The sequence below is a fragment of the Heloderma suspectum genome, chromosome 6 (genome assembly GCF_057233095.1).
Source record: "Heloderma suspectum isolate Gila_16-S chromosome 6, 16-S_ref, whole genome shotgun sequence".
Lineage (NCBI taxonomy): Eukaryota > Metazoa > Chordata > Lepidosauria > Squamata > Helodermatidae > Heloderma > Heloderma suspectum.
Genome location: NC_139463.1, coordinates 89,000,210 through 89,072,298, shown reverse-complemented (window position 1 = coordinate 89,072,298; position 72,089 = coordinate 89,000,210). Strand labels below are relative to the sequence as shown.

At 46.8% G+C, this 72,089-nt stretch overlaps 1 pseudogene; it reads left to right on the top strand.

Moving 5' to 3' along the window:
* The first annotated feature begins 17,996 nt into the window (after positions 1-17,996).
* LOC146341761 (vomeronasal type-2 receptor 26-like) lies at positions 17,997-41,386 on the top strand (annotated as a pseudogene).
* The last annotated feature ends 30,703 nt before the right edge of the window (positions 41,387-72,089 follow it).

Sequence of the window (72,089 nt, the reverse complement as noted above, 5' to 3'; positions counted from 1 at the left end):
GCAAGAAAATGCAGCGATCTAAAAGCACCAAAACACTTCCTAAAATGCCTGGGATTTTTTTTTTTTAAAGTTCTTCACCTGGTGCTCAAAGGACCATAAGATAGGCACTGACTGAGCCTGTCTGGGAAGGGTGTTCCACAGACAGGGTGCCACCACTGAAAGGTCCCCCCTCTTTTTTGGCAGACATGCACCTTGCCTTGTTTGGCAGGGGAAGCTGGAGAAGGGCCTCAGATGACTACCTTAGTGTCCGGGTAGGCCTAATGTAGAATTCCAAGTGTCAAGGAATTTCAAGAACTTCCAGGGTGCTTGCAGAAAGCTTGGAAAGGTGCAGGCAGCTCAGCAGGCAGGTTGTGAGTGGGTCTGGGCAGCAGCTCAGTGGGCATCTGGAGGACCTGAACAGGGGGCATCTGTCCATCCCTACACTGGGGTAAAACATTTAGGAAGCATGACTGAGACATATCCAAAATAATCTCAACATATCTAGGCTAGGTACTTGTGAATGTAATTGTGAAAATAGTTTGCTGTCTGTTAGTATCTTTTCCTCTTTGAATTTAGCTTCATCCCTTTCTAAGGGGCATCTCATTCAACAACAGTGCAGGAGAGACAATACAGTTTGATGAAAATGGAGATGCTGTCACAGGATTTGATGTTACAAACTGGATCATTTTCCCAAATCAATCTTTTGTGAGAGTTAAAGTGGGAATGTTCAATCCACGAGCTCCTCCCAGAAAACAGTTAACAGTCCATGATAAAAGCATTGTGTGGCCTAGGACTTTCAAGCAGGTGAGACTGGAAAAAGCATGCAAGATGGAGCAAAAATGGTTTCTTTGTTTGTTTGTTTGTTTGTTTGTTTGCAAATACTTTACATCACCTGTCATGTTCAGCATACATAGGTAGGAGGTAACAATAGAACCACAAAAGGAATTAAAGAGGCATGGGAGTGCCCCTTTAGTTTAGGTGAGGCACACACACACACACACACACACACACACATTTCACCACGACAACCAAGGGATGACAGAGAATTCTGTCACGGATTCCAGTAAGGCCGAATGCACTGGCATTCGGCCTCCTGAAATCTGTGGAGGAATGGCCTCCTGCCCCCAGCCCCCCCCCCGCAGAATCCCCTGGGACTGCACTCACTTTGGGTGGATGCGGTGGCAGCGGCAGCTCCAACAGCGCGCCAGCAGATGAGGCGGCGGCGGGTGCGGTGGCGGCAGATTCAGCAGTGGGGACAGCAGGGGCGGTGGGGGTGGAGGTGGCAGGTGTGGGGGCGGCTGGGGTGGCGGGGGCGGCGGCAGGGGCAGCAGCTAGTCTCCTGGCTGGTTGCGGCCGGGTGCAGCGTATGCAAATGGAGGCGGCTAGGCGGCCGCCATTTGCGTTCGCTATTTTTCGCCGTTCTAGCCTACGTAAATATTTACGTAGGCTAGAATGGCAAAAAATAGCGAACACAAATATGTGAACACAAATATGTAGGCTATGGCCCCCGCCATTTGTGTACGCATTTTTTTTTACTTTGCCGTGATAGGCTACGTAAATATTTATGTAGCCTTTCACAGTTAAGTACAGGGACGCAAACGGCGGCGGCTATGGCTGCCGCCATTTGCGTCCCTGTTGTCCAGCAGCCTGTTTGCATCCCTGTTGCCCAGCAGCCAGCTGTGGGCAGAGCTTGTCAGCGGCTCTGCGGAATCCGCTTGGAGCGGAGCCAGCCAGGCAGGACTCCAGGGGGAGGGATGGAGCACCTCCCCCCCCACCGTGAAGCAGATCCACGAAACAGTAAGTGACTTTCATAAAAAGGTAAAGGTATCCCTAACCAGTCGTGTCCAACTCTGGGGTGCGGCGCTCCTCCCCGTTTCTAAGCCGAAGAGCCAGCGCTGTCTGAACACGCTTCCGTGGTCATGTGGCCGGCATGACTGAACACCGAGGTGCATGGAACACTGTTACCTTTCCCGCCGAGGCGGTACCTATTTATCTACTTGCAAGTTCTTGCTTTCGAACTGCTAGGTTGGCAGGAGCTGGGACTGAAGACAGGAGCTCACTCCGTCACGCAGCACTCGGGTCTTGAACGGCTAACCTGCCGACCTTCCAGTCTGAAGTTCAGCGTCTTAACCACTAAGCCACCGCGGCCTTATACATCCCTACTATAACCTCAAAATTGCATTGATTAGGAAAATGACACCATTTGAGCTGGTTTCCATGTTCTGCCTTATGAGGACTACAATTGCACAAACATTCAAATAAATCTGATTAAAGTTGGTCATTGCTACAGCTTGTGAAACAGGGCTTAAAACTGGCACATATATTTATTTATTTTACTTCCAGTTCCAGTATGGCTTATCATTCCCTCCAATTTTGGTGAAAACTCCTTTACTCATGCTTGTTGAAGAGGTGTGCTTTCATTGGTTTGGTGATCTTCTGAGCAGTAGCTTAAAAATATTGAGGTTTTTCTGTCCCATTATAACCTAGGGCAGCCAATGCTGGCAAAGCTATCTCAGGCATGCTCAGTGTCATTCTGATGCAAGAATGCTGCAAGTACATCAGTGTTTTCAAAGGGTTTTGCAGAGGAAATCAATGGCATTCTGTGATCAGTGCTGATTTCCAGGGGATGTGACCCCACAACGTCAGGCTACAAATTATAGATAGGGATGTACGAAAGTGACTTACCTGTTCACGGATTATGTGGATGGTGGGGGGGGGAGGCGTTCCATCCCTCCCCCCAGAATCCTCGCCGGGGGGGAGGCGCTTCGTTCCTGCCCCCGAAATCCTCGAATGGCTGGCTGTGCTCCACGTCAGCTCGGTGGAGCAGCCAGCCAGGCTTGGCCAGACCAGAACCGTCCACAGCCAGATTTCCTCTATCAGTACTTACGTAGGCTAAAATGGCAAATCAAAAGGGGACATTAATAGCGCCCACTATGCTATTTGTGTTCCCCTTTATTTTCGTTGTCATAGTCTACATAAATATTTACGTAGATTAAGACGGTAAAAAGAAGGAACACAAATGATTAAGACGGTAAAATATTTATGTAGATTAAGATGGTAAAAAGAAGGAACACAAATGGCAGCAGCCGTAGCCACGTAGTACGCAGTTTGTTTGTTTTTTTCAAACCCACCCAACCATGATAGGCTACGTAAAGATTTACGTAGCCTATCAAGTCTTGTTTTAAAAAAAACCTAGCCATGATAGGATACGTAAATCTTTATGTAGCCTATCACGTCTTTTTTTTTTTTTAACACAAGCCTGGAAATGGCGGCGGCAGCACCCGGTCGGAAGAACGGCCGCCGCCAGAGCCGGAGCCGGAGCCGCCGGAGCCGCCACCGCCGCCACCGCCGCCAGAGCTGCCGCCGCCCGGAAGATCCGCCCCAGGTAAGTCTTGTCCTGGGGGGGATCTGCTGGAGGGCAGGGGGCAGGCCGTTCCGCCACGGAGATCGGGGGGTGAATGCATTGGCATTCGGCCTCACCGAGATCCATGGCGGAATTCTCTGACATCCCTATAGACAGAATGGGTCTCTAGAGAGGGTGTGCATACTTGGACTTAAAACCATTGACACCCCTCTCCTAGGGATGGCAGAGAATTCCACCACGGATCTCGGTGAGGCTGAATGCCAGTGCATTCGGCCCCCCAAAATCTGTGGCGGAACGGCCGGCCCCACCGCCCCCCAGCAGATCCCCCAGGGACGAGACTTATCTGGGGCGGATCTTCCAGGCAGTGGCGGCTCCGGCGGCGGCTTCGGCAGCGGCAGTGATGGCGGATGGTCTTCCGACTGGCTGCCGCCACCACCATTTGCAGTCTTGTCGGTTTTTTTTTTTTTTTTACAAGACGTGTTAGGCTACATAAAGACTTAAAAAAACTTATGTCTGGCTTAAAAAAACCCAAAAAACGCGTATGCAAATGGTGGCGTCTACAGCCGCCCGTCATTTGCGTTCCTTATTTTTGGCCGTCTAAGTCTACCTAAATATTTACGTAGACTAAAATGGCGAAAATAAGGGGAACACAAATAGCGTAGTGGACGCTATTTGTGTTCACCCTTATTTTCGCCGTCTTAGTCTATGTAAATATTTACGTAGACTAAGACGGCCAAAAATAAGGAACGCAAATGGCGGCGGCCATAGCCGCCACCTTTTGCGTATGCGCTTTTTTCTTTTCTTTTTAAGCCAGACGTGATAGGCTACGTAAGTCTTTACATAGCCTATCACGGCTGATTACAGGGACGCAAATGGCGGCGGCTATGGCCGCCGCCATTTGTGTCCCTGCTAGCCAGCGGCCGGATGTCCGGCTGCTGGCAGAGCTGGCTGTTGGCTCTGTGGAATCCCCGCGGAGTGGAGCCAGCCAGCCAGGATTCCGGGGGGAGGGACAGAGCACCTTCCCCTTTCCAGCGGAACCCGGCTGAGCCAGGTAAGATGAGTTTCGTACATCCCTACCCTCTCCTATTGTCTCAAGCTGAATCAGTTCACCGTGACTCCATTTTTCATTGCCAAAAAATAATGTGCTTGCACAGACCTTTTAGGACATTTCTGCACAATTCTGAAGGATTTACTGGAAGCCAGACAATATGTCTATGCCCACATCCCCATATGCCTATATCAACCTTGCACAAAATCAGGTGAATAAAGGAATAGGGCTTCAGATTCAAACAGATTGCTTCTGTCCCCTGTAACACCTCTATATAACCTCATACCACACACCTCTCTCTATCTCTCTCTCTGCCTTGGCCTGTAACACACTCTCTCACACACACGTACACACTTTTCTTGAACAACTTGGCAATTTGAGACTTTCTTAAAGAACATTCAAATATTTGTTTCCCCCAAGGGTTCTCCCCTAGCTTGCAATGCTGATGTATGTGAGCTGCCAGAATTTTATTTGTTTCTTGCAAATCTGTGTGTGTGTGTGTGTGTGTGTGTGCACGCATGCAGGGATATGTTTGATGGATTACAACAACAAGAAAGCCAAAAGGAGGACTCCCAATTTCCAGCCCAACAGGGACATACATGAACCTAACACATTTATACACTAGCACAACATAAAGGTAATTTACACATTGTATGGAGTACCACAGACACACTACTGATGCTGGTGATACACAAACACACATGTAGACACATACAGTGCAGAAAAACATGCATGAGGGCTAGAGGTGGTCTCCATAATCTATCACTGTTTCATGCTGTTCACCAGGAAAATCCATCACCCTGGCCTGGGCAGTGATGGCCTATACCTTGCGTTGGGACTTGGGACAAACAGACAGGTTCTGGATGCTGTTGGGGACTTCACAGCCTGCTGCCCAATGGTCTACCTGGCTGGCCTGGCTAAGGTGATTTCACATGTGGTGTTGGAGAACTCTAGGACTATTACCTTGGTTGTCTTGAGCCCCTGCCCTCACTCTCACTCCCTCCATGCTTGCCAGGATGCCCTGACATCCTCTGTACAGCCTTTGGGGACTTGCCATTCCCATGTTCCCAATTCTGAGAAGAAAAAAAACTAACACTGGTGACTTGGTAAGTTCCATAAATTTAATATTGCACACATAGTAGCAGTAAAGACCCCATCTATGCAATATTAAAGTATCACAGCAATATTACATGATCCAGTGTTCCCTGTAGTCCTGAAGGAGGTAGTGGTGTGCAAGTTTCAGGCATTCTTGGATGAAGCTGATTATCTAGACCCACTTCAGTCTGGTTTCAGGCCCATGGTGCAGATGGAATAAGCCTTGAATGCCTGCTGGATGACCTTCTTCAGAAGAGGGATGGAGAAGTGCAAGCCAATTGCTGTTTAAGCGTCCCTCATTGGCTTTGGATACCATCAATTGCAGTATCCTTTTTCACTGCCTTTGTGAGTTTGGGACACCATTTTATAATGGTTCAGCTCTTACACACAGGGCCAGAACTAGAGATATCACTGGGGGAGTGAGCCTCAGACCCATTACATTGGAACTGAGGAGCCTCACTGCACACTATTGTGCCCCCAGTGTGGTAGGGGATCAAAATGATGTAGTTGGAGGTGGTCATTAGGAGTTCTAGGTAGGGATGTCAGAGAATTCCGCCACGGATCTTGGTGAGGCCGAATGCCAGTGCACTCGGCCCCCGAAATCCATGGCAGAATGAAGCCCCTGCCCCCCCAACCCACGAAAGGCGTGCGAAACGGAGCACTTACCAGCTGCTGCCTGCGCTGACTTGTGAATGGCGGCCGCCTTGCGGCCGCCATTCACTTCTACATCATAGCCGTGATAGGCTATGGAAGTATTTACATAGCCTATCATGGCAAGCCAAAAAAAACCCCCAGCGCACAGAAATGGCGGCAGCTATGGTGGCCTCCGTTTACATTCCCTATTTTTAGCCATTTTAGCCTATGTAAATATTTATGTAAGCTATTACAGCAACAGATAAAAGGAACGCAAATAGCGTAATGGGAGGTATTTGCGTTCCTTTCCCCCCCCCGCCATAATAGCCTACGTAAATATTTACACAGGCTAAAATGGCTAAAAATAGGGAAGGCAAATGGCGGTCGCCATAGCCGCTGCCATTTGCGTACGCTGTTATTATTATTATTATTTTGGCTTGCCATTATAGGCTACATATATACTTACGTAGCCCATCACGGCAGCTTCGCTGGATGCATTTGCTTCCGCAGCAGCCCATCCATGGCCGGAACTCCGGCTGCGGAAGGCCCTGGCCGGCAGCTGCACGGAGCCGCTGCAGAGCGGAGCTGGCCCAGGGAGGGTTCCGTTTATGAGATATTGAGCCATGTTCCAGGTTCTGTTGTTGACACAGAAAGCTCTAAATCAACTAGGGGCAAGGCACATTGCAGACCGTGTTCCCCTCTGTATACCTGGCCTATGCAAGCTTTCCCTGTTTCGATATTCCTTATCATACCACTTCTCCACTTTATGGTTTCTTTTTATTTGTTTTTATCAACACTGTATTTTGACAGTGTTTGGATACTTTTCTGTCATCTGCTTAGAGATTTTATTACCTCAAACACTCTGCAAGTATTAATCTTCCCCACTGAGAAAACCACATTTCTTTCTTTACACCCACAAGTGAAACCACAACTCTCAAAATATCTTTTTCTCAGACCTAACCACTCTCCATCGATGTTTCTAAATAGGTGCTGCCCATTTCTCTGTGTAATGACTACTGCCTACCTGGTTACATCAGGAAAAAGAAGGAGGGGGAGCCATTCTGCTGTTATGATTGTGCCCCATGTCCTCAAGGGAAGATTTCTTATTGGAAGGGTAAATGTCATAGATCTTCACACTTATCAAGCATGCTACATATCATACAATATCACACAAAACTAAAATAATGAAAGTTAGCATGGTATTTGGTTTGGAAGGAGTAGGAACAACTTACTGATCCTTGAATATCTGTGTCTGTGAAAGTTTTAAACACTTATTGATGGAAAGATGACAGACAGACAGACATGTTCTGTGTTGGTTTAGAACTTGAAAGGAGCAGGTCAATTGGGCCAGGATGACTAAAGGTCTTCCTGAGTAGACATTGGTAAGTTTCTTAGCAGACCTTTTGTAATGGAATTTAAAGAAAAAAAATCCCAGGAGGGCTTAGAGATGGTTTGGGAAAGCAACAAATTCTTATTCACCAACTCCAACCAAGAGGATGGACAAGCGTTGCCCTTATTTGTGTTGCCCTTATTTTCGCCGTAGTCTACGTAAATCTTTACGTAGACTACAGGGACCAAATAAGGAACGCAAATAGCGGCTCCCTATGGGGGCCGCCATTTGCGTACGCGCTTTTTTTTCCCCCCAAAGTCAAAGTGACAATTTACGTAGACTTTGGAAATCTAGCCATGATAGGCTACGTTAATCGTTACGTAGCCTATCACGGGGGTGGTTTGTTTTTTTTTTTCCCCCGTGGCCGGGTAGACGGGGCGCTTCTACCCGGCCTGAATTTCGCCAGTGAGGGATGGGGCACCTCCCGCCCAGCCTGAATTTCAGCCAGGCGAGGCGGGGCGCCTCCCCCCCCTCGCATGAACTTCGGGGGGAGAAGCGAAGCGCCTCCCCCCCACCGCGAAGCAAGCTTCGAGGACAGGTAAGGGACTTTCATCCATCCCTACATAATACTATACCGAACCAGAAACTTCTCACATCCAAAACATATTCCATTTTATTTATTTTTGTTCCTTTGTTTTTTTTTTGTTTTTTTTTTCCAGGCATGGAGAAATACAGATGTATGTGGGCAGTGTTGTCTGATAGGGATAGAATATTTGAACCATCCTTAGGAATGTACGAAAGTCACTTATCTTTTCACAGCTTGGATTCTCGGTGGGGCGGAGGCGCTCCATCCCTCCCCCCGGAATTCTCCCTGGGCTGGCTCCGCTCTGCGGCAGCTCCATGGAGCCTCCAGCCAGGGCCGTCCGCAGCTGGAGTCCTGGCCGCAGACAGGCTGCTGCGGATGCAAATGGCAGCCACCATAGTTGCTGCCATTTATGTCCAGCGAAGCTGCTGTAATAGGCTATGTAAGTAGATACGTAGCCTATCACGGCAAGCCAAACAAACAGCGTACGCAAATGGCAGTGGCTATGGCGGCCGCCATTTGCGTTCCCTATTTTTAACTGTTTTAGCCATTGTAGCCTACGTAAATATTTGCGTAGCCTATCACAGCGAAAAAAAGGGGAACGCAAATAGCATAGTGGGCGTGATTTGCGTTCCTTTTTTGTTTCACCATAATAGCTTACGTAAATATTTATGTAGGCTAAAACGGCTAAAAATAGGGAAAACAAATGGCAGCCACCGTAGTTGCCGCCATTTGTGTATTTTTTTTGGGCTTGCCATGATAGGCTACGTAATTCCTTACGTGGCCTATCATGGCTATGATGAAGTGAATGGCAGCCGCAGGGCGGCCACCAGTCGCAAGTCAGCGCAGACGGCAGCAGGTAAGTGCTCCATTTCATGCGCCTTTCGTGGATTGCGGGGAGCGGGAGCTTTGTTCCTCCCCAGTATTAGGGGGGCTGAATGCACTGGCATTCGGCCTCACTGATATCCATGGCGGAATCCTCTGACATCCCTAACCATGCTACACTGTTGCTTTAAGCAGGCCTCTACGACCTTTCTAGATTGCATCAGCTGTCTTTCTCTCATATAAAACCACACACTACTTTTTCCTTTTCAGATATGGATTCCTGCACTGAATGTTCAGGAGATCACTATTCAAATGTAGAGCAGAATCAATGCATTCCCAAGGTTATAAGCTATCTCTCTTATGAGGAACCTTTGGGGATTTCATTGTCTTTTTCTGCTGTTGGTTTTGCTGTGATCACAGGTTTTGTACTTGGAAACTTTGTGAAGCACCAGGACACTCCCATAGTCAAAGCCAACAACCGGAGCCTCACCTACATCCTGCTCATCTCCCTCCTTTGCTGCTTCCTCTGCTCCTTGCTGTTCATCGGACAGCCAAAGAAGATGACTTGCCTTCTCCGGCAAACAGCTTTTGGCATCGTCTTCTCAGTTGCTCTTTCTGCTCTTTTGGCAAAAACCATCACTGTGGTTCTGGCATTCATGGCTACCAAACCAGGATCTAGAATGAGGAAATGGGTAGGGAATAGGGTGGCAAATTTGATAGTCATGTCCTGCTCCTCTATTCAAACAGGACTATGTGTGAGTTGGCTAAGCACTTCTCCTCCATTCCCAGATAAGGATATGAATTCACTGATTGGAGAAATTGTAGCAGAGTGCAATGAAGGCTCAGTCACCATGTTCTACACTGTCCTGGGCTACATGGGCTTTCTGGCCATTGTCAGCTTCACAGTAGCTTTTCTGGCCAGAAAGTTGCCAGAAAGTTTCAATGAGGCCAAGTTCATCACTTTCAGCATGTTGGTCTTTTGCAGCGTTTGGCTCTCCTTTGTTCCAGCCTATCTGAGTACCAATGGAAAATATTTAGTGGCTGTGGAGATCTTCTCTATCCTAACTTCCAGTGCTGGCTTACTGGCTTGCATCTTTTTCCCCAAGTGCTACATTATACTATTGAGACCTGACCTAAACATCAAAGAGCAAATAAGAAGAGCAAAATGAAGGAGAAAAACAGTGGAAGAATGTGAGAATCAATCTTCTTTTTCAAAAATGTAGGAATCATTAGTCTGTGTTGCATATGAAGGAAAAACTAGTGCCCCTACTTCTCAACGAAACATGTCCTGTAGTATTGATAAACATGGAATCACATTCCAGTCTTACTAATCATTAAGTTCTACTGAGAACACTCTGGGTTGCTTCCTCATAATTTTCTTCCGAAGGACTTGGATGGTGACTACACACCTGCCACACCTTTATCCCACTGGCTACCGGGGGAGTGAGACATACTTCCTCTGTCTAAATCCTCATTCCAGATGTTTTCAAAGTTTCTTTGATAGAATTCTAGTGCTTTCTCATGATAGCATTAAAAAAAAAAACTCAACCTTCCTCTTGTACCAAGTATCTGGATGTAATTCATCAGATGGTGGCAAAAAAGACAAAACACAACCTAGTGAATATTGTTCAGTTCATCAGTAATCATGTCCAAGAGTTGTCTCTCTCAATGATGAGATTGATATGTAGATGCCTTTAGGGATGGCGGAGAATTTCTCCACGAATCTCCGGGAGGCAGAATGCCAACGCATTTGGCCCCCCAAAATTGGTGGTGAAATTCTCCGCTGGGCCCCCCCCCCAGGATGGACTTACCTCGTGCGAATGTCCCTCTCGGCGGCGGGTGCCGGTGGCGTTTCGGCGGCGTTTCGGCGGGGGCAGTGGCGGTGGCCGGTCTTCTGACTGGCTGCTGCTGCCACCATTGCAAAATAAAAAAGGAAAGTAAAAAAAAACAACAACACACACCCGTGATAGGCTACGTAATGGTTTACGTAGCCTATCACGGCTAGATTTCCAAAGTCAGCCATGATAGGCTACGTAAATCATCACGTAGCCTATCACGGGTGACTTTGAAAAAAAAAAAGTTGTTTGCAAGTGGTGGCGCCCATGGGGCACCACCATTTGCGTTCCTTTTTTTGGCACATCTAGTCTACGTAAAGATTTATGTAGACTACGGCGAAAATAAGGGAACGCTATTTGCGTTGCCCTTATTTTCGCAGTAGTCTACGTAAATCTTTACGTAGACTAGATGTGCCAAAATAAGGAACGCAAATGGCGGCGCCCATGGCGCGCCGCCATTTGCGTACGCGCTTTTTTTTTTTCAAAGTCACCCGTGATAGGCTACGTGATGATTTACATAGCCTATCATGGCTGACTTTGGAAATCTAGCTGTGATAGGCTACGTAAATCGTAACGTAGCCTATCACGGGTGTGTGGTTTTTTTTTTACTTTACTTTTTTTTTCGCGGCCGGGGAGACGGGGAGCTCCTCCCCGGCCTGAATTTCGGCAGCGAGGGATGGGGCGCCTCCCCCCCGGTCTGAGTTTTGGCCGGGCGAGGTGGGGCGCCTCCCCCCCCTCACTTGAACTTCAGAGGGAGAAGTGGGGCTCCTCCCCCCCACCGCGAAGCAAGCTGCGGGGCCAAGTATGTCCCTTTCGTCCATCCCTAGATGCCTTGCATGTTGTATATTTAATTTGACTCAAGCACCCACCAAAACACACAGACCATGATCTCTGCATCAAGCTGCATCACTGATTTTTTAAATGCTTGACTTCATCTGATTTATTGAGTTTTGAGTGTGTGATTCAAATTTCCCTGGTGTATGATTTAAATTCACTTTAGTGTTTCTTGGATACACAAATAATGTTTTCCATGGCCTTGTGTAAGTTCTCTGAAGTCCTTAGCATTTTGGAGTATCACATTTTCCACTTCACTGAGTGCTCAATGTTGTTAGGCTGCCAAGCTAAGCGAGTTTCTTCCTACAGCAGGTTGGCCAGTGATCAATAATGAGCCAGTCAGTAATGAAATCTGGGTGAGGTGCAGCCCAAATGTCAACAGGGTAGATTTCTTATGAAGTTAGTAGCCTCAGTCATCCTCCAGGTGAAACTGAGTGCTGAACAGCTGGCAGGGATCTGAACTGCTGGAAAGGTATCACACAGTCCATATGCACTGAGAGGGCAGAACTGCACACAATAGTCAGCTCAGGACCTAGATGGGAGCCATGGGGCAATTTTGCTGCAGGACATCCTGGCCAGGCTTCTGAGGCAAAAGAAATCCATGATCTGACTCTTTTCCTCGCTGGCCAATAGTGAGCGATGTTGCAAGTGTCCATCTGGGGTCCTGAGTTCAGTGCATCCCGCCAATTCCACCCCATGGACGCCAGTCCGTGACCCCCTCCACTTGCGTGATTCTGTGGGTTCCTGCAAACCACCATCTCACTTCGGCGGTGCATGTGCCACTCGCCACATCAGCTCAGCTCTCGGCCAGCTGGTCTTGCCTCTGCGGCCGCCGGTGCTCACCTCAGCGGTGCCCTCGCCTCTTGCACCTGGCGGGTGGCCCTGCCCGCATTTCCTGTTTGGCAGCACTCACCTCTGCGGCGCACACCCCCTCTTACCTGCTTGGCCGCAGCGACAGCGCCCACTTCCTCAGCGCAAGCCCCCCTTGCCTGCTTGGCGGTGGCAGTGCTGCATGGCCTCCTGGGCGATGGCGCTTGCCTCTGCAGTGCACACCCCCCTTGCCTGCCTGCCATCGGCGCTTCTCAGCATTCTGGGCGGCAGCGCCCCTTTGGGGGCACACGCCCCCCCTTGCCTTGCTCGCACCCCTCGCCTGCCTCCCACTGCCACTGGCCCTCGCACTGCGGTGGATGCTGTGACCTGCCCTCCTGGTTCCCGTCAGCGGCGGCAGCTGTGCTCCACTGCTTCCGAGGGGCTTGCCGTGCCCACCCCACCGCCGTCTTCTACCTGGGCCTTCCTTTTCAGGGCCATTGGCCCAAAGTTTTGGGATTGAAGTGGGGAGGGCTGTTGCTGACCAGCACCCTCTGGGCTTGCGGGCCTCTTAGGCCTCCACCTCCAGCTGGCCTTTGCCGGTGCTTCTGCTTACCTGTACGAGCTCGGTATTGTTGTGGTTCGAGTGTTGTGCTGGGACCCGAGGGACCCAGGTTCTGGTCTCTACTTACCCTTAAAGCTTTATGGGTGAATTAGGGTCAGTCTCTTCTCTTTCCTGCCCAGGACATAATCTGCAGGCACCTGAGGCAGCCACCTCGCTGAAGCTAAACATTTTTGGGTCTGGTCAGTGCTTGGAGGAAGGAACCACATGCTGCCACCTTGAGTTTCATGATGGACAACAGATGAGATATAAAGTAAAAACTGAATAAAATCTTTCTATTTCCTTCCAAAGACATCTCTGTCAGCAGCAGCACAATCAACATCATCCACCTTGTTGGCAGTGAACCTGAGTACTGCAGCCCCGGATCTAGCACGTCTGGACACCACTGAGGCCTACACCTCGTCTTTGCGGGCTTGCTCAGGAGGCTCACCATCGCAGGAGGCAGTCCACCTTCCTGTGGCATGTCTGTCAGTAGCACTGCAAATGACATCATCCCCTTTGCTTGCAGAGGACCTGGGCGGCTGCCCCGGATATGGGTGAGATGACCACACCCCGCTTTACTTGTCTAGGCGAGCGACCTTAGGGGCCTTTAGATTGACTGCCTTCACTTACCCCCCTGAGGTGGCTGTACCTCCCAATCTCATCTCCCTATACAATGCCCTGGCCACCTGGAGCTCCCTCAGTTGCACCCCACTATAGCCCCAGCCGCTTAACTCAGCGTCTGGCAGAGCTCTGCTGGATTGACTCAGGCCCCCTTGCCCTGCCCCTGCCCGCTTGGACATCCACGTACGGGGATAGAAAACTCAATTACCTTTTTGCGAATTGTTTTCGTGGGGGGGAGGCGCTCCGTCCCTCCCCCCCAGAATCCTCAACTGGGGGGAGGTGATGCAATCCTCCCCCCCGGAATCCTGCCTGGCTAGCTCTGTTCCGCGGTGGCTCTGTGGAGCACCCGGCCATCCAGGGCCATCCGCAGCCGGATTTCCGGCCATGGACTGGCTGGTGTGGACGCAAATGGCGGCCACCATAGCGGCCACCATTTGCGTCCAGCCAGGCAGCCATGATAGGCTATGCAAGCCTTTATGTAGCCTATCACGGCTGGGCAACCCCCCCCACAAAACCGGTGTACGCAAATGGTGGCGGCTACAGAGGCCACCATTTGCATTCCCTATTTTTTGCCATTCCAGCCTACGTAAATATTTATGTAGGCAATTATGGCCAAAAAAAAGGGAACCGGAAATAGCGTATTGGGCACTACTTGCGTTTCTTTTTTTTTCGCCATAAAAGCCTATGTAAATATTTACGTAGGATAAAATGGAGGGGAAAAAAGAACGTGAATAGAGCCCTCTACGCTATTTGTGGTTCCCTTTTTTTTCACCGTAATTGCCTATGTAAATATTTACGTAGGCTAGAACGGCAAAAAATAGGGAATGCAAATGGCGGCTGCCGTAGCTGACGCCATTTGTGTACGCTGGTTTTTTGGGGGGTGGGGGTAGCCGTGATAGGCTACATAGATTCTTACGTAGCCTATCACAGCTGCAAGGAAAGCAATGGTTGCCGTAGCAGCCCGGCCACGGCCGGCCAGGAGATCAGCCGCCATCAGAGCTGCCGCTGCCGCCGCTGCAAAATCTGCCGCATCTGCCCCAGGTAAGTTCCATCCCGGGGGATTCCGCAGGGGGGTGGGGCAGGAGGCCGTTGTGCTATAGATTCCAGGGGGGGTGGATTCTAAAGAATCCGGTCTCACTGGAATCTATGGCGGAATTCTCTGTCATCCCTACATCCACGTATGTGGCAATATTAGGGATGTCAGAGAATTCTGCCATGGATCTCGATGAGGCCGAATGCTAGTGCATTTGGCCCCCCAAACTCCGTGGTGGAATGGCCTGTCATCCCCCCATCCCCCGCGGATTCCCCCCGGGACAATACTTACCTGGAGCGGATTTTCTGGGCAGAGGCAGCAGTGGCGACTCCGGCGGCGGCGGGGGTGGTGGCGGCGACGACTGGTCTTCCGACCGGCTGCCGCCGCCACCATTTGCAGTCTTTTAAAAAGAACAAACCCGACATGTTAGGCTACGTAAAGATTTATGTAGCCTATCATGGCTGGGTTAAAAAAAAAAAAAAGCCTACGCAAATGGTGGCAGCTACAGCCACCACCATTTGCGTTCCTTATTTTTGGCTGTCTTAGTCTACATAAATATTTACATAGATTAAGATGGCCAAAAATAAGGAATGCAAATGGTGGCAGCCACAGCCACCACCATTTGCGTATGGGTTTTTCCCCCCACCCCCCAGAGCCCTCCAGGGCCAGAAATCCGGCTGCGGACAGCTCTGGGCTGGCTGGGCCTGGCCGGCTGCTCTGCGGAGCTGCCGCAGAGCACAGCCGGCCATGGAGGATTCCAGGGGGGGGCGAATGGATTGCTTCCATCCCCCATCGAGGATTCCGGGGGGGAGGATGGAACACCTCTCCCCTCACCATCAACATAATCTGCGGAGAGGTAAGTGACTTTCATACATCCCTAGGCAATATTAGAAGTACAAGCTGGGTTTCGAAGAGGCAGAGGAACTAAAGATCAAATCGCCAACTTTCGCTGGATCATGGAGAAAGCAAGAGAATTCCAGAAAAAACATCTATTTCTGCTTCATTGACTATGCTGAAGCCTTTGATTGTGTGGATCACAACAAACTCTGGCAAATTCTAAAAGAGATGGGGTTACCAGACCACCATACCTGTCTCCTGAGAAACTTGTACGAGGGTCAAGAAGCAACAGTAAGAACCAGACATGGAACAACCGATTGGTACAAAATTGGGAAAGGAGTACGACAAGGCTGCATATTGTCTCCCTGCTTATTTAACTTATATGCAGAGTACATCATGAGAAACGCCAGGTTGGATGAATCACAGGTCGGAATTAAGATTGCCAGGAGAATTATCAACAACTTCAGATACACAGATGATACCACCCTAATGGCAGAAAGTGAAGAGGATCTAAAGAGCCTCTTGTTGAGGGTGAAAGAGGAGAGTGCAAAAGCTGGTTTGAAACGCAACATTAAAAAAACGAAGATCATGGCATCTGGCCCCATCACTTCCTGGCATATGGAAGGGGAAGAAATGGAAGCAGTGAAAATAAGTATAAGAATTTTATAAGAAAATAGATTTTATTTTCTTGGGCTCCAAGATCACCGCAGATGGTGACTGTAGCCATGAAATTAAAAGATGCTTGCTCCTTGGGAGGAAAGCTATGGCAAACCTAGACAGCATAGTAAGAAGCAGAGACATCACCTTGCTGTCAAAGGTTCATCTAATCAAAGCTATGGTTTTCCCAGTAGTAACGTATGGCTATGAGAGCTGGACTATAAGGAAGGCTGAGTGCCGAAGAATTAGGGATGGCGGAGAATTTCTCCCCGAAACTTCGGGGGGCCGAGCGCCAATGTGTTCGGCCCCCCGAACAAGTTTCGGGGAGAAATCCTCCGAACCCCCCCGCCCCCCGCACCCCCCCCCCGGGACGGGACTTACCTTCACCGAATGTCCCTCCCGGTGGCAGATCCGGCCGGCCGTTCGGCGGGTGTATGAGCGGGGCGGGAGCGGCAGCTGCTCTTTCGACTGGCTGCCGCCGCCGCCATTGCAATCAAAGAAAAAAAAATGCCCCCTGATAGGCTACGTGACGATTCACGTAGCCTATCACGGCTAGATTTGCAAAGTCAGCTGTGATAGTCTACGTCAATCGTCACGTAGCCTATCACAGGTGACTTTAAAAAAAAAAAAAAAGCGCTAACGGATAATGGCGGCCCCCATAGGGAGCCGCCATTCCCGTTCCTTATTTGGTCGCTGTAGTCTACGTAAATGTTTACGTAGACTACAGCGACCAAATAAGGAACGCGAATGGCGGCTCCCTATGGGGGCCGCCATTAGCGTATGCGCTTATTTTATTTTTTTTAAAGTCACCCGTGATAGGCTACGTGATGATTGGCGTAGCCTATCACGGCTGACTTTGCAGATCTAGCCGTGATAGGCTACGTGAATCGTCACGTAGCCTATCAGGGGGCGTTTTTTTTTTAAAAAAAACTTTCGCGTTCGCGGCCGGGCGAGGCGGGAAGCCTCCTCCCCGGCCTGAATTTCGGCTTGGGCAAGGCGGGAAGCCTCCCTGCCAGCCTGAATTTCGGCCGGGGCGAGGCGGGAAGTCTTCCCCCACGGCCTGAACTTCACGGGGGGAGCAGCGAAGCGCCTCCCCCCCACTGCGAACGTCCTTCGACGACAGGTAAGGGACTTTTGTCCACCCCTACGAAGAATTGATTCTATTGAACTGTGGTGCTGGAGAAGACTCCTATGAGTCTCCTGCACTGCAAGGAGGTCAAATCATTCAATCCTAAAGGAAATCGACCCTGAGTGCTCATTGGAAGGACAGATCCTGAAGCTGAAGCTCAAATATTTTGGCCACCTAATGCAAAGAGAAAACTCTCTGGAAAAGACCCTGATGCTGGAAAAGACTGAGGACAAAAGGAGAAGGGGATGGCAGAGGATGAGATGGCTGGATAGCATCACTGATGCAATTAATATGGACTTGAGCATGCTCCGGGAGAGAGTGCAGGACAGGAAGGCCTGGCATGCTATGGTCCATGGGGTCACGAAGAGTCGGACACGACTGAACGACTGAACAACAACAACAACAGAACAATGTTACGGACCTCTGTCCATAGTTCCTCAGGCAATCTACATGTTTGATGGTCCTCCAGGGTCAAACATGCCCCTACAACTCTGCAGAGGTTACAGGTAGCCTGAAGGGTGATCAGATAATGTCCTGTCCATGCCTCTATTGGCTTCCACAAACAAACATCATTTTCTCCCAATCCAGCACAGAAAAGCAGGTCCAAAAGGTGCCCTGCCAAATAGGTTTGGTAAGAACTTATCTGAGACAGGCTCGTGGATGACATGTCAGCCATGAAATCCTGAGCCACTCCTGACAAAGTAGCCTCAGAACAAATATTAAAGTCCACAATCCTTGAGATCTTCAGCACTACAGTTGAGACCACCTCAGTCAGCTCAGACATGAAGACTGTTAGGCAGCAGGGTGGGCAGTACACTAACAGAGTCCACATCATGTCTTGGGTGACCCACACCACTGACAAACAGTCCAAACTGGCTGAGTGTCAGAGGGGTATCTGAACAGAAGGGAAAGATGGGGTATCTGACTGGAAGTGGACTCACCTGCATGAGTATGCTTTGCAGCCTGAGCAAACAGAGCAGTTCTGTGTGTAACATAAGAATCGCAGTCTGACAGTAACCTATGTGAATCTTCACATAGATACTTCTACCCTGAAGGGATGCCAAAATCTATCCCAGGAATCTCTCTGTGGGATTTTGATATAAATGACAGGACAGCAAATATCCTGTGAGATATCCTCTATCTCTCCCATACTACAGATATAGAACCGTAGGTTTCTTGAACGTGCCTATATCTTCCATCCAAGAATGCTGTGGGCATGGTCTGGAAGCATAGTTCCATAAATGAGGTTCTGAAAGAAGCAAAAGTAAGAGTTTGCAAGTACTGAGCTCTTTCGTGATCCATGTTAAACAAATAATACCACGGAGAAAAGTTTGAAAATGTAATTAGATCTAGATCCTGCCTATTATCTCTTCCATAAATCCAATCCCTCGATTTGTTTTTGTCTCCCAGTATAGTAAAAATATCTGGTAGACAGTTTTTGGAGGTTAGCAACTCTTGGCATGACTTAGCCCAGCCACCCTTCTTCATTTATTCTCTTAAGCAAAGCTTGGGGAGGCAATCTTCTGGCATGTCCAGGACCCTCTTATACTAAGGAAAGGCTGCCTTCTGAGCCTTAGCTCTTACCGATACCATGCCTGTCTCTGTCCTGAGGAAGGGAGCTGGGTTCCCTCAGGGTACTGCCAGTAAGTATGTAAAAAAATTGTTCTGCCAAACCTCCAATGCCTTCAGATTGTTATGCCCAACCCCCTATAGGCTAGCCTATGGCGTGAAAAACCACAGACGCAAATGGCGTAGCAGACGCCATTTGCGGCTGTAAAGCCCTTAGTTTAAGGTAAGTGCAGCCATTTACAGCTGCATTTAGCTTAATCTAAGGGTTTTATGGCTACAAATGGCATAGTGGATGCCATTTGTGCCCGGATCAGTCTCAGCCAGCAATACAGCACAGCAATGGCGGCTGTATTGCTGGCACTCCGGAGCCGGCCGGTGGCTCTGCGGAATTGCCACGGAGCAGAGCTGACCAGATTGAGCCTGGTGGGTTCCCTCCAGTTCTGCCCCGCGGACACCAGTCTGTGACCCCCTCCTCTTGCGCAACTTGGCACATCGCAGACCCGCCAAGAGCAGCAGCCCCTGCCTCTTTCCCATGTCTGGCTCTCAGCCGCAGCGGTGGCAAGAGCAGTGGGAGAGGGACACGGTTGCCAACGGGGGCAGCTGCGGAGGCGCTCGCAGCACTCCTGCGAAACACCAGCTGGAACGTGTCCCAGCACAAGCACAGGCGGGCAGTATGTGGGGATCCGGTGGGCGGGTCACAGGGCAGACTCCGGTGAGTCTGGTGATCCCTACCGATAACTGTTTCAAAAGATGGAGAATGTCTTTCTATACATCTGCAACTCCGCAAATGTGAGTCCGTGATTCAAACTGTGGATACACTAAATTAAATCCATAGGTTGCAGGATATAGCACTTTTCTAGGTCTTCTTCACATCTACCTAAACGGAGGAGGAAGTCATCTGAGATTACCTTTTCTCTGGGCAAAGGAAGGGTGAAAAGTCAAGGCCACATACCACCTGATCCTGCTTCAGTTGTTCGGCTGTTTTCAGTGCCACAATAATGGCAGCACATGGGAAGCAAATTTTCTTCCCTCTAATTATCAGTATGATTAACCCTCCCACTCACTAAGCCCCAAGGGATGTCGTCTAGAGGCCTCAAGAAAAATTAGCAACAGCATTGTTATAAAAGCCAACGATAATACTCAGAGCTGGACCAAAGGGCCAGAAGCTCTGTCACAGAGAAGGCTGATTATTTTCAGGGATGTCTGCACTGCTGGATTTACTGGGATTTCTACAGAGATAAAAGATGAATAGTAGCTTGAGATATCTGCACCTACCAGTTCCTTCTTATCCCCAAAGGATTCCTCCTTCTCTTGATATTGCTTTATGCACCAGTACAGGAAAGGGTCAGATATTTCAAGGGGTTTCATCTGTGCGTGAAGTAGTAAGAAAAAATATTCAACATTCAGAAATTGTAAAATTGGGGAATCGGTGTAGATATCCCCCTTATGTCAACTTAACGGTTTTTCAGTAGAGTTTTAATTAATATATACCTTTATGTGAAAACCCCTTATGTATCTTATTATACTTAGTGGTATATGAATATCACAAATAAATAATAAATAAAATACATATGGTCAGCTCTCATTCAAGCCCCTTTATAAACAGGCAGATCTGAGACATCACATATTCTTGAGAAAATAGGGGTATGTGTCTCTAAATGGGAACTTTGGACCTCCAAATGGTGTTGTTGTTGCTGTGGTTGCTTGTGCTATTACCTCATTTTGTGTGCAAGACAGGTTCTGTTCACCACAGCATGAAGACTCCTTCCTGTAAATACAGAGTGAATGACCACATTAGCAGTAGGCATGAGTTTTATCAATGGGGAGACCTTGTCATCGGACAGATTGCTTCTACGTTCTCTTTCCTGTATCCTCCTACATCTTTAAAGGAAAAGCCATCTTCAAAGTCCATGAAGGAACTCACGTAAGGACTTCTCCTCTACCCCTATAGTTTTGTTTTGCTTCTACCATAATAGACCACAAAGAACAGAAATGGGTTCTCAGATTGCAGAAATACATTTGTAATAGGAAGCCCCATGCATCTTGGACTTTTTTCTTATGTTGAGGCTGTCTTCAGTAGTAAAGAAACAAGGTCTGCAGAAAAAGGTCTGCAGCAAATAATTGCCTCCTGTGTCAACCTACTGGCGTCACCTACTGGCTTCCCACAGTTAATGTACGGATGCTTCCTGAGAACCCTTTTCCCTTCTTTGTGATCTACTTTGGTTGCTCACCTCCTTCTGTTTTCTTGCTTATACCATAATAACCAGGAACATCTTATTAACCCACAGAATGCTCAAGAACCTTCAACTAGATTTCAATAAGAAAAGTGGTATAAAAGCCACTTTGTGTTTTCTTTGATTTAGTTTGCTCATTGCTAAGGATTCACTCAATTTCATTCCATTGCATAATTCTAACATGTCATTTTATTTTATTTTGGAAGACAATTAAAAAAAATAAAGGCAACCAAAAAGTACTTTTCACTGAATACTTGTGGAAGAGCTGGGAAAAACAGCATAAATACGATGTGAATATATAATGAAAGGATGAAAACAAATGCTAAATTCTGTGTGTGTGTGTGTGTGTGTGTGTATGAATGTCTGTTTCTGTGTGCATGTGTGTGTTACTATGTGTGTGCATTAGTCATAAAAATATAGGCAATTTTAATTGGTTGGAAGTTGATCTAAGGTGTGTAGGGCTTCTAGACAGGAAATAAATGGAATATGTGGTGCTGTAATATCTATTTTAAAGTTAGGGTTCCTTGCTTGCTGTACTTGCTGACTAATTTTACACTTAACCATAGTCTTCCAGATTGTATCAATTTGCTCTTCTTTACTTGGTTGGTTTGGGGACTTCCATTATGTGCTGTGCAACGTGGTTCATGTCTACCCAGAAGTAGGCCCTGTGAAATCAATAGGGCTGACTCCCAGGCATATGGTTATAGCACTGCAGTCTTAGATACAATAGTTATTCTTTTCAAGAAGGTTATATAATTTTAGTGAGCATGTTTTCATGTCTCCCTCACTCTATGAATTCCAGTGTGCCTTCATTTTAAATACTTCCTTTCATCTTAAAAAAAAAAAATGCAAATGCCATGTTGTGCTCTTCCATTTATTTTCCAGAACCAGAGGTTCTCTTTTTCCTTATTCTGGCTTGGTAACAAATTCGTATCTGATACATCTGATTATTCTCCTGTGTTTTGGCATTAAAGTCTACTCTGCTCATTTCATAGCTAAAGTTTGTGTATGTTCTCAGTATTGCCAATACTTTCCATGAATCCTTGATCTTATGGAAGCCTTCCTTCCAAAACGTGCGTTTTTATTTTTTAATTTTTGCATTACTAGGACTGCCCATTTCACCTTTGCATCACTGTTATCCTTGGGGGTTTAAGACTATGAGGTGTGGGCTTCTTGCCTGGCTAAACATGAATTCACAGGCATGCTCGTTCCAGCCAGTTTTGCTCAGGTCCTCCCACTCCTCTTATTATCTGCAAGGGCCTACTATTAAAAAAGATGAGGGAAATGCCCCCTTCTTTTAGAAGATCAGCAAGTTCACATTTGGGTTCTTGAAGAACTCTGGGATGGATATCATCTGACCTCAGCAATTTATTAACTTTCCATTCTTCAGTAAGATGGAGAGCTTCATCTTCTGTCACCACAATTGGACTCAGATCCTCACACTCCCGTCCTGAAACATCAGTACAGGCACCGGTATCTGTCCTACATGTTCTGCAGTGAAGACAGATGAAAAGAACTCAGATAGATTCTCTGCATTCTCCTTATCTTCCTTTAGTACTCCTGGAACTGAATGGACATCTAATGGTGCAGTTACCTCCATAGCTGGTTTCCTGCTTGTGATATATCTAAAACATTCTTTATTGTTGGCCTTGAGGTTGTTAATGATATGCTTCTTCAAATGCTTCTTTGCATCTCCTGTTCTCAGGTTGCAACTTTGTTGCACAATTTTGGGCTCCATTTTCTTCTCCTCATTTGGGCAAGACTTCCATTTTGTGATGCAATCCTCCCCCCCTACTTTTAAGAGCCTCCTTGACATTGCTATTTAAATATGGCATTGACCTTTTTTACTTTTTGTTTCATTTCCTCTCCTGTGGAACATATTCTAGATGAGCTTGTATTATTGTGGTTTTGAGGAACCGCATGTTTCATTTATTATATTTATATTGATTTTGAAAGGACGAAACATTTTGACTCCCCTGTTCAACTTTTTAGCAGGTCCCTCATTGTAGACAAGTTTCCACTTTTCAAGTCAAATGTGACTGTGTTGGTTTTCTTTCGCAATTTCCCCACTTAAACGTATTTACATCTTACCTCCATCCCTCTTTGTGGGCTGTCTGTGAGCACTAATTGGATGTATTTTCAAACTAACTTGGTTGGAGCTCCAGCATTTTTGGTGTATCCCCCCTTGGCTGACCTTTAGAAAAGATGCTTGCTGGGACTTCTGCTTCTCTCCTCATGATCTTTTTCAAATGGCTGTTGAATTCTACCTGAACAGGCAATCATCATTCGCACTGAACAGGTCTGAAGCTGACCCATTCACAAAGGAACAGAAGGCAAGCACAGAAAGCACTGGGGAAGTAGAGTGAATTATCTCTGTATGCTCGATAGACCCCTTCTCCCCCTTCTTCTACTTGCAGTGACTGTGCATAAGGAACGGGCCCGAATGTACCATATTTCATTCTGATAAATACTCCTCTAACTCTTTCTCTCTCCTCACTCCCTACGCTTACCCGTGACCTATTCATTTTCCTTCAAGAGCATTTTATGCAATACTGCTTACTTCATCCCTTCCATCTCACCCCCAAAACGCTTCCTCCTGCCAGCTGAACAGTCCACACATTCCATGGCCTAGTTCAATGTCTGGAGCCCGCTGCCCATCTCCATGAGAATTCAGCTCATCTCCCCACAATCCAAGTTTTCATTGAAGGCTGAAATAGTTCATCTTTCTGGTGTCTAAATTGCAGTTGTGCTACCACAGTATTTCCCTAAAAGTTATGTGTATGTTTTAATACTTGTTTTACCTAAGTAGATATGCCATGGTTTTCAGAAGCTTATGTGCATTTGGATTGATCTGAGTTTCCCCTCGCCCACTTTGCCAAAGATACTCTATTGCCCATGTCAAAGAAAGGTCCTTTTGATGAATGTTTGTCTTTTAGAACATGCACAAGTTTGTACATGCACCTAGAGGGAGGACACCTGGCAACACCTTCATGACTAGTATCCGTTGCCGGTCTTACACTCAAAAAGAGTGTAATCCAGTTGGAGGCTGCTGAATATCCAATGCAGGGAGGCTGGAGAACAGAGGTGATTCTTGTCTCTGTGCTCAGGCTGCCCTACATTTTCACTAGATGGGCGATTTCTCCCGTTAAGCAGTGGCGCTTCTGAGCAAGAGGGAAGGAGGCCAGGGTGAGCACAGGAAGCTGCGTAACACAGCTTCCCATGTCTCCTCTCCTCCCCACCGCCGGGACTGCTCCTTTCCCCCATCTCTGTGCCCCCTTTCGGAGTGCTGGGATGTAGCCAGAACCACACTGGCTATGAGGTTGGAAGGGGAGCACAGTTTCTAGGCTCTGAGGCTGAACACCTTTTTCTGCCCTCAGCTCCAAGAAACCAAACAATCTTGTCCCCTCTCCCCTTGATGCTACCTAGGGGGAATAGAATTGCTCTCTAAAATAGTTAAATCCTGTTTTAAAGGCTTTTAAGTTGGTGTCCAGATCTACTTTATATAACAGGATTGTTTTAAGGATTCCTTGGACAATGTATATGGAAAGATGCAAACACTCTAAATTGCCTCAGAAATGCTAACTGTTATGTAGATGGCATTAACGCAGCTGGCACAAATATCTACCATTTCCACATGGCTTTGGTTATGTACTCCTTGATAGAAGGAAATGCAGAGTGTGGTGACAATGTGCATTACAGTCCTACCTGTCATACAGAACCTCCTATAGCAATGTCAGAACTCATTCATTTCAACCAAATCCAACACTGAGATTGCATCCGACCGACTGGTCTGCATTAAAAAGCATCCCCAGAGGACTTCCTTGCCAGCTTTGGGAGAGGCAACTTGTGGCCCTCCAGATGATTTGATCTACAACTCCCATCACCTCTCTCCATTGGCTATGCTGGCTAGGGCTGGTGGGAGGTGAAGGCTGGACCATCTGGAGAGACAGAGGTTTCCCATCTGTACTCTATGAGAAACTGACCAACAGAGCACAGGCTCTGTAGAAGAACTCAACCATCAATCTATTTCATTGTCTATTTGTAACAAACACCTAAAATATGTTCCTTTGTTTCATGAGAGTGTCTAATTCAGTTAAAATCTGAGAATGTGATGTATTCCTTGTTATTCAAGCTACAGATCCAAATTAATATAAAATAATATTAGCATAGTACATGATTATAACCTAATACACCTTACTAACATCTTTTTGTACACTGGGTTTTTTTTGTTTCTCTCTCTACCTTAACTGAAATTATCAGATATGAGAGCAAAGCTGCTGATGTCATTTCCATGTCTGTCTGTCTGTCTGTCTATCTTCTTTGTCCCAGTGTTGTGCAAACCACATCCAAGCACTCTGTGGATCTCAAAAACCTATGATAAGAAAAGCCCATTATCTTTCCAGCTTACCTGGGGCAGAAAATACATGCCAAGACAACATAAAGGCAGCTGTTTAAAAGATGTTGACCTCCCAGATTCTTTACAGCTCAGGGGGATGTCAGGTTTCCCCCACCCTCTTATTTCACAGGGATTGTCTATGGTGCAAGGGGCCAACAAAATCAGCAGTGACTTTCCTAGGGGGATTATACTAGGGACTATATTGTTACAGGCAGCATTCAAGGAGGATTGGAGATCTCAAATAACTCATGCAGTGTAGAATACTGCTGCTACACATAATTGAGAAGAGCAACCAATGTTAGCTTTTCTTTGCAAAGCAGGGGTGTATGAGAAATTTCTTTCAGTTCTTTTTTTAAACCAGGATTTATTTACCCAGTTTGCATTTTCTGGAGCAAACACATGCTCAGAAACAATCTGTAGAAGTCTGTACATTTTCATGCTAGAAGAAAAAAAAAGTTCACAATTTGATATGAACTTAGGTCAGAAGGAGCTTTGAGATGGAATTTGAATAATTTCGGCAAGCTCATGTTTTGCTGTTTTGCACATCTCTATTGTAAAGTAAAGAAGGAGGAGATTAAATGTATTACCTTCTGTCAACTAGTTTTAAATTTGATGTGTTTGTCATCATAAAATACAGCACAGCACAGCACAACAACAACAACAACAACAATCACATGATAGGTCACCGAATCCATGTTTTGAGGTTATCTAGGAGGGGAGCGTCATTCCAAGAAAACTTAAAAGGAATCATTTATCAAGATGATGACCTCCCAAGAACTGGAAATCAAAAGTGGATGTCAACTCAAGTTTTTGTTTTTTTTCTTTTTCCGTTGTTTCATACATATTGTCTATGGTGCAAGTGGTTTAATTAATCAGTTTTGACCATGTTTAGGGGAGGTTATGACAGGGACTGTGTTATTGCAGGAAGAATTCCAGGAGCAGCAGAGCTGAAATAATGCCATGCAATGTTGTATACGGAAGGAAGGAAGGAAGGAAGGAAGGAAGGAAGGAAGGAAGGAAGGAATCCTTTATTTACAGTCAACTGACCACCAGCAAAAGATACAAAATGCATAACAATGAAATATGTTGTTCCACATCATAAAATTAAGTCACAGTGCCATAGAGGATCTAGTTAAAATAGCAATGTTCAAAATTTTATAAACTTGCTTGGTAATTCATCTGTTGGCTCCTTCGAGTATGATTTACATAAGACTTACTAAAGACCAACCAGGAAAAGATTGAGTAATTGGAAGTATCAGGGCTAGGGATGCTGGAGAATTCTGCCACGGACTCCATGGCAATGCCCCCCGCCACACAGATGAATCCCCCCGGGATGGAGCCTACCTGGCGGTGGCGATTTCAGCAGTGGCCCCGGCAGCGGTGGCAGCCCCGGGTCATCTTCCAGCTGCTGCCAGGCTGTGGCCGCAAATGGCACCCGCTACACCGGCCTCCATTTGAGTCTCTGCCAAGTCATGATAGGCTATGTAAGTATCTATGTAGCCTACCACAGCAAAAGGCAAGGATGCAAATGGTGGCCACTACGCCATTTGTGCCGCTACTCTTTGCCGTAATAGGCTACATAAGTATTTATGTAGCCTATTATGGCAAAAGGCAGGGATGCAAATGCCATAGCAGCCTTTTCCTTCACTGCCTTTTGCCATGATAGGCTATGTAGATACTTACGTGGCCTATCACGGGTTGGCAGGGATGCAAATGGTGTAGCAGCTGCCATTTGCATCCCTGTCTTTTGCCGTGATAGGCTACGTAAATACTTATGTAGCCTATCATGGCCTAATGCAAGGATGCAAATGGCGACTGCTATGATGGCCACCATTTGCGGCCGCAGCAGCCCGGCAGCAGCCCGGCAGCAGCCCGAAATCCGGCTTCAGCCAGCCCTGGCCGGCAGCTTCACAGCCTTGCTGTGGAGCGGAGCCAGCTGGGGAGGATTCCAGGGGGGGAGGGATGGATTGCCTCCCCTCCCCCCACATGGATGCCCCAGATGGAACAGGGTAAGTAATTCATACACCCCTAATCAGGGCATATCTGACCCCCTGATAGTAACAGCAATTGAACAAAACATTTATTACAGATTCCACTCCAACATCGTTGCAAGGGCAACGTCTCTCCTTTTCCTGTGTTTTGTAATACCTTCCATCGAAGAGTTTAGAGGGCAAACCATTAAGCCAGGCAAAAGACAACTTCTGCTTCTACATATAATTCAGGAGAGCAACCAGTGGCCCATCAGAGATCATCATGGCAGTAAGAAATTGTTTAAGATTCTTCAGCTATTCTTATTGTTTTATTACATGATATATGTCTTTTATTGCAGTATGATGCCAAAGAACTACCAGCATATCTTAGCCTTGGTGTTCGCTGTAAAGGAGATCAATGAAAATTCCACAGTCTTACCTAATGTCGCAATTGGGTTTCACATCTATGAGAGCTACTACAACCCACAGATAACTAATATGGGTACCCTTGGTCTGCTTTCTTCACCACATAGATTCTTCCCCAACTACAAGTGAGATATGCAGAACAATTTGATAGCCATGATTGGGGGAATGTACCCTCTCATCTCTCTTGACATTGCCACAATCTTGGAGAATTACAAGACTCCACAGGTAGGTTTGTAGACATGAGTTGGTATCTTCATTCCAAAATGTCAGAAATAACAGGTCTTTTGAAGCCTTTATGCAAAGCTTTAGAGCTGCAGGCGGACAAGATAGGCAGTCACTATTTCTGCAGGGCAAAATTAGCAACTGTTTAATTGGTATTTGGTCCCAAAGAAGAGAGAGAACCCGAGGCAAAGAAATCAAGTGTGGACATTTGACATTTCACCAATATGAATTCCATAGCTGCCACTTTCCTCTGGTTTTTGACCACTGTGCCCCAGAGAGAAGAGACAGTTAGGCAGAAGCTGAGTGTTTGGCAGTAGTAGGCATTTTACCCCAGCACCCCACAGAGTGGGAGAGAGGCTGGTTTAGCTGATGTTTGTGCACTGCAACCCACTGAGTTAATGGAGAAGAGAGAAAGAGAGAGAGAGACCGACTCTGTAGCTGGCATTTGCCTGCAGGTCTCCTTAGCTGGAGAAAGAGCCATGGCAGGCACAGTTTGGAAAACATTTGACTCTGGCAGTTCCGCTCTTCCCCATATATGCAGGATTCAGAAGGCAAAGTACTGCTTGCAGTTCCCTCAGCACCAGCACCTAGAATATCCAACGTAGGGATGGGGGAGAAATCCTCCACGGACCCCAGTTCAAAAGAATCCAGCCCCCCAGAGTCCATGGAGGATCGGAAGACTTACCTCTGCCTCCTAGAGGAATCCTCACCAGCCAGATCCTGCCTGCCAGCCAGCTCTGGAGCACCAGCTCCAGAGCAACGGCTGCCACTGACATATCGCTGGTTGGGCAGATTGACTGTGGACATAAATGGCGTCCACTACACCATTTGATGCCACATAGGTCATAGTTTAAACTAGGGATGTATGAAAGTCACTTACCGTTTTGCAGATCTGCTTCGCAGTGTGGGGGGGGAGGCGCTCCGTCCCTCACCCTGGAGTCCTGCCCGACTGGCTTCGCTCTGCGGGGATTCCGCAGAGCCACCAGCTGGCTCCACCCACAGCTGGACATCTGGCCGCTGGGCAGCAGGGATGCAAATGGCAGCTGCCATAGCCGCCGCCATTTGCATCCCTGTATTTAACCATGATAGGCTACATAAATATTTATGTAGCCTATCACGGCAAAGTAAAAGAAAATATGCGTACGCAAATGGCGACGGCTATGGCGGCTGCCATTTGCATTCCTTATTTTTCACTGTTTTAGTCTACGTAAATATTTACATAGACTATTATGGCGAAAATAAAGGGGAACGCAAATATCGTAGTGGGCGCTATTTCCTTTCCTTTCTGATTTGCCATTTTAGCCTACATAAATATAAGCGCCCACTAAGCTATTTGCGTTCCCCTTAATTTTCCCCATAATAAATATATACGTAGACTAAAAAGACAAAAACTAAGGAATGCAAATGACGGCCGATGTAACCAGCACCATTTGTGTATGCCGTTTTATTTTTTATTTTTTTACCCAGACGTGATAGGCTACATAAATCTTTACATAGCCTATCGCGTCTGGGTAAAAAAAAAAAAAAAGACCCAACTGCAAATGGCGGCGGCCGGTCGGAAGACCACCCGCCGCCACCATCGAAGCTGCCATTGGAGCTGCTGCCATCTGGAACATCCGCCCCAGGTAAGTCTCATCCTGGGGGGGATCCGCGGGGGAGTGGGGGGTGGCAGGCTGTTCCGCCATGTGTTTCGGGGGCCTGAATGACAGTGCATTCGTCCTCACTGAAATCCCTGGCGGAATTCTCCGCCATCCATAGTTTATGCAGTTTATTTCCCCAAAACCCATGGGGGAATGGCCTCCCACCCCCCGCCATCCCACGGAATCCCCCTGGGATGAAGGTTACCTGGGGTGGATGCTCTAGCAGCGGCAGCTCCAGCAGCGGCTCCAGCATGAGCGGCAGAGGCTGGTCTCTCAGCCAGCTGCTGCGGCCACAAATGGTGGCCATTGTAGCAGCCACCATTTGCATCCTGCCAGGCTGCCATGATAGGCTACGTATTAACGTAGCCTATCATGGCAAAGAGCAGGGACACAAATGGCAGCAAGGCACATAAAGGCAGCCCCGCAAACAGCAGCCACTATGCCATTTGCATGGCTGCCTTTACCATGATAGGCTATGTAAATACTTACGTAGGCTATCACGGAAAGAGCAGCGGCACAAACGGCGTAGCAGCCGCTGTTTGCGTCCCTGCTCTTTGCCATGATAGGCTACGTAAATACTTATGTAGCCTATCATGGCAGCCTGGCAGGATGCAAATGGCAGCTGCTACGATGGCTGCCATTTGCAGCTGCAGCAGCCCGGCTGTGGCCAGATCTCCAGCTGTGGATGGCCCTGGCCAGGGGCTCTGCAGAGCCGCCACGGAGCAGAGCCATCCAGGGAGGATTCCAGGAGGAGGGACGGAGCACCTCCCCCCCACTGCGGATCCCCCGCTGCAGAGCCAGATAAGGGATTCATACATCCCTACATTAAACATTCTCAACCTAATATTTTGTAAATTATTTCCCTCAATAAAGATCTTTTTTTTGTTGTTTTCATTTTCTCTAGTGGTGCTTTCAGCCCTATCCCTAAGGCATAGGAACCAAGTTACTGACTTTCTTTGAACTATGGTGGGTTTATTTTGGTGGCAGAAATTAAAGATATTATACCTGAGGGAGTATTCCCTAATGCTGAGGTCTAATTAGGAACTTTAGTAAAAACTGTGAAATAACTTTCATATGATTTCTTCTTTTCCTTTCCTTTCCTTTTTTTAAAAGCAGTATAGGTTGGATAACCCATTGGACCTGGTGAAAGTAATGGGATAACAAACTTTTGCTTGGCCAACTCCAGATGCTTTGGACTTCATAATTCATCAGCCTTGGCAAGCATGGCCAATCATTTAGGAATGCTGGGAGTTGTAGTCCAAAATATGTGGATCACAACATGTTGGGGAAGGCTGACTTATTATGAGCCAATCTACACCTACAGGTTTTTCTGCTTCCAATGAGTTTTCACCACCTGTCTTTCTCACTACACAGTACTCACCTCCAATTGGAACCGGAATTTCCTGCTTCTATGCTCCCACTTTCAATACCCTCATATCCCAGTATTTCCCCTTAATGTGCTCTTGTTTTCCACCTTCCCTACCATATCCAGTCATAGTCCCCTCCCCTGCCTGTCCATATACAGTGATGTTTGCATTTCCCTCCTGTCCAATCACAGCTCTTGATGGCCCCATGTCATCTTCCGGCTACAGATCTCATAGCTTCCTCAGCACTCAATTTTTCCTCAGCAACAAGCAAAGGGATGCTTGTGCGCATGCTTGTCTGATATCGGAAGCTAAGTAGGGTCAGCGCTGGTTAGTAGTGGGATGGGCAACCACCTAGGAATCAGGCTTCCTGCATTGAGCAGGGGGTTATTCTATCCCTTCAAATGAGACCAAGTTTTACCCCCTCCTATTCCCCACTTTGGATTTTGTTTTTTTAATTAAGGCATTATCTTTGAAGAATCGTGGCTTCTCTGCAATTTTTTTTCTCCAATTTAGGCATGATCTTCCAAGATTCGAAAAGTCGAGGATTTGAAGCTTCTTTGAATTTTCAAATCTTTGAAGATCATGCCTGAATCACAGCAAAGAAAACTAACACAAAACCCTATTTACCAGCCCTGATAAAAACAAATATTCTGAGCCTGTGCAGTTTTCCATGTTAAACTCACTGAAATTATTGCACTATCATAGCAGGGGTAAAACTGGACTTTGCTTCTGCTACCCTGCTGCTAGACACATTTGCTTGGGAATACACTCCACTTTCTCGTAAAAAAAGGAATAATATTCTTCAATGAACAATTAGTAACATGAGCACCTGCCCTGTCAGTTGGCCCTAAACTCCAAAATGTTATAAAATAAGAAGAAAGGATGCTGTACAAGTAGCATTCAAAGTGGTTGGCACAGGCATGCCGATACCTGCCCAGGTGTTGATGCAGGGTCTGCTTCCCAGTGTCCCCATCACCTGCTGCTCTCTGAAGGGTCATTTGGGAGGGGGGCTGGCACTTAGATGCCAAATCCAACCCTACCTGCACCACAGCCCCCCAATCTAATCAGAACAAGCCCTAAAACACATAACTCAATAGCACAACCCCTGAACTGTTAAGAATGCACACTGCCTTCAACTTCTATGATATAATGATGGTACTCATATGTTGGGAAACTGAGCATGACTTGGAGCATTACTAAATGTCTCTAAATGTCATTAAGTGAAAGTTATATTAGATCAATAATGCTAATAAGGAATGGAAGGTGCAGCTATGCTAGAAATCGTACAAAAAAAAAGATTAAAACAAGAACAGAAACATTTCCCACCCATGGCTTCCATTCTTAATACTAGATGGGCTTCGTCAGTATATGGGGATTGTCCAGTTACTTGTCCATTCATAAAATACATCTATGTTCTATTTCAGCTCACTACTGGTCCTTTTTCTGCAGCATGGGGTGACAAATCTCTATTCTGGTATTTATACCAGATGGTCCCAAACGATGCACATCAGTACAGAGGGATTGTGCAGTTACTTGTGCATTTCAAGTGGACATGGATTGGGCTCTTTACTACTGATAGTATCCATGGAGAACGGCGTTTGCAGAAATTACTGCCAATGCTTTCACAGGAAGGTATCTGTGTTGCCTTTATAGAAAAATTCCAAGCCTTCAAAAAACGAAGAGAAAAGGCAGCGTCGTTTCATGGTGAATTGGAAGATAATTCAGTTTTCATCGAAAGAAAGGCCAATGTATTTCTTGATGATTCTTCTCATCCATCTATAATTAAAATAAGCTCACTTCTTCAGAGAGCAGTGCTGGATTCACCTATGAGTAAGGTGTGGATTATGACGACATACTGGGATTTCACATCAAGCACCAATCTAAGAGGTCATGATATACAATCCCTCCATGGCATGCTATCCTTTGCAGTTCACTCAAAGGAACCACTGGGATTCAGGCAATTTCTTCAGAGTGTTAATCCTTCCTGGGCAAAAGAAGATGGCTTTATCACGGTATTCTGGGAGAAGACCTTCAACTGTTCATTGAAAAGAACCTTTGAGAGTGAAGCATTCCAGAAAGACTGCAGTGGAGAGGAGAAACTGGAGAGCCTTCCTGGAACTTTCTTTGAAATGGGTATGACTGGTCACAGCTACAATGTGTACAATGCAGCCCTTGCTGTGGCACATGCTCTACATTCCATGTATACATCAACATCCAAACACAAAGTACGGAGGTCTGGAAGAACGCTGGAGCCCTGGAATGTGCTGGCCTGGCAGGTATTTTTTATCAAAAGCATATCCCTTTTATATGTTAATTGTTAACAGAATCAAGACACATATACTCTATATGACAATGCTATGGACCTTTCAGTTCCACAATTCTCTTAGGAATATGATTGACTTACGGTTGACAAAAATACTACTGCTTTGGTAACAAGCATTCAAAAATACTGGCTAGAGTGCTTAAAATGACTAGAGATGTCAGAGAATTCCGCCATTTGCATTCCTTATTTTTGGCCATCTTAGTCTACATAAATATTTACGTAGGCTAAAATGGTGAAACAAAAAGGGACGCAAATAGCGCCCGCTACGCTATTTGCGCTCCCCTTTATTTTTGCCGTCATAGTCTATGTAACTATTTACGTAGATTAAGACGGTAAAAACAAGGAACACAAATGGCGGCGGCCATAGCCGCTGCCATTTGTGTATGCAGTTTTTTTTTTGGGGGGGGTCCCCAGAGCCCTCTGTGGTGGGAAATCTGGCTGCAGATGGCTCTGGCCTGGCTGGGCCTGGCCGGATGCTCCACAGAGCTGCCGCAGAGCACAGCTGGCCGCGGAGGATTCCGGGGGGGAGGAACGGATCTCCTCCCCCCATCGAGGATTTATTTATTTATTTATATCCCGCCTTTTTTTCCTCCAAGGAACTCAAGGTGGTGTACATAATCCTCCTCCTCCTCCTCCATTTTATCCTCACAACAACAACCCTGTGAGGTGGGTTGGGCTGAGAGTCTGTGACTGGCCCAAAGTCACCCAGTGAGCTTCCATGGCCGAGTGGGGACTAGAACCCGGATCTCCCGGCTCCCAGTCCAGCACTCTTGCCACCCCCCACCATCAACATAATCCGCGGAAAGGTAAGTGACGTTCGTACATCCCTAAAAATGACAGAAATGAAATCTAAAATATATTCAGTAAGTAGAAATAATGGCACCTTAACAGTTGATCATATGCAAATCAACTCCCTCTTTGCAGATTTCTCTGTGCAGCTATATCATACAACCTCCCCAAGTGTGGACCTTATAAATAAGTATTGGAAGAAGTGTGGCATTGCTCCACTTAACAAAAGCCAACCAAAACTGTTGAACAGAGACATATCACTAGAGGAGGTTGAGCAAGCCATCAGACATTTGAAATATAATAGAGATTCTGGTCCTGAGAGATTTGGAAGTTCTTTTTGTGAATAAAAAAAATAAAAACATAAGGATTTATTGCTTCCTAGGCTTGCACAGCTTTTTCCTAAGATCTGCCAGGGAGATGTTCACCCAGATACCCGGAAAGCATCTAGATAACAATAATACCCAAACCTGGAAAACACAATACAAGGGTGAAATCCTATTGTCCAATTACATTACTTAAACAGGATAAGAAATATATAATTGATTTTAGCTTCGTGATTAAATAAGGTGGTAGGCAACTTAATTCATGTAGATCAGACTGGATTTATTCATGAAAGGCATATATTAGATCTAATACAACGGGGTTAAATGTTAACTATGATGCGACCAAAACAGGCCACCCACTGTCATTAATTTCGATCAACATATTCAAGGCCTTGACTGTCTTGGTATTTGGTAAGAGTCTTGAATGATTATCAGCTAGGAACCAAAACTGTGACTGCAATTTCCAAACCCTATGCTGCTAACAAAGCAACCATGCGTACTAATGATGTGCACCCTCCACCTACCTATTTGGAATGGGGCATGAAACAGGGCTGTGCCCTGTCACCCCTGCTCTTCACCCTTTCCCTGGAAACATTGGCTAATATCATACATCATCACACTGGTATTGCTGGATACAGGGGGTGGAGTGAAGAACATGTGAGAAACGTGTGTGCAGATGACATGATAATCATGCTGGGGGATCCATTCCAATCAGTCTCTAATTGAAAGGAAGAATCTGGAGGAAGAATTAAAAAATTGTAGGCAAGTGGCAAGTTAAAAAGTTAGTTATGAAAAAGCCACTATCATGTCATACGATGTGCACCACAATCATCGACATTTTAGTAGCCATGCTTTGGGAATTATGACCAGGGACCTAAAGAAATGGCACAAAGTGAACCTGTCAGTTTTAGGCTGAATTGCTGCAACTCAATTATCCTTGATTCCTTTTTAAAAAAATATTATTTGAGGTCTTCCCCATCCTCCTCTAGCCAAAGACTTCAAAATCTTGGCAATCTCAGCTTAATTCATTTGTTTTCAAGCCAAAGGACCTCACCTGGCATTAACAATATATTACAAAAACCCAGGAGGAGGAGGTTAGGGACTCGCAGACCTTGTATGCTTTCCAGTTGTGGCATCTCCACTTTATCATTATGAAGGCAAACAAAAGCTGGGTATGTCTGGAAGAAGAAATGCTGAACAAGGGCCCCTTATGGACTTTGCCTTTTCAATCCATACAAATGAAGGAGAGAAACAATATTAAAAACCAAAGACTAAAACTATTTTCATGATCTGGAAAAAGGGGCAAGCTATCTTGTTCCTGGTTTGGTCTCCTCTCACCCAGGTAAACTGGATACAACTGTCATTACTAGGATTCCCGAATAGGAAAAGAAGGGATATGTTTGGTTCAGGGACTTTTATTCCCAGGATAAACCAAAATCAATAGAACAACTCTGAGTTGACTTAGGCATAGGATGGCTACACGAACTACAGCTATATCACTTCCTCAAAGATCCTCACATACAGACATATGCTCTTAGAACCTTAACAAGACTAGAATAAGCAATGTTAATGGAACAGAAGGGGGTTAGGGAATTGTATCTCTATTTTACACTGTTTTAATGGATGGCTAGATGGGTTCCATGGCTGGCTTGAAGCAAGTGTGGGAGGTGATTAAAGAAGGGAACTAGAAGATGCTCATTGGACCAAATTATGGGACAACAGACCATTTAGATCAGTGTCAGCCTCCATCCAAGAAACCTCCTTGAAAGTTCTGCATGGATGGTATCGCATAGAGAAATAATGACTATTACCAGAGAAACAATTTCAAATGACCAAGAACATTTTTTATTATTATCGTTATATGAAGGATCTAATGAAATACTTGCTATCATTCTTGTTAACTGCCACTCGCCAGACAATTACACGGGGGGGGGGGGGGAGATGGACAACAGACAATTTGGCAATACCAGGGGGGGAAACCTCAGGATTTACTTTTGATTCAAGGAAAGACAGAATCGCTAGCATTTCATGCCATATGGAGGAGTTTTATTCAACATACATCACAACTGGATTTACAACAATATATTCCTACTTCTGCTCTGAGCATCTGGACATTATAACAGCTAAACAAAGATTATGCAGCACAAGTAGCAGTAGTAGCAGAATATTAATTGTGTCACCATGTTTCTGGTAGCAAACCAATGTGCCCCAGTTGTTAGGGGACTGTTTTCAGGGGATTTTCATTGTTACGTTGGCTTTAGTTGCTGTTTTTCTGCCTTCTTATTGTTTTCTAGATATATAATAAAAACATTTTTTTCACAAATCCTAAAAAGAAACACTCCAGTACACATAACCAAAGTAAAACCAGCAGCAAGAAAATGCAGCGATCTAAAAGCACTAAAACACTTCTTAAAATGCCTGGGATTTTTTTTTTTTTTTTAAAGTTCTTCACCTGGTGCTCAAAGGACCATAAGATAGGCACTGACTGAGCCTGTCTGGGAAGGGTGTTCCACAGACAGGGTGCCACCACTGAAAGGTCCCCCCTCTTTTTTGGCAGACATGCACCTTGCCTTATTTGGCAGGGGAAGCTGGAGAAGGGCCTCAGATGACTTCCTTTATGTCCAGGTAGGCCTAATGTAGAATTCCAAGTGTCAAGAAATTTCAAGAACTTCCAATAATCTGTTGTAGAAAGAGAGTAGCTTTATGCCGTTTAATGTCCCATCAGGTTGACATATGTATGACACATACCTGAATTTGCTTAGAAATGGAGCTGTTATTTTTTATATGCTCCAGTGCATTTGCACAGTGGACATCCAATGGAGATCAGTGAAAGCTTCAATATCAGGGAAAACATTGCACATGCAGTGGACATGTGTGTAGAACAGGCCTGCACAACTTGTGAACCACCAAGCTGAACACAGACTCCTTTGGCTGGCTGCCTGTAACTCGCAAAGGAGAGGAATTCTCCAGCAGCCAGCAAGCCATCATACAGGACAGTTAGACTGAGAGTTAGCTGGGCTCTTGGGGGCCCAGCCTAGAGTTTTCCACAACTTTGAAGAGAATGGGGAATAAAGAGCTCCACCTGTGCATGGGGGTTTCATGGTCATGATGTGACCCCTGCTAACAGTTTTCTGTGTAATATTTGCCCCACCTTCCTAACCATTTCCTATGTTTATGTGATGCATAATGCTATTTGCCTCCAAAATCATATGAGCCTGTTAAAATATCTAGTTGAGAAAAAACAAACAAAACATCTCATTTTTGTTTGGTTAGGGAGGTAGCTGTGGAGAAGTTAAGCGGCTAGCTGTTCCAGCTGTATTCTGCCCTCTGTACATTAAAAGCCACACAAGTTAATCATGTAGCTCTTTCCAGCTTCTCCATGTAGCCTTTCTTAAAGTCATGGTATATGAGTTATTAGCGTTAAGGTGAGGGTTAACAGCTGTCATGTTGCTCATTGTCTCCATCTCCATTTGGATGGATCGCTGATCAGTAACCTGTTTTTCTGGAGGGTGACATTAAGACAGAATGGAGTGAAGGACATACCTCAATCCCCCTTTAACCAAAACAGCCTGCCACAAATACCTGTTTAGGAACTGGGGCAGAAAACTTTTCTCAAGGGAAAGGTTTTGCATCTGTCGAGCAACAGAATGTTGAGGTGGGGATGGTGCAGCTGCCCAGCTGGCAGAGTGTAGTTGCTGTGAGGGACTTCCCAGCATCTGCCCAAGGGCCTCCCTGAACAAGCTGGCTGTGGTGGTCTCACATGAGGTGGCATTGGAAAAACCCTAGGACTAATATCCTGGTGCCTTGAACATACACACTGATTGACTGAACCGTAGGGCTGGAGTGGGTGCCCAGCTCAGTCCCAGATTCCTCCACCTCACTCCTGCCCCCAGACCATGCCCACTGAGCCTGCTGAGCCCCTGCCCAAGCTTGCACTCCCCTTGCTGAGCCGCCTCACCTATCCTGAGCTGTCCACAAGCACCAGTCGATGCCATGGTCCCTATCTTGCAAAAGTATTAGAGATGTAAATGGGCCATTTAGCCCTGTAATGTTGCCTAGATAGGGCCTCTACTTCTGCCATTTGTGCAATATTAACAACGTGGAAGTTCGCGAGTCACCATTTTGTTTGCAAATGGCCGCGGTGGGAATGACGGGTGCTTGCAGACAGCTCGGAAAGGTGCGGGCAGCTCAGCAGACAGGTTGTGAGTGGGTCTGGGCAGCGGCTCAGTGGGCATCTGGAGGACCTGAATAGGGGGGCATCCGTCCATCCCTACACTGGGGTAAAACATTTAGGAAGCATGAGTGAGACATATCCAAAATAATCTCAACGTATCTAGGCTAGGTTCTTGTCAATGTAATTGTGCAAATAGTTTGCTGTCTGTTCGTATCTTTTCCTCTTTGAATTTAGCTTCATCCCTTTCTCAGGGGCATCTCATTCAACAACAGTGCAGGAGAGACAATACAGTTTGATGAAAATGGAGATGCTGTCACAGGATTTGATGTTACAAACTGGATCATTTTCCCAAATCAATCTTTTGTGAGAGTTAAAGTGGGAATGTTCAATCCACGAGCTCCTCCCAGAAAACAGTTAACAGTCCATGATAAAAGCATTGTGTGGCCTAGGACTTTCAAGCAGGTGAGACCGGAAAAAGCATGCAAGATGGAGCAAAAATGGTTGGTTGGTTTGTTGGTTTGTTTATAAATACTTTACATCACCTGTCATGTTCAGCATACATAGGTAGGAGGTAACAATAGAACCACAAAAGGAATTAAAGAGGCATGGGAGTGCCCCTTTAGTTTAGGTGAGGCACACACACACACACACATTTCACCACTATAACCAAGGGATGGCGGAGAATTCCACCACGGATTCCAGTGAGGCCGAATGTACTGGCATTCGGCCCTCAGAAATCCGTGGTGGAACGGCCTCCTGCCCCCTGCCCCCCTGCGGAATCCCCCGGGACGGCACTCACCTGGGGCGGATGCGGCGGCGGCGGCAGCTCCAACAGCGCGCCGGCGGATTCGGCGGCGGCGGGTGTGGTGGTGGCAGATTCGGCAGTGGGGACTGCGGGGACGGGGTTGGTGGGGGTGGAGGCAGCAGGTGCAGGGGCGGCGGGGGCGGTGGCGGTGGCAGGGGAGACAGCTGGTCTCCTGGCTGGCTGCGGCTGGGTGCAGCATACGCAAATGGAGGCGGCTAGGCGGCTGCCATTTGCGTTCGCTATTTTTCACCGTTCTAGCCTATGTAAATATTTACATAGGCTAGAACAGCGAAAAATAGCGAACGCAAATGGCGGGGACCATAGCCGCTGCCATTTGCATACACGCTTTTTTTGTTGTTGTTTTTAAGCCAGATGTGATAGGCTATGTAAATATTTACGTAGCCTATCACGGCAAGCCAAAAAAATAGCATACGCCAATGGCAGCAGCTACGGCGGCCGCCATTTGCGTTCCCTATTTTTAACTGTTTTAGCCTACGTAAATATTTACGTAGGCTATTAATCGTGAAAAAAAGGGGAACGCAAATAGCATAGTGGGCGTGATTTGAGTTCCTTATTTGTTTCGCCATAATAGCTTACATAAATATTTATGTAGGCTAAAACAGCTAAAAATAGGGAACGCAAATGGCGGCCACTGTAGTTGCCGCCATTTGCGTATGCTGGTGTTTTTTTTTGGCTTGCCATGATAGGCTATGTAATTACTTACGTAGCCTATCATGGCTATGATGAAGTGAATGGCGGCCGCAGGGCGGCCACCAGTCGCAAGTCAGCGCAGACGGAAGCAGGTAAGTGCTCCATTTCATGTGCCTTTCATGGATTGGGGGGAGCGGGGGCTTTGTTCCTCCCAGATTTCGGGAGTGAATGCTAGTGCATTCGGCCTCACTGAGATCCGTGGCGGAATCCTCTGACATCCCTAACCATGCTACACTTTTGCTTTAAGCAGGCCTCTACGACCTTTCTAGATTGCATCAGCTGCCTTTCTCTCATATAAAACCACACACTACTTTTTCCTTTTCAGATATGGATTCCTGCACTGAATGTTCAGGAGATCACTATTCAAACGTAGAGCAGAATCAATGCATTCCCAGGTTATAAGCTATCTCTCCTATGAGGAACCTTTGGGGATTTCATTGTCTTTTTCTGCTGTTGGTTTTGCTGTGATCACAGGTTTTGTACTTGGAAACTTTGTGAAGCACCAGGACACTCCCATAGTCAAAGCCAACAACCGGAGCCTCACTTACATCCTCCTCATCTCCCTCCTCCTTTGCTTCCTTTGCTCCTTGCTGTTCATCAGACAGCCAAAGAGGATGACCTGCCTTCTTCGGCAAACAGCTTTTGGCATCATCTTTGCAGTTGCTCTTTCTGCTCTTTTGGCAAAAACCATCACTGTGGTTCTGGCATTCATGGCTACCAAACCAGGATCTAGAATGAGGAAATGGGTAGGGAATAGGGCGGCAAATTTGATAGTCATGTCCTGCTCCTGTATTCAAACAGGACTTTGTGTGAGTTGGCTAAGCACTTCTCCTCCATTCCCAGATAAGGACATGCATTCACTGAATGGAAAAATTGTAGCAGAGTGCAGTGAAGGTTCAGTCACCATGTTCTACACTGTCCTGGGCTACATGGGCTTTCTGGCCATTGTCAGCTTCACAGTAGCTTTTCTGGCTAGAAAGTTGCCAGAAAGTTTCAATGAGGCCAAGTTCATCACTTTCAGCATGTTGGTCTTTTGCAGCGTTTGGCTCTCCTTTGTTCCAGCCTATCTGAGTACCAATGGAGAATATTTAGTGGCTGTGGAGATCTTCTCTATCCTAACTTCCAGTGCTGGCTTACTGGCTTGCATCTTTTTCCCCAAGTGCTACATTATACTATTGAGACCTGACCTAAACATCAAAGAGCAAATAAGAAGAGCAAAATGAAGGAGAAAAACAGTGGAAGAATGTGAGAATCAATCTTCTTTTTCAAAAATGTAGGAATCATTAGTCTGTGTTGCATATGAAGGAAAAACTAGTGCCCCTACTTCTCAACGAAACATGTCCTGTAGTATTGATAAACATGGAATCACATTCCAGTCTTACTAATCATTAAGTTCTACTGAGAACACTCTGGGTTGCTCCCTCATAATTGTCTGCGGAAGGACATGGATGGTGACTACACACCTGCTACACCTTTATCCCACCGGCTACAGGGGGAGTGAGACATGCTACCTCTGGCTAAATCCTCATTCCAGATGTTTTCAAAGTTGCTTTGATAGAAGTCTAGTGCTTTCTCATGGTAACGTTAAAAAAAACTGAACCTCCCTCTTGTACCAAATATCTGGATGTAATTCGTCAGATGGTGGCAAAAAAGACAAAACACAACCTAGTGAATATTGTTCAGTTCGTCAGTAATCATGTCCAAGAGTTGTCTCTCTCAATGATGAGATTGATCTGTAGATGCCTTGCATGTTGTATATTTCATTTGACTCAAGCACCCACCAAAACACACAGACCATGTTCTCTGCATCAAGCTGCATCACTGATTTTTTAAATGCTTGACTTCATCTGATTTATTGAGTTTTGAGTGTGTGATTCAAATTTCCCTGGTGTATGATTTAAATTCACTTTAGTGTTTCTTGGATACACAAATAATGTTTTCCACTGCCTTGTGTAAGTTCTCTGACGTCCTTAGCATTTTGGAGTATCACATTTTCCACTGCACTGGGTGCTCAGTGTTGATAGGCTGCCAAGTTAAGCTAGGTTCTTCCTACAGCAGGTTGGCCAGTGATCAATAATGAGCGGGTCAGAAAAGAAATCTGGGGGAGGTGCAGCCAAAAGGTCAACAGCATAGATTACATATGAAGCTAGGAGCCTCAGATATCCTCCAGGTGAAACTGAGTGCTGAACAGCTCCCAGGGATCTGGACTGCTGGAAGGGTATCACATGGTCCATATGCACTGAGAGGGCAGAACTGCACACAATAGTCAGCTCAGGACATAGATGGGAGCCATGGGGCAATTTTGCTGCAGGACATCCAGGCCAGGCTGCTGAGGAAAAGAAATCCATGATCTGACTCTTTTCCTCGCTGGCCAATAGCAAGTGATGTTGCAAGTGTCCATCTGGGGTCCTGAGTTCAGTGCATCCTGCCAATTCTGCCGCATGGATGCCAGTCCGCGACCCCCTCCACTTGTGTGATTCTGTGGGTTCTTGAAAACCACCAGCTCACTTCGGCAGCGCATGCGCCACGCGCCACATCGGCTCACCGCTCGGCCAGCTGGTCTTGCCTCTGCGGCACCCTCACCTCTTGCGCCTGGCGGGCGGTCCTGCCCGCATTTCCTGTGTGGCGGTACTTGCCTCTGCAGCGCACCCCCCCTCTTAACTGCTTGGCCGCAGCGTTGGTGCCCACTTCTTCAGTGCACACCCCCCGTGCCTGATTGTCGGTGGCGGTGCTGCATGGCCTCCTGGGTGATGGTGCTTGCCTCTGTGGTGCACGCCCCCCTTGCCTACCTGGCGGTGAGACTTTACAGCCTCCTGGGCAGTGGCGTTCACTGCGGAACTGCACGCCCCCACTTGCCTGCCTGCCATCGGCGCTTCTCAGCCTTCTGGGCGGTAGCAACCCCTTTGGGGGCACATGCCCCACCTTGCCTTGCTCGAACCCCTTGACTGCCTCCCACCGCCGCTGGCCATCTCACTGTGGTGGATGCTGTGACCTGCCCTCCTGGTTACCGTCAGCAGTGGCAGCTGTGCTCCACTGCTTCCGAGGGGCTTGCCATCCCCACCCCACCGCCCTCTTCCACCTGGGCCTTCCTTTTTAGGGCCATTGGCCCAAAGCATTCATCCCCCCGAAATTGGTGGGGAAATACTCCGCCACCCCCCCCGGGATGGGTCTTACCTCTGTCGAATGTCCCTCTCGGCGGCGGGTCCTGGCGGCGTTTCGGCAGCGTTTCAGCAGCATTTCGGCGGGGGCTGGGGCAGCGGCTGGTCTTACGACCAGCTGCCGCCATTTCCCAGTAAAATAATATTTAAAATAAAAATGTGATAGGCTACGTAACGATTTACTTACCTTATCACGGCTAGATTTTCAAAGTCAGCCGTGATAGGCTACGTAAATCGTTACGTAGCCTATCATGGGTGACTTTGAAAAAAAAAAGCGCATATGCAAATGGCCATGTGCGTTCCTTATTTGGGCATGGGTAGTCTGCGTAAAGATTTACGTAGACTACGGCGAAAATAAGGCAACACAAATAGCCATTTGCGTACGCGCTTTTTTGTTGTTTTTTCAAAGTCAGCCGTGATAGGCTACGTAACGATTTACGTAGCCTGTCTCGGCTGACTTTGAAAATCTAGCCTTGATAGGCTACGTAAATCGTTACGTAGCCTATCAGGTTTTTTTGTGTTTTTTTACCATTTACTTTTTTATTTCGTGGCTGGGAGAGACGGGGCGCTCCCCCCTGGCCAGAATTTCAGTGGCGAGGGTTGGGGCGCCTCCACCCTGGCTGAATTTCAGCCGGGAGTGGTGGGATGCCTCCCCTCGCCAAGAATTTCGGGTGGAGAACCGGAGCGCCTCCCCTCCCACCGAAAACAGTTGCGGGACCAAGTAAGGGACTTTCGTCCATCCTTAGATTTATGTGGGGAGGGCTGTTGCTGACCAGCACCCTCTGGGCTTGAGGGCCTCTTAGGCCTCCACCTCCAGCTGGCCTTTGCCGGCACTTCTGCTTACCTGCACGAGCTCGGTATTGTTGTGGTTCGAGTGTTGTGCTGGGACCCGGGGGACCCAGGTTCTGGTCTCCACTTACCCTTAAGTCTTTATGGGTGAATTAGGGTCACTCTCTTCTCTCATCTGCCCAGGACATAATCTGTAGGCACCTGAGGCAGCCACCTTGCTGAAGCTAAACATGTTTGGGTCTGGTCAGTGCTTAGAGGGAAGGAACCACATGCTGCCACCTTGAGTTTCATGATGGACAAAAGATGAGATATAAAGTAAAAACTGAATAAAATTTTTCTATTTCCTTCCAAAGACATCTCTGTCAGCAGCGGCACAATCAACATCATCCGCCTTGTTGGCAGTGGACCTGAGTACTGCAGCCCTGGATCCAGCACGCCTGGACACTACTGAGGCCTACACCTCGTCTTTGCGGGCTTGCTCAGGAGGCTCACCATCACAGGAGGCAGTCCACCCTCCTGTGGCATCTCTGTCAGTAGCACCACAAATGACATCATCCCCTTTGCTTGCAGAGGACCTGGGCAGCTGCCCCGGATATGGGTGAGATGACCACACCCCACTTTCCTTGTCCAGGCGAGCGACCTTAGTGGCCTTAAGTTGGCTGCCTTCGCTTACCCCCCTGGGGTGGCCATCCCTCCCAATGTCATCTCCCTATATGATCACTTTCAGCTTGTTGGTCTTTTGCAGCATTTGGCTCTCCTTTGTTCCAGCCTATCTGAGTACCAAAGGGAAATACCTGGTGGCCGTGGAGATCTTCTCTATCCTAACATCCAGTGCCAGCTTACTGGGTTGCATCTTTTTCCCCAAATGCTACATTATAGTGTTGAGGCCTGACCTAAGCGTGAAAGAGCAAATAAGAAGAGCAAAATGAAGGAGAAAAACAGTGGAAGAATGTGAGAATCAACCTTCATTTTCAAAAATGTATGAATCATTAGTCTGCGTTGCATATGAAGGAAAAATATTGCCCCTACTTCTCAGCAAAACATGGCCCATTGCATAGATAAACATGGAATGAGATTCTATTTTTATTAGTCATTACGTTCTACTGAGATCACTCTGGGTTGCTCCCTCATAATTGTCCGCTGAAGGACTTGGCTGGTGACTTGAGTACACATCTGCTACACATTCATCCCATAGGCTACAGGGGGAGTGAGACACACTTCCTCTGGCTAAATCCTCATTCCAGATGTTTTCAATGTTGCTTTGATAGAAGCCCAGTGCTTTCTCATGATAGCATTAAAAAAAACATAACAAAAAACAAAAACCTCCCCCCTTACCAAATATCTAGATGTAATTCCTCATATGGTGGGGAAAAAGACAAAACAAAAACACAACCAAGTGAATCTTGTTCAGTTCATCAGTAATCATATCCGAGATTTGTCACTCTCAATGATGCTATTGATCTGATGATGTCTTTCATGTTGTGTATTTCATTTGACTCAAACACTCACACACACATCTGCATCACTGATTTTTTAAATGCTTGACTTTATCTGTTCTATTCACTTTTGCGTGTGTGTTTCTAATTTCCCTGGTGTATGATTTCAATTCACTTTAGTGGTTCCGGGATACACAAATAATGTTTTCCGGTGCCTTGTGTAAGTTCTCTAACTTCCTTAGCATTTTGGAGTATCACATTTTCCTCTGCACCGAGCATTCAGTGTCAGAAGGCTGCCAAGTTAAGCTAACTTCTTCCTATAGCAGGTTGGCCAGTGATGAATAATGAGCCAGTCAGAAATAAAATCTGGGTGAGGTGCAGCCCAAATGTCAACAGGGTAAATTACATGTGAAGCTAGCAGGTCTCAGACATCCTCCAGGTGAAACTGAGTGCTGAACAGCTGGCAGGGAGGGATCTGGACTGCTGGAAGGGTATCACACTGCCCACATGCACTGAGAGGGCAGAACTGTCCACAATAGTCAGCTCAGGACTTAGATGGGAGTCACAGGGCAATTTTGATCAGGACATCCAGGCCAGTCTGCTGAGGCAAAAGAAATCCATGGTCTGGCTCTTTTCCTCACTGGCCGATAGCGAGGAATGTGGCTAGTGACCATCTGGGGGCTTGAGCTTGGTGGGTTCCCTCCAGTTCCACCCCCTGGATGCCAGTCCATGTCCCCCTCCTCTTGTGCGACTTGGAACATCCCAGATTGGGCAAGAGCAGCAGCCCCTGCCCCTTGCCCAACTGTGGCTCTCAGCAGCAGCGGTGGCAGGATTGGAGCTGAGAGGGAAGCTCCATGGTGCTTCCTTCTCAGCTCCCATCCTGGCTCCTCTTCTGCTTCTTCAGAGAACATCTGCACCCCTCTCTGCTGAGCACTGCCCTCCTGTTACCATCCTGCTGCCTCCACTGAGAACAACTGCAACCCTCTCTGCCAAGCACCAAAAGAGAGGGACGCAGCTGCTCTTGGTGGCGGCTGTGAGGGCATGATGGGAACCGAGAGGAAAGTGCTGTGGCACTTCCCTCTCAGTGCTCATCCTTCTGCCTCCACTGCTGTGGATAAGAACAACTATACCCCTCTCTGCTGAGCACTGGCAGACAGGGCCACAGGTGATCACGGTGGCAGGGGCAGAGTTGCTCGCCATGCTCATGCGAACCACCAGCTGGTTCATGTCCCAGTGCAAGCAGAGCAGTGTGCAGGATCCGCTGCCGGGCCCAGGGAGACTCAGGGGAGTTCAGTGATCCCTACTGATAACTGTTTCAAGAGTTGATTAATGTCTTTCTAAACATCTGCAACTCTGCATGTTGTTGTGAGTCTATGGTCCAACCTGATATACAAAATTATATCGACAGCTTGCAGGATAGCATTTTTCTCTGTGTTCTTATCATCAACCTAGTGTGGAGCAGGAAGCCATCTGAGATTACCTTTGCTCTGGGCAAAGAAAGGGTGAAAGTTCAAGGTCACATACCACCTGATCCTGCTTCAGTTGTTTGGCTGTTTTCAGTGCCACAATAATGGCAGCACATGGGAAACAAATTTGCTTCCCTGTAATTATCAGCATGATTAACTCTCCTGCTCACTAAGCCCCAAGGGATGTCTAGAGGCCTGAAGGAAAAAGTTCAATAATATTGTTATAAAAGCCACCAATAATGCTCAGAGCTGGACCAAAGGGCCAGAAGCTCTGTCACAGAGAAGGCTGATTCTTTTCAGGGATGTCTGCACTGCTGGATTTACTGGGATTTCTACAGAGATAAAATATGAATAGTAGCTTGAGATATCTGCACCTACCAGGTCCACCTTTTCCCCGGAGGATTCCTCTTTCTCTTGATATTGCTTGATGCATCAGTACAGGAAAAGGCTCAAATATTTCATGGGGTTTTACCTGTGTGTGAAGTATTTTAAAAAATACTCAGTGTTCAGAGAGTTTAAAATTGGGGAATTGGTGTAGATATTCCCTCATATCAACTTAATTGTTTTTCAGTAGGGGTTTAATTTATATATACTGTTATATGAAAACCCCTCATGTATTTTATTATATTTAGTGCTATATAAATATCACAAATAAATAATAAATAAAATACATATGGTCAGCTCTCATTCAAAGCAGTTCATGAACAGCCAAATCTGAGACATCAAGTACTCTTGAAGAAAATAGGGGAATGTGTCTCTAAATGGGAACTTCTGACCTCCAAATGCTGTGGTTGGTGCTGTGGTTGCTTGTGCTGTTACCTCATTTCATGTGCAAGACAGTTTCTGTTCATCACAGCATGAAGACCCCTTCCTGTAAATGCAGAGTGAGTGACCACATCTGCAGTAGGCATGAGTTTTATCAACAGGGAGACCTGGCCATTGGACAGATTGCTTCTACGTTCTATTCCTTGAACCCTTCTAGATCTTTCAGGGAAAAGCCATCTTCAATGTCCATGAGGGAACTCATGTAAGGACTTCTCCTCTACCCCTATAGTTTTGTTTTGCTTATACCATAATAGACCACAAAGAAGAAAGAACAGAAATGGGTTCTCAGATGGAAAAAATACATTTGTTGTAGGAAGCACAATGCATTTTGTACTTTTTTCTCATTCTGAGGCTGTCTTCAGTAGTAAAGGAAAAAGGTCTGCAGAAAAAGGTCTGCAGCAAATAATTGTCTCCTGTGTCAACCTACTGGCATCTCCTACTGGCTTCCTACAATTAATTTACTGATGCTTCCTGAGAACATTTTTCTCTCCTTTGTGATCTACTTTGGTTGCTCACCTCCTCCTGTTTTCTTGCTCATACCATAATAACCAGGAAGAGCTACTTAACCCACAGAATGCTTAAGAACCTTCAATTTGGTTTCAATAAGAAAAATGGTATAAAGGCCACATTTGTGTTTTCATTAATGTAGTTTGCTCATTGCTAAGGATTCACTCAATTTCTTTCCATTGCATAATTCTAACATGCCATGTTATTTTATTTTGGAAAACAACTAAAAAAATAAAGGCAACCAAAAAAAGAACATGAATAACAATATAACTAGATTGCTAAAGAAATAAAGCCACTCGCTAATTATCTTTCTTATTCTATCACTGAATAGTGGCGGAACAGCTAGAGAAAAACAGCATAAATACGATGTCACTAGGAAAGGATGAAAACAAATGTTATATGCTTTGTGTGTGCATGTGTGTCTGTTATTTTGTGTGTGCATGTGTGTGCATTAGCCATAAAAATATAAGCAATTGTACTTGGTTGGAAGTTGGTCTAAGTTGTGTAGGGCTTCTACACAGGAAATAAATAGAATATATGGTGCTATAATATTTATTTTAAAGTTAGGGTTCCTTGCTTGCTGTAGTTGCTGACTAATTTTACACATAAGCAGAGTCTTCCAAATTGTATCAATCTGCTCTTCTTTAGTTGGTTGCTTTGAGGACTTCCATTATGTGCTGTGCAATGTGGTTCATGTCTACCCAGAAGTAGGTTCTGTGAAATCAATAGGGCTGACTCCCAGGCATATGGTGATAGGACTGCAGTCTTAGATGTAATCATTATTCTGTTCAAGAAGGTTGTATAATTTTAGTGAGCATCTTTTCATGTCTCCCTCACTCTATGAATGCCAGTGTGCCTTCATTTAAATACTTCCTTTCATTTTTTTTTTAATTAAATAGAAATACCATGTTGTGCTCTTCCAGGTATGCTTTCCAAAACGAGGGGCTCTCCCTTTCCTTATTCTGGCTTAGTAACAAATTCTTATTTGATACGTCTGATTATTCTCCTGTGTTTTGGCATTAAAGTCTACTCCGGACATTTCATAGCTAAAGTTTGTGTATGTTCTCATTATTGCCAATATATTCCTTGAATCCGCGATCTTATGGAAGCCTTCCTTCCAAAAACCTGCATGTTTTTCTCATTACTAGAAATGCCCATTTCACCTTTGCATCATTTGTTAGCCTTGTGGGTTTAAGACTACGAGGTGTGGGCTTCTTCCCTCAGGTAGCATGAAGTCACTGGCTGTGCTTGTTCCAGCCAGTTTTTCTCAGGTCCTCCCGCTCCTCTTATTATCTGCAAGGGCCTAATATTAGGGATGTACGAAAGTTCTGCCATGGATCTCGGGGAAGCCGAATGCTAGTGGATTCAGCCCCCCGAAATCGGAGGTGGAACAGCCCGCCACCCCCCCACCCCCTGGACGAGACTTACCTTGGGCGGATCTTCCTGGCGGCAGCAGCTCCGGTGGCGGCTTAGGTGGCGGTTCGGCGGCGGCCGGTCTTCCGACCGGCTGCCTCCACCACCATTTCCAGGTTAAAAAAAAACAAAAACAAAAAACAAAAAAAGTGATAGGCTACGTAAAGATTTACGTAGCCTATCATGGCTAGATTTTTAAAAAACACCGTGATAGGCTACGTAAATCTTTACGTAGCCTATCACGGCTGACTTAAAAAAAAAAAATGGAGGCCATGGCCGCCGCCATTTGCGTACGCACGTTGTTGTTGTTGTTTTTTAATCAGCCCTGATAGGCTATGTAAACATTTACATAGCCTATCACGGCTGACTGCAGGGACGCAAACGGCGGCGGCTACAGCCACCGCAATTTGCGTCCCTGCTAGCCAGCAGCCGGATGTCCAGCTGCTGGCGGCTCCGCAGAATCGCTGCGGAGCACAGCTGGCCGGCCAGGATTCCGGGGGGAGGGATGGAATGCCTCCCCCCCATCATCAGCATAATCCGTGGAAGGGTAAGTCACTTTCGTACATCCCTACCTAATATTAATAAGATGAGGGAAATACCCCTTCTTTTAGAAGATCAGCAAATTCACATTTGGGTTCTTTATGAACTCTAGGATGAATATCATTTGACCTCAGCAATTTATGAACTTCCCTTTTTTCAGTAAGATGGAGAGCTTCATCTTCTGTCACCACAATTGTACTCAGAACCTCACTCTCCCATCATGAAAACATCAGTTCAGGCACAGGTATCTGTCCTACATGTTCTGCAGTGAAGACAGATGAAAAGAATTCAGTTTGTTTCTCTGCATTCTCCTTATCTTCCCTTAGTACTCCTGGAACTCCATGGACATCTCATGGTGCAATTACCTCCATAGCTGGTTTCCTGCTTGTGATATATTTAAATAATTCTATATTGCTGGCTTTGATTTTGTTAGCGATACACTTCTTGAAATGCTTTTTTGCATCTCTGATTGTCTGCTTGCAACTTTGTTGCAGAATTTTGGGCTCCATTTTGTTGTCATTTGGGCAAGACTTACATTTTCTGATGGAATCCTTTTGTTTTTTAAGACCTTCCTTGAGACTGCTAATTAACAACGGTGTTGACCTCTTGGACTTTTTGTTTCATTTCCTCTCCCGTGGTACACATTCTATATGAGCTTCTATTATTGTGGTTTTGAGTAGCCACATTTTCATTTATTATATTTATAGGTATTTCAAAGGGATGAAACGTTTTGACTCCCCTTTTCAACTTTTTGGCAGGTCCCACATTGTAGACAGGTTTCCACTTTTAAAGTCAAATGCAACTGTGTTGGTCTTCTTCAGCAATTTTCCCACTTGAAGTTATATTAAATCTTGCCTCCATCCCTCTTTGTGGATGTCTGTGAGCAATTTTCCCACTTGAAGATATATTAAATCTTGCCTCCATCCCTCTTTGTGGATGTCTGTGAGCACTAATTGGATGCATTTTCAAACTAATTTGGTTGGAGCTCCAGCATTTTTGGTGTATCCCTCCTTGGCTGACCAGTAGAAAAGTTACTTGCTGGAGCCCAGCTTCTCTCCTCATCAGCTTTTTTAAATGGCTGTCAAATTCTACCTGAACAGGCAATCATCACTCGCAGTGAACAGGTCTGAAGCTGACCCATTCACAAAGAAACAGGAGGCAATACCAGAAAGCACTGGAAAGGTAGACTGAATTTTTCTTGTTGTCTTTTAATGTTTTGATATTTTTATCAATTTCAATATTGATGATTTAATAATATGATTTAATAATAGTTTTAACTTTTGTACACTTGCATTTCTATTTATAGGTTTTAATTGTACAAGTTTCAGTATTGTAAAGCTGCCTTGAGTCCTAGTACTGGGGAAAAGGTGGGATATAAATATCAGCAGCAGCAGCATCTCTGTATGCAGAATAGACCCCTTATCCCCCTCCTTCTAGTTGCAGTGACTGTGCATCAGGAACTGGCCGGAATGTACCATATTTCATTCAGATAAATATGCTTCTAACCCTTCCTCTCTCCTCACTCCCTACGCTTACCCTTGACCCATTCATTTTCCTTCACAAGGGTCTTATGCAACACTGCTTACTTCATCCCTTCCCACTCAGCCTCCTGCCAGCTGAACAGTCCACACATTCCATGCCCTAGTTCAATGTCTGGACCCCGTCTCCATGAGAAGTCAGCTCATCTCCCCACAAATGCCCTCACCCCGGCGCCAGCTTGTCTGGCTGAAAGGGGGGGCCATTGCAGGCGGGTGGGGTGACAAGACATAGGGGCCTCTGATTGGTGCACCCCAGTGGCACCACCATGCAGGGAGGGGCAGGCTGAGCTGCCTTAAATTCAGCTCCCCCTCCCAATCTCAGCTCTCTGGCTCGACGCAGCTAGTAAGATCTAAAGACTCGCCTGGAGTCGATGAGGGACTCCTGCCTGCTGGAGACCGGCTTCGTTGTCATTCCAGCCACCTGGATTCAGCGTGCTTCTGCACGCCCAAAAGCTTCTCTCCAACACTTGCGGTGGGTCTCGCGCTCTCCGGCGCGGCTCCCTCTGGGACGGCGCCTGCTGGCCGTCGAGAGAGCCAACGTTGCTGGTGTTACAGGGAGTGTCGCGGGGCCAGTCTCTGATGGCAGCTGCCTCTGGGGCTCTGGAGTTTTTTGGTGATATCGTGCCTGCCCCCCTCCCTCCCTCAGCGGCTCTTCCCTCCTTGCTCGCTCAGCATGCCTGCCGCATCTCCAGGTTGGCCAGCGGCGCAGCGGCGGTGCACGTGTCCGAGACCCATCCTCCCCTGCAGCGTGAGAACCTCAGCATGAGCGCCGGCAGTGGTCTGGGTGTGCACGCACGGGTGTGACACTCGTGATCCTCCTCTGCAGGGGTGCGGGCGGGGGTGGCCCACGCTCGCCCGATCGCCCGCCCGCCTGCTCGCCCGCTCACCCACTCGCCCGCCCCCTGCCTGTTTGCCTGCCGCTTGCTGGTTGGCTGGCTGGCTCACTGGCCCGCCCAATGGCCGGCCTGTCCATCCAGCCACTGGCCTCTTCATTGCCCGCCTTCCGGCCCGCCTACGGTGGCCGCGGCCGTGCGCTTGTGCCGCTGCGGCCCCGGGAGTGTCAGTATTGGGAGGAGCAGCGGCGGGGCGCGTTGAGCGCGGCACCGGTGTTTACCGGCATCGACTTCTCGGTTCGTGCGCCGGCACTCTCCGTGGCGGCGTGCCTGCCCCTCCCGCTCCTTCCTCCAGCAGGCATCTGTGCCAGCTGGTCACCGCCCGGGGGCTCAGGACGTCCTCCCCCCCAAACAACAACAACAAAAAAACACAAAAACAAACAAACAAATAAATATTTAATTAATTAAATTGTGTAGAAGCTGCGGCTGCCTGTTAGGCGCCTGCCTGTGTTTCCGAGCCAGGGCGCCCTCGGCTGAGGGCGCCCGCACTCAAGTGTGGCACCCTTGCCACACCTCCTGAGCACTGATCTCCTATCTAAACGGTAGTAGCGGCGCTCCCATCTTCTCAGGCCTTTTTGTCTCAGTCTTGAACTCGTATCTGCAGATCTTGAAGACTGTGGGGTGGCTGCCTGTTGCCCGGGGTGCCCAGTTGCTTTTCACATTTCTTCGGAGAAGAGCTGTAGCTCCGTGGTAGAGCACCTGCTTTGCATGCAGAAAGTCCCAGGTTCATTCCCCGGCTTCTCGGCCCTAGCTTTGTGGTCTGGAGGTATATGATGCAGGGTTTCTGAATCTGAGCAGGGCTGGGCGGCTGGGCCTGGTCAGTAACTGAATAGGATACTGCCTAGGAACCCGATGTATACCACCTTGAATTCCATGATATAAGAAAGGCATGATATAAATTACATTTCAGCTAGGGATGGGAAAGCCGCCTATCTGAAACCTTTTAGCTTAACTCACCTTCTGCATCATGCCTCCCAAGAAGGGCCAAGGTGATAAGAAAGGGAAAGGGAGGCCTCGCCCCCCCTCCCCAAAAGACCGCTGCCAAGGCCCGATTCTGAGTCTGATGAGGACGCAGACCCGGTATTGGCATCAAATCTTTCTCGTTTGGAAGCTGTTGAGCGTTCCTCAGGGATCCCTCCCCCTCCCCTGGCCAGGCCTAAAAAACCCTTGGTGGCTCAGCCCAAGCGAACGTGACAGCAGACCTAACGCTCGCTGCTTCTTTCTATTTCAGCTCGCCTGGACGCTATTGAGGCATCCACCTCCTCTTCCTCGGCTCTTCCGGAAGGCTCACCACTAGGGATGCACGAAAGTCACTTACCTGGTCTCGCAGCTTGCTTGCGGTGGGGGGGAAGCTCTTCGCTGCTCCCCCCGAAGTTCAGGCCAGGGGGGGAGGATTCCCTCCTTGCCCGGCCAAAATTCAGGTGGCGGGGGAGGCTTCCCGCCTCACCCGGCCGAAATTCAGGCCGGCGAGAAGCGCCCCATCTCCCCGGCCGCGAACTTCGAAAGAAAAAAAAAATGCCCCTGTGATAGGCTACGTAACGATTAACGTAGCCTATCACGGCTAGATCTGCAAAGTCAGCCGTGATAGGCTACATTAATCGTCACGTAGCCTATCACGGGTGACTTTGAAAAAAAAAAGCGCGTACGCAAATGGCAGCCGCCATAGGGAGCCACCATTCGCGTTCCTTATTTGGTCCCTGTAGTCTACGTAAAGATTTACGTAGACTACGGCAAAAATAAGGGCAACGCTATTTGCGTTGTCCTTATTTTCGCCGTAGTCTATATAAATCTTTACGTAGACTACAGGGACCAAATAACGAACGCGAATGGCGGCTCCCTATGGGGGCCGCCGTTAGCCGTACGTGCTTTTTTTTTTTTCAAAGTCACCCGTGATAGGCTACGTGACGATTAACGTAGCCTATCACGGCTGACGTTGCAAATCTAGCCATGATAGGCTACGTTAATAGTTACGTAGCCTATCACAGGAGTGTTTTGTTTTTTCTTTACTTCTTTTGTAATGGCGGCGGCGGCAGCTGGTCGAAAGACCGGCTGCTGCCCCCGCCCCTGATGAAGACCTGCTGAACCGCCGCCGGGACCCGCCGCCGGAAGGGACATTCGTGAAAGGTAAGTCCCATCCCGGGGGGGGGCGGGGGGTGGGGGGGCGGAGAATTTATCCCCGAACAACCTTCGGAGGACCGAATGCATTGGCACTCGGCCCACCGAAGTTTCGGGGAGAAATTCTCTCCCATCCCTACTCACCGCCTTCAGTGCAGCTCCTCCCTTCTGTGGCCTCATCTTCCCCGGATGCACAAGCAGCAACATCGTTTTTTTCCAGCTGGGGATCAGAGCACGCCCACAATGGATACAGCTCGTCTCTGGGTTCAGTACACCTGGACACCATTGAGGCCTCCACCTCGCCTTTGCAGGTTCACCATGGCAGCACTCCACCACTGCAGGCAGTCCACCTTCCTGCGGCATCTCCGTCAGCAGAGGTCCAAGCAACATCATCCTCCTTGTGGTTTTCACCCAGGCGACACACCACAGCTGGAGGTGGTCCGCCCTCATGGGCATCTCTGTCAGGGGCGCTGCAAGCGGTATCGTCTCCCTTGCTCCCGGGGACTCGGACACGGCTGCTCTGGATATGGGTGAGATGACTGCACCTCGCCCCACTTGTCCAGATGGGTGACCTTCAGGGCCGTGGGGTTGCCGCCTTAGCTTACCTCCCTGGGGCAGCTGTCCCTCCCAATGTCATCTCCCTATACGACATCCGGGCCACCTGCAGCTCCATCAGTCACACCTCACAGTAGCCCCAGCCGCTTAACACAGCATCTTACAGGGTTTTGCTCCATTAATTTAGGATCTCTTGCCTGCCCCTACCCACTCGGGCATCCACATAAGTGGCATATCAGATCCCTATGCGAATATGGCGAGTTGTAATACCACCAGGGCTTCTCCTTCTCGTAAGGGCTTTCACCTGAGGAGGTGTGTGACTGGCTTATGTCGAGGCCTTGAGCAGAAAGGCCGCCATTGCCCTTCTCTGCTCAGGGACCTGTTGGACGAGGACCTTTCGCTCCAATTTTGACTTCTTCCCGGCCGGGTTCGGCGACAGATCTGGCAGTGGCCACGTTCACCAGGCTGTCTCCCGCACTGGCCCTCGGCCTATGGCGGGTCCCCTGCTTCAGCACCATTATCTATTCTGGGAATACAGCCCCAAGGGCACATACTCCCAGGACATGTGCCGTTCCATCATGAGTGCTCCCTTGTAGTAGTCAGCACTCATGCATTTCTTGCCCAATGCCTTGGGATGGTAGGGTCCCCCTTGGAAAGGCCGAGGTGGTAGGAAGCTCTGGTTGGCCCATGCCCGGTTAGGTTGCACTGCTACTCTGGCTTTAAGACGATACCCCAACTGGGGGAAAGCGTCTTAACATAAAACTCGGTTTTATGCTAGGTTCTAGGACCCCTCCCCCCTTTCTCTAGGTCAACATAGGCCATCCTTACCTCGTAAGCAACATTTCTCATTGCCAGGCGTCGACATGTTCTTGAGAGGTTAACAAGGCAGTGCTAGCAGAAGGGTTTTAGCCCCCTCCCTTTTTTCCCCCGCTATTTAATCCAGGGATCTCCCTTCTCGAAGGGTACCCAGGAAATCCTCTAGGGAATTTATCCTGATTCGTAACCTCTCTTCCCTGAGGGCCAGTCTGTTAATCACGAGATCCCTGATCATCTGTGCTTAGTGCGATACACCTCTTCGATGAGGCAGCTGCCTTGGTCTGGGATCCCGACCACGGGTCCCTGATGGGCATGTGCTTCATGGAGTCCAAAGACGTTGTCAATGTTCTGACCTAATGCAAGTATTGCTCCCCTTTCCTGTTACCTCGGTGTCCCTTAGCTCACAAAAGGCTGAGGGCCTGTTTCCCACATCAACATTTGGTGAAGCCAATCAGATACCCTTAGGTGTTATTCTCACCTCCCTCAGGACAACTTTCAGGTCCTTTAGGCACAGCTCCAAGCAGTTATACATCTTCCTAGGGTTTTCCTTTGGGGGGGCATGCAAGATATTGTAGGGCATCTTCTTTTCACAGTTCGGGTAGCGGCCCCTGACCATGCCTTCTCGCGCCGGCTCAGTTTGGGCAGTGCAGGGACTGTGGCTGCCGCACCATCGAACCAGGATCACTGTTGCTGTGCACATGTATCCATGTGCATGGCTTCAACTTAGTAGGGCTTTAATGGCACCTCCTTCCAGAGGCGTGAGCCTCTCCTCAAAACCGGACTGCGGATTAACATGGTTCCGCTGCTACCCCAGGGGGTTTCAGACTCTTAGGGCAGGTCCGATCGCGCTGTGGGGAGTGGACTGTAGAGTGGAGGCTGCCGCCGCCAAGCACATTTTGGATGACCTTATAGCCAAGTCAGTAACACACACACCCCCCCCGGTATGACAACACGACCACGTTATTCATTCTCCACCCTCCTGAAATCGGAGGGTCATGTCATGTGTCAGTGTGTTCTCGCTCCAGAGTCAGTGTTACAACATCTGGTTCTGGGTCCACCATGTGCCGGGTTAGGCAAACCCAATTGTCATTGCCTTGTCAGGAAATTAGGTCTACGTCTTCCGGGCCTTAACCCCCGCGGGTGCTCCATTCCCAGATCCTATCCTTGCAGTACTATGGGAGACCGGGATACTGAAGCCAGGCATGCCATTCTGCATTCCATGGCTCTCCGTACAGGAGCCACCTATGACAGAGTAGGAAGGGTGTGCCGCGCATTAGGCAAAGCATCAACAATAGGATTCATGGCCCTTACCTCTAGATCATGGGCTGCAATTTGTGCCTCCTTAAGGAACAACAGACTATCTGGGATCATAAGTCGCAAGCTGGCCATTTAGCCTTCCGGCCCACAATGTTGGGATTCACTGACTTCATGTCAGATTTTAGGTTTCGGTGTGCAATATAGGGTTGGGCACAGATGTTGCCTGCTTTAGTAAATTAGCCACCCTCTCTCTCCGGATACCCCTTTCGGGCTCCGGGGGTAATGGCCCTCCATTTGAGCTTTCCAGTAAGACGTTTCCCTGTCCCACGAAGCAGCCTTAATGGCCTTCTTCAAATCCCCCCCCCCTTAGGAATTCAGGGTTGGTCTGGGCTCCCAAAGCCGACTTGTCCTGGAGGGCCTTGATATGCTTCAAGGTACAGGTCTGGCCCAATGTAACCCATTTACATATTTGGTGATCAAACTGATCGGTATGGCAAGGGCACGGCAGTGGCCCACGGCCAAATGCAAGTCAATGGATTATGCCCCGTCGGCACCTTATGGGTTTTATGGAATGCTGCGGGTCTGAGGAGGGGCCTCCGTTATATCACTTCAACAGCTTACTGTTGACATAAAGGCAATTTGGGCAGTTTCTACATTAGCTCTACCCCGCTAGGCCTAGGTAATTTGCAGTTCAGAACCCACTGTTGTTACATTGAAGCAGTCCCCATGGTAGCCGCTGGAGGTTTCTCTCTCAGGCAGGTTATGGCATTTGAAAATGGGGGCTTCACAGCGTTCCGGCCTGCGTTCACGAGTTGTCCGCTTCTTCCTGACACAATTTTCACTTTGCTTGCCCTAATGTGCTTCTTCCTTAGACCAGCAGACTCGTCGTACGCTGGTACGGGTGCTCTTACATGGGCACGTTATGATGTATGGAGCTGCACGAAGGGCTTGTATGTCATCTTCAGACTTCAGCTTCTGTCACCCCATCACATTAAAATCCAGTGGCTTCACAGACGTGGCATATGGTGGGAATCCCCTTCTCACTCTGTTCCACCAAAGTTTGTCAATCTTCCTCCGCAGGTCCAGGTGCTGCACGTTGAGAGGAATGACTTTGGCTGTAAGCCAGGCGAGGACCTGATCAAACAGGCCTTGGTTGAGATGCAGGTGGTCCGGCACACCTGGCCGGAAGTAGCCTATTGCTGCCCTCACTGCTCCCATGGATCAATGGGAAGGAATGGAATGATGTTGCCAGTGGCAGGGCACGTCCAAAAATGCACAGAGAAATGGCTTATGGCCTATGCGAATGAGGTGATGGATGCACCACCTGCCAGGGAATTCTGTGGACATGGAGGGAGCATTACAGGACGGACGGTGTCCGCCTGTCTCATGTGTAGTGTATAACATATTTCTGTCTGATCTGCAAAGGGGCCTGCAGGAAGTTCTTCTGTGCAGGTGGGAGGAGTTTCACAAGCTCTAGGCTTGTGACTCCTGTGGCGGCTAGGACAGGCAAAAACAGGAAAGTAGGGATGGTGTGCATGCAGAGGCACCTTATGGTGACAGGTGATGCCTGAAGCCCCCTGAACGGGTTGTGCGGCTCGGCGGGGGGATGCCTGGGAGACCAACCCTACTCACTCACCCAGGTGTTGTGCAGCACCGGGTTGGGGGTGACACCGGAAGGTCTACCTCCCCCAGAAGGGGCAGTCCTGAGGGATGGCGAGAACACCGCCACCCCTCAGGCTGGGTGTGTTTTCGCCCAAGAAGTGCCAGCTAGCTGCTGACACAGTTAGATGCCCGTCCTAGTTACCCCTTTGCAGCTATTTCAATAAATGTGGCCCAATTTTCAACCCAAGCTTGTTGTCTGTGTCTTCTTTAACCCATCTCCGCTCGCAATCCCAGTTTTCATCCAAGGCTTAAATAGTTCATTTTCCTGGTGTCTAAATTGCAGTTGTGCTACCACGGAATTTCCCTAGAAGTTATGTGTATGTTTTAATACTTACTTGTTTTAGCTAAGTAGATATGCCATGGTTTTCAGAACCTTATGTGCATTTGGATTGATCTGAGGTTCCCCTCCCCCACTTTGCCAAAGATACTCTATTGCCAGTGTCAAAAAAAAGTTCCTTTCGATGAATGTCTTTTAGAACATACACAAATTTGTATATGCATCTAGGGAGGACACCTGGCAACACCTTCATGAGTAGTATCCGTTACCAGCCTTACACTCAATAACGGTGTGATCCAGTCTGAGGCTGATGAGTATCCAACGCAGGTAGGCCCGAGAGCAGAAGCGATCCTCGCCTCTGTGCTCAGGCTGCCCTACATTTTCACTAGATGGGCCATTTCTCCAATTAAGCAATGGTGCTCCTGAGCAGGAGGGAAGGAGGCCAGGGCGAGCACAGGAAGCTGCATCACACAGCTTCCCACGTCTCCTCCCCTCCCCACCCCTGGGACTGCCCCCTATTCGCCATCTCTGTGCTCCCTTTTGGATTGCAGAGATGTAGCCAGAACCACGCTGGCTACAAGGGGGAAGGGGAGCTCAGTTTCTGGGCTCTGAGGTCAAACCCCTGCTTTTGTCCTTGGCTCCCAGAAAACAAACAATCCTGCCCCCCCCCCCGCTATCTAGGGGTAATAGAATTGCTCTCTAAATTAGTTAAATCCTGTTTTAAAGGCTTTTAATTTGGTGTCCAGATATAATTCATATAACAGGATTGTTTTAAGGATTCCTTGGACAATGTATGTGAAGCAGATGCAAACACTGTAAGTTACTTTAGAAATGCTAACTGTTATGTAGATGCTATTAAAGCAGCTGGCAAAAATGTTCAGAGGACTAAATATCTACCATTTCCACATGGCTTTAGCTATGTACTCTTTGATAGAAGGAAATGCAGAGTGGTGACAATGTGCATTACAGACAGTCCTGCCGGTCGTACAGAACCTCCTAAAGCAATGTCAGAACTCATCCATTTCAACCAGTTCCACCATTGAGATTGCATCTGACTGACTGGTCTGCATGAAAAGCATCCCCAGAGGAATTCCTTGCCAGCTTTGCTGAAGATACTGTGCTTTGTGGCTGGGAGAGGCAAACTTGTGGCCCTCTGGATGATTTGATCTACAACTTCCATCATCTCTCACGATTGGCTATGCTGGCTAGGGCTGATGGAAGCCGAAGGCTGGACCATCTGGAGAGACAGAACTTGCTCATCTGTACTCTATGAGGAACTTACCAACAGAGCAGAGGCCCTGAAGACCTCAACCACCAACCTATTTCATTTTCTATTTGTAACAAACACCTAAAATACATTCCTCTGTTTCATGAGAGTGTCTAATTCTGTGAAGCAACAATTGTTTACAGTCTTGCATCCAACAGACATCTTGTGGGTGTAGGAACCTCGTTGGCATTTTCTTCCAGAAAAATAATGCCTGATACCAAGATGCTGATGGGATTTGCTTTCAACAATAAAACAACCCTAATGTGGATGCAGAAAAGAAGTAGTTGACTGCCCCCAATACTGCAAATATGGTGAAAAGTATAACGTAAGGAAAAGGAACTAACCAAATTCATCCATATGAAAACATGATGCGATTTGCTTTCAGTCTGTCCCAATGCTAACAAAATCTCTTGTATTAAAATTTGAGAATGTGGTGTATTCCTTGTTATTCAAGCTACATATCCAAATTATTAAAAAGTAATATTAGCATGGTACATTATTATAACCTAATACACCTTACTAAAACCTTTTTGTACAGTGGGTTGTTTTGTCTCACTCTTTACCTTAACTGAAATGATCAGACATGAGAGCAAAGCTGCGGTTGTCATATATATTGTTGTTGTTGTTCAGTCGTTCAGTCGTGTCCGACTCTTCGTGACCCCATGGACCATAGCACGCCAGGCCTTCCTGTCCTGCGCTCTCTCCCGGAGCGTGCTCAAGTTCATATTCATTGCATCCGTGATGCTATCTAGCCATCTCATCCTCTGCCGTCCCCTTCTCCTTTTGCCTTCAGTCTTTCCCAGCATCAGGGTCTTTTCCAGGGAGTTTTCTCTTCGCATTAGGTGGCCAAAATATTGGAGCTTCATTCTTTGTCCCAGTGTTGTTCGAACCATATCCAAGCACTCTGTGGATCTCAAAAACCTATGATAAGAAAGGCTCATAATTTTTCCAGCTTACCTGGGGCAGGAAATGCATGCCAAGACAACATAAAGGCAGCTGTTTAAAAGTTGTTGACCTCATGGATTCTTTACAACACAGGGGGATGTCAGTTCTCCCCCTCTTATTTCACAGGTATTTTCTATGGTGCAAGGGGCCAAAAAAATCAGCTGTGCCTTTCTTACGGGAGATTATACTAGAGACAATATTGTTACAGGCAGCATTGAAGGAGGATTAGAGATCTCAAATAAGTCATGCAATGTAGAATACTGCTGCTACACATAATTGAGAAGAGCAACCAATGTTAGTTTTTCTTGTATGAGAAATCTCTTTCAGTTCTTTTTTCTTCTTATTTTAAACAGGATTTACCCAGTTTGCATTTTCTGGAGGAAACACATACTCAGATACAATATGTAGAAGTCTGTACATTTTCATGCTAGAAGAAAAAAAAGTTCACAATTTGATATGAACTCAGGTCAGAACAAGCTTTGAGATGAAATTTGAATAATTTGGGCAAGCTCACGTTTTGCTGTTTTGCACATCTCTATTGTAAAGTAAAGGAGGGGGAGATGAAATGCATTACCCTCTGTCAACTAGTTTTAAATTTGATGTGTTTGGTTGTCACTGTAAAATACAACACAACACAACGACAACCATCACATGGTAAGTCACCAAAGCCATGTTCTGAGGTTATCTAGGAGGGGAATCTCATTCCAAAAAAGCATAAAAGGAATAATTTAACAAGATGATGACCTCCCAAGAACTGTAAATCAAAAGCAGATGTCAACTCAAGGTTTTTTTTTCTGTTGTTTCATACATATTTTCAATGGGACACATGTTTTAATTACGTTTTGACTATGTTTGGGGGAGGTTATGCCAGGACTGTGTTATTGCAGGAAGAATTCCAGGAGCAGCAGAGCTGAAATAATGCCATGCAATGTTGTATACTGAATGGATGGATGGATGGATGGATGGATGAATCCTTTATTTAAAGTCAACTGACCACCAGCGAAAGATACAAACATGCATAGCAATGAAACATGTTGTTCCACATCATAAAATTAAGTAACAGTGCCATAGAGCATCTAGTTAAAATAACAATGTTCGAAATCTTAGCAACTCGCTCGGCAATTCATCTGTTGGATCCTTCGAGTAAGATTCACCTAAGAGGACCAACTAGGAAAAGATTGAGTAATTGGAAGTATCAGGGCATATCTGACCCCATGATAGTTACAGCAAATGAACAAAACATATATTCCTGATTCCACTCCAACATTGTTGCGAGGGCAATGTCTCTCCTTTACCTGTGTTTTGGAATATCTTCCAGTGAAGAGTTTAGAGGGTAAAACATTAAGCCAGGCCAAAGATCGCTTCTGCTTCTACATATAATTCAGGATAGGAGAGCAACCAGCGTCCCATCAGAGATAATCATGGCTGTAAGAAATTGTCTAAGATGCTTCAGCTGTCCTTATTGGTTTATTACATTATATGTATCTTTTATTGCAGTGTGATGCCAAAAAACTACCAGCTTATCTTAGCCTTGGTGTTTGCTATAAAGGAGATCAATGAAAATCCCACAGTCTTACCTAATGTCACAATTGGGTTTCACATCTATGAGAGCTACTGCAACCCACAAATAACTAATGTGGGCACCCTTGGTCTGCTTTCTACACCGCATAGATTCTACCCCAACTACAAGTGTGATGTGCAGAACAAGTTGATAGCCATCATTGGGGGAATGTACCCTCTCATCTCTCTTGAGATTGCCATAATCTTGGAGAATTACAAGATTCCACAGGTAGGTTTGTAGACATGAGTTTGTATCTTCATTCCAAAATGGCAGAAAGAACAGGCCTTTTGAGGCATTTATGCAAAGCTTTAGAGTTGCAGGCAGACAAGTTAGGCAGTCACTATTTCTGCAGGGCAAAATTAGTGACTGTTTAATTGGTATTTGGTCCGAAACATGAGAGGGAACCCAAGGCAAAGAAATCAAGTGTTGATATTTGGCACTTGACCACTGTGAATTCCATAGCTGCCAGTTTCCTCTGGTGTTTGACCACTGTGCCCCAGAGAGAAGAGACAGTTAGGCAGAGATTGAGTCTTTGGCAGCAGTAGGCACCCCAGCACCCGACAGAGTGGGAGAGATGCTGGTTTTGCTGACGTTTGTGCACTGCAACCCACTGAGTTAATGGAAAATATATGTTCTATATATTTTAAATTGTTTTATTGTGTGCTGTTTGGTTTTAATTTTTGTGAACCACCCAGAGAGCTTCAGCTACTGGGTGGTATAGAAATAAATAAATAAATAAGAGGAGAGAAAGAGAGAGACTGACTCTGTAGCTGGCATTTGCCTGCAAGTCTCCATAGCTGGAGAAAGAGCCATGGCAGGCACAGTTTGGAAGACATTTGACTGTGGCAGTTCCCCTCTCCCCCATATATGCAGGATCGGAAGGCAGATTAATGCTTGCAGTTCCCTCAACACCAGCACCTAGAATCTCCTAAGTATTAGGAATGGTAACCAAGCGTATTTCTTTAACAATCATTATGGAATCTCAACCTAATATTTTGTGAATTATTCCCCTGCATAAAGATCTTAATTTTGTTCTCATTTTTTAAATTTTGTTCTCTAGTGGTGTTTTCCGCCCTATCCCAAAGGCATAGGAACCAGGTTACTGAGTTTCTTTGAACTATGGAGGGTTTATTTTGGGGACACAAGTTGAAGATATTATACCTGAGGAGTATTCCTTAATGCTGAGGTCTAATTAGGAACTTTAGTAAAAACTTCCCTTCCCTTCCTTCCCTTTCTTTTCTTTTCCTTTTTAAAAGCAGTATAGGTTGGATAACCCATTGCATCTGGTGAAAGTAATTGGATTACAAACTTTTGCTTGGCCAACTCCAGATGTTTTGGACTTCAGCATTCATCAGCCTTGGCAAGCATGGCCAATCGTTAGGAATGCTGGGAAGTGTAGTCCAAAATATCTGGATCACAACATGTTGGGAAAGGCTGACATATATGATTCTCTCACATATGGGTTTTAGAACTACATTCTTTGACTGCTGCACCATCTGACATGGGTCTGTCAACTTTTTTTTGCCTGTGGGCGTACTTCGTAGGGATGTCAGAGAATTCCGCCATGGATCTTGGTGAGGCCGAATGCCAGTGCATTCAGCCCCCTGAAATCCGTGGCAGAACAAAGCCCCCCACCCTGTGAAATGGGCCCAGAACGGAGCACCTACCTGCTGCCGTCCACGCTGACTTGCGAATGGTGGCTGCGGCTGCGGCTGCCATTCGCTTTTTCCATGTAGCTGTGATAGGCTACGTAAGTATTTACGTAGCCTATCACGACAAAACTAAGGGAATGCAAATGGCGGCGGCTATGGTTAAATATTTACGTAGGCTAAAATGGCAAAAAAAGGGAATGCAAATGGCGGCCGCCGTAGCCGCAGCCATTTGCGTTCGCTGTTTTGTGAATTTTTTTTTGCCACGATAGGCTACGTAAATATTTATGTAGCCTATCACAGCAAAATACAGGGATGCAAATGGCGGCGTCTACGGCAGCCCCCATTTGTGTCCCTGGAGGCTTCCCAATGGCCGGATGTCCAGCTGCGGGTGGCCCTGGCCAGTGGCTCCGCAGAATCTCTGCAGAGTGGAGCCGGCCAGAGAGAATTTCGGGGGGAGGGATGGAGCGCCTCCCCCCAACCGCGAATGTCACCCTTTGAAAAAGTAAGTGACTTTCGTAAATCCCTAGACTTGGTCATTTGAAAAGCCGTCCTGGGTGCCACTTTAAAATGCCTGCCATTGGTCTGGTTAGCCACAAAGGACAAATAAATGTCTTTTACTTGTCCTTTGTGAGTACAAGGTGAAATCTGAGTCCCAACACACAGATGAACTCCTCTGAGTGAAGTTTTTTGAGCCAACAAACACCTATTCCTTCCATTTTTTTTTCTGATCTTAATCTGCCATCCATTTCCCATATTCCTTTTTCTCTCACACCCTGGATCACTACCTGAAACTCTGACTGGGCTTGCACAACACCCCAATCCACACTTAATGATTGAGAGTGGACTGTTTTTGAACCGTAGGCTCTCCGTTGAACCGTGAGTTACAGTGTTTTCTGAACCCAGGACATTTTCTGCAGAGTGACTTGTTAACCATGCAGTGTGCCATATTTTTTTCTTGAAAAAGCCACCTTCAGAACCCCTGGTTCATTTTTGGGTTCACAGGTGAACTCATCCACTGTATAAAAAAAAAAAAGGCAAACTCCATGTTAGGCATATGTAGAAAAGGAATTGCTCTCTTTACGCACACACCCATGTGCCACAGCTTAGCAGACAGCAGTAACAGGGGCCCCATCTGAACATCTGCAGCTCTGCATTTACAAAAGGATTGTTTCAAGCCACCCTGCAGAAAATGTCCTGGATTCAGAAAAAAAAATCCCATTCAACAAAAACCCTCACTGAACCACTGAGTGTGGGTTAGTGTGTCGTGTGAACAATTTCTCTCTCTCTCTCTCTTTCTCTCTCTCTCTCTCTCTCTCTCTCACACACACACACACACACACACACAGAGGCAAGGACCCCTTGTGCCGATAATGCATACATACCTGCAGAGACACAAGTCTTGCCATTCTTCTCTTCTCTGCAACCACATGAAAAAACATAATCACTGCCTTCCAAGATCCCTCCAAAATCTCTCCTCTCAGAATCATCTCAACACCTTTATCACCCCCCATCCATTCAATCACACTGGTGGCCACAGGCAGCACATTGCCAACCCCCAATCAGTGGTGCAGCTACATAATTTTGAAACCTGGTCTTAATGTTCTTATATGTGGGAGGATGTTTCTGTGTGTAGTTGTTGTTGTTTTGACACCCACGATGGTTAAACAGCACACAGCTGACATATCTCTTCTTCCCTCCTCGCCATTCCATACTTCACAACTAGTTCTACATTTCTGGTATCTTAGTGCAAATAAAACAAAAAACAAAATCCTATTTACCAGCCCTCGGGAAAACAAATATTCTGAGCCTGTGCAGTTTTGCATGTTAAACTCACTGAAATCATAGCAGGGGCAAAAATGGACTTTGCTTCTGCTACCCTGATGCTAGACACATTTGCTTGGGAATGCACTCCAGTTTGTTGTAAAAGAAAGAATAATATATTTCAATGAAAAATTAGTAACATGAGCACCTGTCCTGTCACTGCCCTCCAATTCCAAAATGTTATAAAATAAGAAGACAGGATGCTGTACAAGTGGCATTGAAAGTTGGTTGGCTCAGGCATGCCGATACCTGCCCAGGACCTGATGCAGGGTCTGTTTCCCAGTGTTCCCATCACCTGCTGCTCTCTGAATGGTCATTTGGGAGGGGGGCTGGCACTTAGATGCCAAGTCTAACCCTAGCTGCACCACGGCCCCCCAGTCTAATCAGAACAAGCCCTGAAACACAGATATCAATAGCACAACCCCCAAACTGTTAAGAATGCACATTTTCTGCAGAGTGACTTGTTAACCATGCAGTGTGGCATATTTTTTTTCTTGAAAAAGCCACCTTCTATGATATAATGATGGTAGTCATATGTTCAGAAACTGAGCATGACTTGAAGCATTCCTAAATATCTCTAAATTTCATTAAGTGGAAGTTATATTAGATCAATAATGTTCATAAGAAATCGAAGAAACAGCTATGCTAGAAATCGTACAAAAAAGATTAAAACAAAAACAAAAACATTTCCCACCCATGGCTTCCATTCTTTCTACCAGATATTCCCAAATAAGGCTCATCAGTATATGGGGATTGTCAAGTTTATTGTCCATTCATAACACACATCTACATTCTATTTCAGCTCACTACTGGACCTTTTTCCCCAGCATGGGGTGACAAATCTCTATTCTGGTATTTATACCAGATGGTCCCAAACGATGCTCATCAGTACCGAGGGATTGTCCAGTTACTTGTGCAATTCAACTGGACATGGATTGGGCTCTTTACTGTGGATAATATCCATGGAGAACGACGTTTGCGGAAATTACTGCCAATGCTTTCACAGGGAGGCATCTGTGTTGCCTTTATAGAAAAAATCAAAGCCTTCACAGAACGAGGAGAAAAGGCAGGGTTGCTGCATAATGAATGGGATGAAAATTCAGTTTTCATCAAAACCAAAGCCAATGTGTTTCTTTCTGATACAGCAAGTGCATCAATAATTAAAATGAGCTTGTTTCTTCAGAGGGCAGTGCTGGGTTCACCTATAAGTAAGGTATGGATTATGACAACATATTGGGATTTCACAGTAGTCACCACTGCAAAGGGTCATGATATACAATCCCTCCATGGCATGCTATCCTTTGCTATTCACTCAAAGGAACCATTAGGATTCAGGCAGTTCCTTCAGAGTGTAAATCCTTCCTGGGCAAAAGAAGATGGCTTTATCAAGGTATTCTGGGAGAAGGCCTTTGATTGTTCATTGAAAAAATCCTCTGAGAGTGGAGTATTCAAGAAAGACTGCAGTGGAGAGGAGAAACTGGAGAGCCTTCCTGGAACTTTCTTTGAAATGGGTATGACTGGTCACAGCTACAGTGTTTACAATGCGGCCCTTGCTGTGGCACATGCTCTACATTCCATGCATGTCTCAACATCCAGACACAAATTACGGGGGTCTGGAAGAAAGCTGCAGCCCTGGAATGTGCTAGTCTGGCAGGTATTTTCAATCGAAAGCACGTCTCTTGTATATGTTTATTGTTATTAGAATCAAGAAAAATCTGTGGAGCTTTCAGCTCCACAATTAATCCTGTTAGGAATATGATTGATTTATGGTTAATTACCCTTGACATTTGGGTTTGGGTGAAGTGAAAGTGATAAAGAGGTGGACAGTATTTGACCACCTTCCAGCTTGGTGGCCCTCCATCTTTTTACAAGAAACATTTAAAGCAGGAGAATGAGAGAGAGAGAGAGAGAGAGAGAATTTAACTCATTTACATGATGGTACCCATTATAGAGTGATATGGATAAGCCATGCCAGAGGCGTTGCTATTGTTATAGCAAAACATGTGATTTTAAGGGCAAATAAGATAAAAAGGGACTCAGAGGGACGATGTTTGTTTTCAGTGGGAAAAGTAGAAGGTAATCCCATCACATTAGCTGCAATATATGCACTTAATGTGCACCGATGTTCTTTTTTGTCCAAGGGTTTTAAGGAAGCTCAGTTTGCAGATCTGGTCACAGCAGGTTGTTTGAATGTGGTACGAGATGTGGATTGGGACAGGAAGTCCAGCTCCCACTTGGAACAAAGTCAGGGAGCAAAGACCTTGGTCCTTCCATTACAATGTTTCTGTTCGATAGTTTCCTGGAGCTGTTTAAATCTGGGAATTGAGGATTTCTCTTATTTTCCTTTCTCCAGTTTAGAGTATATTCTGGTCCCTCCCTCATGGATCCCCAACCTCACTCATTCCAACATTCTCCCCGAAATATTGTCAGACCATGCTGCAATTGAAACAGACCTGTTACTAAATTCTCAAGGGCCATACTGCAAATATGGCATTTAGATCCATGTCTAACAACTTCCCACATTAGCTATCAAGCAGGCCATTGAAGGATATTTGAACTGAAATAATATAACCGGCATGGCCCCTAAAATAATCTGGGATGCCATGAAGGCTACAATTGGAGGGGTCTGCATCGTTTAAAGTGCAAAATTAAAGAAATGTATGGACCTGATTAAGCAGGACTTTTTAAATGACATAGCACCCCTGGAATCAACGCAGAAACAAACTGGTCTGCAAAAGTATTAGGGACTTGCAAGCAAAAACAAAAGAACTGGAAAGTTTAGATCCCCAATCCCTCTTATACCTAAAACAAAAATTCTACTCCTTTGGTAACAAGCATTCAAAAATGCTGGCTAGAGTGCTTAAAATGAAACTAATGAAATCTAAAATATATTCCATAAGTAGAAATAATGGCACCTTAACAGTTGATCATATGCAAATCAACTCCCTCTTTGCATATTTTTTTATGCTTAGCTATATCATACAATTTCCCCAAGTGTTGATCTTATAACTTATGGCTTCCATATAAAAACAAAGAAACACCTATGACCAGGGACATAAAGAAATGGCGCAAGGTGAACCTTTCAATTTTAGGTTGAATTGTTGCAACTCAAATATCCATGATGCCTTTTTAAAAAATTATTATTGTCAAAGGAAAGGTTTTGCATCTGTCGAGCCACAGAACACTGTGGCAGGGATGGCGCAGCTGCCCAGCTGGCAGATTGTAGATGCTGCCGGGGACTTCCTAGCACCTGCCCCAGGGCCTCCCTGACTGTGCTGGCTGTGGCGGTCTCATGTGTGGCGTTGGAGAACCCTAGGACTAATATCCTGGTTGCCTTGAACATACACGGTGAGATAGACTCAAACCGGTGAGATTGACTAGGGCTGGCTTGGTGCCCAGCTCAGTCCCGGATTCTGATGGACTCCACCTCACTCCCACCCCAGACCATGCCCACTGAGCCTGCTGAGCCCCTGCCCAGACTTGCACTCCCCATTGCCAAGCCGCCTCACCTATCCTGAGCTGTCCGCAAGCGCCGGGCGATGCCGTGGTCCCTATTTTGCAATGGAGATGTAAATGGGCCATTTAGGCCTGTAATGTTGCATAGATGGGGCCTTTGCTTCTCCCATTTGTGCAATATTAAATTCGTGGAAGTTGCTGAGTCACCACTTCGTCTGCAAATGGCCACTGTGGGAATGACGGGTGCTTGCAGACCGCTCCGGAAAGGTGCAGGCAGGTCAGGAAGCAGGTTGTGAGTAGGTCCAGCAGCCTCATCCGTCCATCCCTACACTGGGGTAAAACATTTAGGAAGCAAGAGTGAGACATACCCAAAATAATGTCAACATATCTAGGCTAGGTGCTTGTCAATGTAATGGTGAAAATCGTTAACTGCCTGTTAGTATCTGTTCCTCTTTGAATTTAGCCCCATCCCTTTCTAAGGGGCATGTCATTCAACAACAGCGCAGGAGAGACAATACAGTTTGATCAAAATGGAGATGCTGTCACAGGATATGATGTTACCAACTGGATAATTTTCCCAAATCAATCTTTTGTGAGAGTTAAAGTGGGAATGTTCAATCCACGAGCTCCCCCCGGAAAAATGTTGACCGTCCATGAAAAACACATTGTGTGGCCTAGGATGTTCAACCAGGTGAGACTGGAAAAAGCATACAAGATGGAGTAGAAATAGTGTGGTTGTTTACAAATATTTTACATCACCTGTCATGTTCAGCATACATAGGTAGGAGGCAAAAATAGAGCTGCAAAAGGAATTAAAGAGGCAGGGGAGTGCCCCTTTAGTTTAGGTGAGTCACACAACACACACAGAAGTTCCACCACTATAAGCTCAAAATTGTATTGATTATGAAAATGACACCACTTGAGATGATAACTAAAAACCTGGTTTCCGTGTTCTACCTTAGGAGGTCTACAACTGCACAAACGTTCAAATAAATCTGATTAAAGTTGTCACTGGTACAGCTTGTGAAACAGGGCTTAAACTTGGCACACGTATTTATTTTTCCCCTCAGTTCCAGTATGGCTTATCATTCTTTCCAATTTCGGTGAAAACTCCTTTACTCATGCTTGCTGAAGAGGTGTGCTTCCATTGGTTTGGTGATGTTCTGAGCAGTGGCTTAAAAATATTAAGGTTTTTCTGTCCCATTATAACCTAGGGCAGCTAATGCTGCAAAGCTAGCTGTGTCATGCATGCTCAGTGGCATTCTGAAGCTAGAATGCTTCAAGTACATCAGGGTTTTCAAAGGGCTTTGCAGAGGAAATCAATGGGATTCTGTGATCAGTGCTGATTTCTTCAGTTATGGGATGTGACCCCACAACGGCAGACTACACAATATACATAGATTGGCTCTAGTGAGGGGGTGCTTACGTGGTCTTTAAACCATTGACCCCCCTCTCCTATTGTCTCAATCTAGGGATGGCGGAGAATTTCTCCCCGAAACTTCGGGGGGCCGAGCGCCAATGTGTTCAGCCCCCCGAACAAGTTTCGGGGAGAAATCCTCCAAACCCCCCCCGCCCCCTGCCCCCCCCCGGGACGGGACTTACCTTCACCGAATGTCCCTCCCGGTGGCGGGTCCGGCCGGCGGTTCGGCAGGTGTTCGAGCGGGGCGGGAGCGGCAGCCGGTCTTTCGAACGGCTGCCGCTGCCGCCATTGCAATCAAAGAAAAAAAACCACGCCCCCTGATAGGCTACGTGACGATTCACATAGCCTATCACGGCTAGCTTTGCAAAGTCAGCCGTGATAGGCTACGTCAACCGTCATGTAGCCTATCACGGGTGACTTAAAAAAAAAAAAAAGCGCGTACGGATAATGGCGGCCCCCATAGGGAGCCGCCATTCCTGTTCCTTATTTGGTCGCTGTAGTCTACGTAAATGTTTATGTAGACTACGGCGAAAATACGGGCAACGCTATTTGCGTTT